The following is a 70,800-nucleotide window of genomic DNA, read 5'->3' as shown; positions in this document are numbered from 1 at the left end:
TCCCTCTCTGGCGCGCACTCCTTTGGCATCGCCCACTGCTCCTCCTTCTCCGACCGCTTCACGCCGGACGTCGATACCAACCCGCCAATCGACCCCAATTTTGCCGCCAAGCTAAAGGCCAAGTGCGCCAAGGACGTGCCTGCGGGCACCGTCAACCAGACCCTCGATGTGCGTACGCCGGACGTGTTCGACAACAAGTACTACTTTGATCTCATCGCCAAGCAGGGCCTGTTCAAGTCGGACCAGGGCCTCATCGTTCACCCCAACACCACGCGCATGGCGACGCGGTTCTCACTCAACCAGGGGGCGTTCTTCGAGCAGTTCGCCAAGTCCATGGTGAAGATGAGCAACATGGACTTGCTCACAGGCAGCCAGGGCGAGATCCGGTTCAACTGCGCCGTTCCCAACAGCCGTGTCGAGGGTATCGAGACCATGAGTAACGAGGGCCATGCCGCCGCCATGTAAGAGATTGGTTAGTCGCCGTGCTTGCTGAAGCGTGTGATCACGTGTGTGCTACCATCATGTCATGGGGCTGGTGGTTCTGTGTAATTGTAATGTTGTAATAAAATGAGTAAGTGATCAGACACCATGCCCCAAGTATATATGCTTCCTACAATAGGAGGTTGTGTGCCGGTTTGAGCATTAATATACAGACGTTGCAGATCGATCTTAGCAGAAATCGGATGGACAATGCTCGCCGGTAGCCTGGGGAGTGAGGCAGGGAGAGGATGAGAAGGCATGCTACCTAAAAGATCCGTCGCGGCCACAATACTTAAATCATTTACAGATAAAAATCAACAAAGATTTGCCGTGCGTTGCAGCTAAAATATCATATATACACATCCTCTGGCTAGCTACAAAAACTTCAAACCATTGCGAGCCTTGGCTTAGTGTAGGAACGCACGCATCCATGACTAAGACTGACGCGGCCCATTGAAGGCTTAGCTAGCGTCAAGGTTTTCTTTTTTCATTTCGGTCTTTTTAACGAAGGTGCCCAGAAAAACCGGTTACCGAGGAATACGGGAAATCTCATGTTTAGTCGCCCAAAAAAATTGAGCAAAAATTTGTTGGGAATGGGATAAATTTATTTAGGCCTTCATCAATGGGCCGCGTCAGTAGGAACCTGTGTTTGCCAAACTTTCGAGTTCGAGCCCTTGAAGCTGCTGCCAAATTTTTGCATTGTTTTTCCTAGTAGGGCCACTTGGCATTGAGAGTTAAAAAAATGTGCAAAAAATCACAGGCACAAGATCCATTGTTTATATTTTTCTTCCTTGTAAGGCCACTTGACAGGGGAGTAAGAAACTTTACAAAAAATCACAGGCACGAGACCAATTTTTATGTTCTTCTTCCTCATAGGGTCACTTGGCAGTGACAGTCAAATCTTTGCAAAAAAAAGTCATAGACACAGGACCAACATATGCTACCCAAACTTGCCATTTCAAGTATATGCACTGGTATATACGGATATGAGAAAAACAGGCAAGCCGATGGTGACAGTCGGATAAGAGATAGACCATAGAGTGCAAAGGCAGCTCCACTAACATGCTGATCATGGAGGGTCTGAGGAGCCACACAGTTATACCAACATGAAGTGGTACCAGAAAGTAGTGCACGTCTTTGCCGTGCCATTCTTCTATTTAGGTTTTGAGCTTACGGTGCGTGAATCTATTATCTCTATGCGACAACTCAACTTTCACCGGGTTGTGTTGTTATGTATGGCAGCATGGATGGAGAAATGCATCACTGCACGCAGCGGCAGATCGACGGTGCGCAGCCCGTCGCGATGCGTGGCAAGCTTGCGCCCTACTTGGTGTATATAGGAAACGTGGAGAGTTATATGGCTCGTATTGATGTATTTAGGTGGACCGAGCTGACATTTGAGGCTGACACGCCGCTGCGCTGAGAACTGTACATCGCAGTCAGGAGGACAGAAAGTTACCGTTGCATGATCAGCATCGCAGTTGATGTATTTTTGGATGTACCAAGCTGTCAGGCGAGACCGACACGACGCTGCGCATATCACTGTACAGCGACGGCGAGAGGACGGAATGCTACCGTTGCGAGCTACACTGTATAACATAAACTTTTTTTCTGGTTGGATGTATTTAAAGCCCATGCAAGCGTTCGACGGCACCCATCACATGCAACGCAGCCTCAATCAAACACGCTCAAACATCTCAGTTGCCCTCCACCCCCCGCCGCTGTGCCAAGATGTCCCAGAGTTCATCGTCGGCGCGTCGCATCCGGGCACCCCCACCCCCGCTGCCCTTGATCATGTGCCCAAGGTGCACCGGGACAAGGACTAGGTGGTTTGTGTCCGGGATGGAACGCAACCCGGGCATCCGTTTCTACAAGTGCCCGAACCAGTTGGTAAGCAACACGTACCACACATCCGCCAGAACCGTTCTTTTCCTGCTTTGGTTCATCGTTCAGTTTTGAATCATGGCAGGACGGAGGCCCTTGCGATTTTTGGCTGTGGGAGGACCAGTACGCGTTCTACATAACTGGCGTTGGCATCAACCTCCTCATCGAGGCTGCCGGAGGTGGGAGCAACGTCATGTTCGGGATGGGACGCGCCATGGAAGACATACGCATCGCAGCTAGGAACACCATGATGATCTGTTTGCTAATGCTGTTCGTGGTGCTTGCCAAGGGAGCCGGCTGGCAGTAAAGACCAGGGTGGCGCAGCAATGAAGCGGAAACAGCCCGATGATGGATTACAAACCCCCTACCCTGATTTATGTTTGGTAATGCTGTTTGTAGTACGTATGAATCCAGAGTGCGGTGGCGTACCCCCGCAGGGTAACCGTGTATTAATTAATTTCCTATTAGCTAATGTAAACCTTGGCGACGTGTACCACACGCAACAGACCTGGACGATTGTTTCTGCACCTACATCAAGCCAGGCAGAGACATAAATTGATATGCTCGCACGGTCAAAAGCGTACCCAACAGCGGTGTGCGTGTGTCAGTTGTGACAGCGGTCGAAATCACTCCACCCCCGCCCCCCCCCCCCCCCCCCCCCCCCCACCCAATGCCCTGCCCCGTACACAATGCCTCCAGGCGACGGAGAAGGCCCGGGTCGCCGCGCAGCGAGGTGAGTTCCGATCCACATCTCAGGTCTCCGGCACATCAATTAAAATCTTGCTGAAATACTCACCCCCTCCCTGCACCACCCCCCCCCCCCCCCCCCCAAACAGAGCAAACGAGGAGTTCGTCAGTGCCTCCAGGCGACGGAGAAGGCCGGTGTCGCCGCACAGCGTGGTGAGTTCTGATCCACATCTCAGGTCGCCGGCACATCAATCAAAATCTTGCTGAAATACTCACCCTTCCCTGCACCCCACCCACCCGCGCCCCCTGTAGGTGTTCTCTCTCTCCTTCCACCGGCCATGGAAGGAGAGAGAGAGCAGCCGATCGAAGAAGGAGAAGCAGCAGCTCCGTCGGGATCAACAAGCAGGTCAACTAAACACACATCTAGGATAGCTATTCAGAAATTAATAGAGGTGGTAGCTGCATTGTCAGATTACAAAAGATTCCTAGTTGAGGAGATTGGATTTGAGGGTGTACTACGTATCCCCATGATCCAGAAAATCAATCTGAAGTTTAGCAAGTTCCTAATGACCAAGGTGGTTGTGGAAAAGCATTGCATCATACTGAGAGATGGCGGAACGCCAATTACATTCTATCCGGAGGATTTCCACAAAGTGTTCGGTATCCCATGCGGGCAGCGAGACATCAACGGCAAAGATGCAGACATCACACCTAAAGCAATCGAGTTCATTAGGAACTCTATAGGTTGGAATGAGAAATCTGATCGCAGCCTAAGCTCGCTTGAAGCGTTCATCGGCAAGAAAATAAACGAACTATCCAGCCGACTAGAGAAGGATTCTTTCAAGATGGCGTTTGTTGTCTTTGTGATGGGAAATCTGTTCGCGCCGTGCACCAAACACGACCACTCGACCATCGACTACTGGGGCGCCATCAAGGATGCAGAAAACATCTCCCTCTTCAATTGGTGCAAATATTCAGTCAATTTTTTACTGGAAGCAGTTCGCAAACTAAAGTTGGAAACGGATGCACACATAACACCCAACCACCTCTCTGGTTGTCACCTTTTTCTGCAGGTAAATCCCTCAATTTTCACATTTTGGATATGGCAAGTAAAATGTTGAACTAGACAATTTTGGGAAACGATGGGAACACGTGTTTTTTGGTCTTGTTTGAAGCTCCGAACTAACTTTTTTACATGGTTTTTTTATGTCGACAGGCGTTCGTACTAGACAATGTTGAACTGGGGATAATGAAAGCAGACCACAATTCCACGGATAAATTTATTCGACGGGGAGACCCTGAAACGGATGATCCTCATGTGCTCAGCAAGAAAGCTAGGGAAAACCATCTTCATAGTCCCCGAGGTAACCGCAAACTTTCCGTTTAACTACAACGATTAGATCACGACACGCACTAAACATTCAGATTGCTAATGCAGGCAAGACACTGGAATGCCACGTGCTACACATGGCACAACTACATAAACGAGAAGCATGCCAAGAAGAAATCAATGGAGCAAAATGCTGACGGCTCAGCAAATCAGTATGCACTAGTCAGACACAACCCAGACAGCACTCGACGGGGAGACTATATCAACACGGACACAGCTGTAAGCAACCTTGCACAGACAAAAAGAAGCAACATCGAGTTCAGCCCCGGGGATTACGCTCGTTGGATCCAGATGCAAAACCCAGAGCTGGTGAGATACAAGTCCACACCCAACACACATCAAAGCAATTTTTTTTTCATGTGGAGACTGCTATCCTGTTTGCGATCTAGTCTTCCATAATAACTGAGAGTCTATCTACATTGCAGGCTGCTTCTCCACTAGGATGGGCACTAAAAGAGCACAACGCCAAGTGTGTGCATATCGCAAACGAAATGAAAAGGAACATTGCAAGTGAGAACATTCGATTCACGAAAAAACTGCTCGAAGTTTATTTTGCAAGACCAATTTCGGGAACACCGGCACCTAATCCAGCTGATCGCGCTTCCGGAACCATAAAAGGTGTCGGCGGCTCAGGTACTCTCCACCAAGCCCCCTCCCACCCCCGCCCGTGGTCAATAAAAAAAATACCGGTCCATTTCCGCATACATGTCTGAAGTTTCAAGTGTTGTTATGCAGGGCCACACAATGTAGAAGCACCTAGCAAACTCCCCCTGCACATAGTTGGAAGAAGGCTGGAGTTGTCATCTCCATCCCCAACCCCCGTAAAACGCGCTAAACCAGTGGTCTTGCCTACCGCCGACCACTTCTCCACAACACCTACTAGGGGTCAAAGACGACCAAGGATAGACGACGCGCCAGGTAATAGGTCGCCAATTTTTTCTGTACCCATTTTTTCTGTTATGCAGTGCTTATATGTAAACCCAATGCAAGTACATTGATGCAATTAAATCACCAATGCTCATAGACGCACCATCATTCGAACTGGACATAGACGACCGCAACGAAGCCAGTACGCCTATCAAGAAGGCGGGAAAGGCCACCCCGATTTCGCCTAATTTGGCGACAAAGACACACTCCGACCACCTAGTGGGTCAGCTAATGATGCTCAACGATGAGATAGGAGACACAAAGGGACACATTGTATTCCGTCAAGTGAGCGACACGGCTATAACAAAGATCAAAGTTGCTTACACCGGGTTCACAAAAGACCCATGGTCCAGTAACTGGATGGTGCGCATACACGTGGCTGGCGTACTAAGAGCCACCAGGGAATGGATGCGATCCAGAACACCCTATGATCTAGCAAGGTAACCCACAAGCTCCAGCAGGTACTACCCAAATATAAGCAAGGGTGGCAGGCGCGACCAGCCTGGCACCTCAAGTTCATAAAGCCAATAATCATTTCCCCCACATTTTTTTTATCAGGGATTGGGTTTCACACCCCGACCCACGGATTATTTCGGTCAGCGGCAGTGCCATCAAGTCGCAATTATGCGATGGTTCTGAACTTGACCACGAGCTTGGATCCCTGATCGTCCGTCGAATTGGGCAAATGGAATCACATGCGCACCGTGCCAGCCCTGTTGAACAATACCGTTTGCTTCTCGAGCCCGATTTTGCGGTACGAAAAGTCAAATTCATCACGTTGCCTACATCTGGTCAGTCATAGACATATACTAACCTCGATCCTTTTTATGGGCCGTCGTGCCAGTGTCATGCCATTGCAGGGGAAAACACCACAAGAATCATGTCAATACAGAGACAATTCATTGGAGTGAAGTGCAACATCGCAAACTGTCGGATGGTAAGGTCCCAGTATTTTTTCTCATTTCCAGTAGTTGTGTTCCTACATTGGTCAAATATACATCAGTACCAAAGCAAAGTTGCTGCTTGACAGAAGCCACTTTTCCATTCTCACCAACTGTAACACGTTACAATCCCAGCCGTCATGCAACATGGGTGGTGCTGCTTCAACTGGGACATGATGGCCCACGCGATAACCATAATGGACCCAATGGCATACCAAACGGAGGACACATCACGCAAAACTTGCCTTATGTACGCGGCCGATAAGATACATGATGCCCTTTTCAATTGCATCGAAGAATTCTTCACTGAATGGCACTGCAGCAGACTATCATGGACGAAGAAGACACCTCTACTGTCTACCACAACATTCACAAGGAACACATACCGGACCAGAAAATGCTTCATGATCTTGGTTCATTCAGTTGGTTCGCAATATAGTTTCATGGTATTCATGCCCGCTGGACACACTGTTATTTTTCACGATGCGTTTTTGTCCCCAGGCCCGAGAGTGCCGTGTGTGTCGTCCACCTACTAAGGCACTTCAAAGGGAATTCACTGGCCAAACCACTTACCAGGGTCAGTGAAAACGTACCAAATAGATACCTTCAACCAACGAGACAAAACTAATTTTATGGCTGGCCATATACACAGGGAGCTATTGCCAACGGAAGGGACGCACTCCTTATCGAGTTGATGCACATGGAAGGCAACACCGCTCCCCTGCAGCTGGAAGGATTAGACACCGTGGCCAACGCTCTGAACGAGACGATGAAAGACTTAGTGTTTTAGTGGCAGAGTTCTGGAAAGTGGTTTGACTCATGGTTTTAGTGGCAGACTCAGGGTTTTAGTGGCAGGGTTAGTCCCAATGTATCTAGGAGCGTTCTGGAAAACAAAGGAGCGCCGCTGTCGCGAATTATTTGTCTACCTTAATTACAATGTGTAATGAATCGGCCCTCTTTCTTCTTGAAATCATTATTTGTCAAAAACAACCACCATTTTGTTAGTTGATGAGCTTTTCACCTATCACAATGCAATCAGACATCTTATTACACAACTGATTAACCTAATGAATTTCTTGAATTAGCACTGAAACCAGCTTATCTTATGATATGTTCCACATCCGTCCGCCCAAGTTTGCCTTTTTTGGTAAACCCAAACATTCATTCATTTTTGTTGCAGCCCCACAATCACGCACAAGCACAGTCTCCTGGGCGGTAGTAGTCACTGTTCATCATCCGGCAAATTTGTATTTCGACCACCCAGGCAAGATTAAACTTAATTGGCCCACTTTCACCAATCAGAGGGCCAAGCAAACAAAATTAGTAGGCATAAACGCACAACCACAGCATGCCCCCCGAACCATGTGAGGTTGGTTTCTAATCTCCTGTTCACCATCCGGCAAATGTACCATTGACAACACCCAGCCAAGATTCAACCCACGTGGCCCAATTTTACCTATCAGAAGGCCCCCAAAAAATAAGTACGCATCAGCGCACAACCAGAGCTTGCCCCGTAGCATGCGAGTTTGTTTCGTAATCCCCAATTGCTGGCAGTGATGGGCAGGAAATGCATACATAGTTCCAGACTTAGATGCAAGCACAACACCTTATGGACCTTTACAGTAATAATGCCCACCGGGGGCATTTTGGCATTGTCTCAAATCGACCAACCTGCACAAACAAACTACCCATCACAGATGGAAAAAACAACAAATACACTACAGAACATCAAAGAAGCAACACACAAGTTAATATTTGTAGGATTTATCAGTTGCGAGCTGAAAACATTACAATATCATAGGTTCGCAAATACTTAAAACGGCAGTCCGGCTGGGTAGGTACTTGGGAATACTGATAATTTTACAATAAATTATGTCTTCCAGACTACAAGAATATAGGACATCGGATGTCGCATAGACGGGAACAAACGACGACCCACTCACGATAAAGCCCCTGCTATTGCTATATATGCAGGGCACAGAGTTTTAATCTGTGTGCTAAACCAGCCCTTCTGGATGGCAATCATGCTTCGACATGGCGGGGTAGGCTGCCAAGGTTACCCACCATCGTGAGGACAGCTCGAAGGAGCTTCTTCTTCAGAGCAACTGCTGAACCCTGCGACACAACAAACAAGTCAATGAAACTTCATACCCAAATTTTTTCATGCCCTAGCATAGGATAAACTGCAGGCACGCACCGCAGTCAAGTTCATTGGGTGCTGCCCAGGGACAAAGTTGATGATGTGGTGCACCACCTGCATCGCCATGTCCGTACTGCCCCGGAAGCAAAAAAACACTAGTGCTTAGCATATTTGAAGGCGGAAAAGAGCAAAAAGAATCGGGGCAAGCAAAACTGACCTCTCATAGGTACACGTAGCATGGAAACAGTAAGTCCATCCATTGTTCGGCACCTTCCCATCGCCCCAGAACGCATCACCACACTTGATGAATCCATCCAGTAGCTCCCCTACATGCCGCAAGTGTTTTGCTTTCATATGGCTCTCACCAGGCTTGCAAATGTTCGGATCAATTACATGAAGAACCCTGCAGAGGACGTCAAAAGCATACAGACTCCACCCTTGATCAAGGAACACCACAACTAGGCCCTGCATTGTGAATTAGTTAGTCTCACAAAGACAACAAGACAGCTACGAATGGTAGTTTTTGTTTCAGCACACAAATCGTAGTGGAAGAATGAAAACTGGAGCACTAACCAGTTCGCACGCAAGCCCCGACAGCAGTCGATTAAACATCGCACGGACGTCTGCTCTCCTCCAGTACCCTCTCATGTATGCAACTTTAAACTGCAAACAAAATTCATTTTACCCGCAATCATGAACCACGGCTACCAAATGAAGCAAACAAAACATGTTAATCGGAGTTGGCACACACTCACCGCCCAATCAGGACCAATGATCAGCCTCCCCGATGCCGGTGGGCAGATCCCCAAACGCAGAATTGATTCAAGGCCTTTACTTGCAAGATCTTTTTCGATGCGGAACTCTTCCACCACCTCATTGCCAGTCATCTCCAGGAGACATGGGTCCTCATGCTTGAACCACACCCTGAAACGGGACCCCCGGTCTCATCGTTAATGCTTTGCGGATATTTGCGGCGCCCACACAAGCTTTTCTGGCTAAACCGACCACCCAAAAATACCGATAAAGTGGCCACCATTTTTTCACATACCTGGACAAATCATTAACCGATGAATCCATGGCCCTCGCATAGAAACAATCATCTCTTCTCTTCCCCTCCATCTCAGAAAAAGCAACTCCTATCGGGTTTGCAATCGAGTAGTCAGTCGTCACCCTTGGGCGTTTATTTGGTGGAGCCACAGGGAACCAACCAAGCAAACTGCTCTGCCCGAGTGCTGGACACACATAGAAATAGATTAAGAATAGGGTTTTATAAGCCACCTTAAGAAACACATGGTGTCAAAAAAATAACACAATTTGACAAACTGGAGCAATAAAAGACATAGTGGCTGAGGGAGCAAACATACCGCGGGGGCGCAAATCCGAAACAGGGCCTCTGACAGGGGAAGGACCCATGGTTAAATTCGTGTCGACAGGCATAGGGTTCATCGGACCAACAAACGGCATCCCATTTATGAACTCACGAACATCAATCCCCAAATTCAAATCAAGGCGCCTGGCCACACCTATACAAGAATCAGCCACCCCCATCCGCAAAACAGTTAGTAATGACACGGAATTGTATACAGCTCGTGCAAACAAACTCGGAAAAGTCTGCCCAGTTGGAAGCTTACCAATCCCGGAGCTGGTCGAACCAACTTCCCTCAGCGATGTCCTGCGGTTCAAGTCAAGGCTATCTGGGATTGGGAACGGTCCAAAGAGAGCCCGTGCACCATGGATCAGATCACCCCCCCCCCCCCCCCCCCCCAGTATTGCCAAGTGCGTCATCACCAATGTGCACATCACCTACACACACACACCAGCAATGCACAATTTGAATCACCCACTGGCAAACACTATCTTATATCATGATCTACCGAGTAAATATCATAGAACTAAGAGACTCACCGGGGGCAGCACCCAAGTTTGTCAGTAGATCCGTTCCAAGCCGCTTCCTAATAGTCGGGTTCACAAGCCTAGAAGTGGATGGACCTATCATAAGGAACATTTTAGGTCTGTTTGCCTTAAGCCATCACAAGAAAACCCCACTGAACAACTGGAAGGTCAAGACACCACACATATACCTGTTGCCCCTGGTACATTGCTTTTCCCTTTGACATCAGGCAGAGCACCCGGGTTAGGATCTGAAAAGAAAATATTAGGCAAGTTCTTTTGAAAGGAAAGACATCAGCATGACCATCAATGGAGCAAATCTCACCATGACTACCAAGGAAGCAAATCTCACCACCAAGTACCCGCAGCTTGAAGTCGCCCACCGTTGAAATCGCACGCCCCATAATCTCATTACATGAATTGACATTGTTGGTGTTACGGGTGTCAATCATCGCAAGCAATCCGGCCATGCAAGACTCAACATGGTTCCTCAAGTTCATGTTCTCCTCACTAACAGAGGATATGTGTGCAGTCATCACCGCACCCAAATGATCAACCACCTGCGAAAGAAGATCAGTCCCCTTAGTCTTTCTGCACAGCAAGCAAAGGCAAGGAAGGACAACAACAACATATATATGATTTGTGCAATAGATTTATACCTCAGCCTGCCACCCGGCCACAGCCGACAGCGGAATTACAGTTTCAGTTGGGGCAGCAATGGTAGCAGCGCCATTGTCAGATCAGTAGCCAAACCCTGGCTTGTCGTGCCCTCAACGACGGCACCCTGATCTACAGGCCTCAACTGGGAAGGGAATGCGGATCACATTGGCAGAATGAAACATCAGACCACGACTGTACAAACAGTGGCAAGCATATATTTATTTTCATTGATTTCTACTTACCCTTGCCTTGCCGTATACCCTGTGCCCCGCAATAACTCGACGATCAGCGTCTGCACCAGCGGCAGTTGGAAGTCTTCGGCGTTGTACAACATTATGCGGGGATGCCCTGGTTGCAAACCCCGCCCAGCTACCATCGCGTCAAAAGTGATTACCTAGGACAGTTTAGGAGAGAGAACAACAAATGGTCATGACATCATTTTTTGGCAAAACAAATGGTCATGCACAATGTATATGCCATACAGTACGTGAGATGCGCGTACCTGAGGAATCATCAGGAACCCTTGCAACTGAACTGTCGTTGCACCGGCATTCAGATCTTCGTGCATCTTACTCACACCAGCCATGATAACAGATTTAATGTACCCACACCAATCAAATTCAGACATCTTTGACGGATCGCGCACAGCAACGAACACTTCCGGGCAGATCGGGTCGTCCCTCCGATTCACTCTAGGGTTGACCAAGCAAGCAGTACAGAGGAGAGCAAATGCAGCACACTGCCGGTTGGACTCAAATTCCACACCGAGATCCCCGGAGGGAGCAAGCACGGACTTTAGCATTTGCAAGCTAATCCTATCCACCGTTTCGTCAAGCCCCAACCCTACGCACACGTCTCTGAATATATCCCGATCGACGCAGCTCGGCTCATGCGGGAAGGGGATCTCCCTGTCACCCATACCAAGTCCAACTACGTCCCTAACCGCGCTAGACGTCAACGGCCGCGAACTGCCATCGCCCATTCGGACTGATTTCTTGACCGGATCTATCCTAGTCGCGTTGCAGAAACTATACCGACGGTCTACGTTCGGAAGGTCTGGGAGCGACAGCATGGCGCCAAAGTCCCTTTCAACGAACAACTTTTTTTGTGATTCCGTGAGACCAGCCACGACTTCATTGACTATCCTAGTTGTTAAGTAGCTCCTAACCCGGATCTTGCCACAGTTTGCGTCGGAGTCGTTGCTTGCATCCTCATCAGCCCCCGGCGGCTGCACCAGCGATGCAGTGTGCGCGCTTGGCACAGCCGTGGAGCTGCTGCCGGTAGTAGCGCCGTTCGAGCGCGCCCCAAGGCGCGACATGCCAACCGGGACGAACTGCAGGATGGGACAAGCGGGCACCGGCCGTCAGAACGGAGGGGAAAGCTAGCAAGCCAGCTCAATACACAGAGGGTGATGAGATGAAGACGGTACCTTGCGCTCTTGGCTAGCTACTTGCTTGACGGAGTACTGCTCGGCGGTCGGACGATCTGAACACTTGGAGCAGGCTAGGCGAGGGGGGAGGCGAGCTTCACAGAACCGAAGGAATGCTCTTGTGGACGGGGTTGAAGCTCAGAGGCAGAGTTTAATCGGTCATCATGGCACGCACGCATCGGAGCAGATGAGATGCTGAAATTTGTCATCATGGCACGCACGCATCGGTCTGTACAGGCTCACCCGTGCGAGAGAGTTTTCGATCGGTGTGCACACACACACGTACGTGCGGAGTGATTAGCTTGCTTCAATCCATAAGCAGATTCAAAATGATTTCAAACCGGAGGAAAATCTGTAGAGGGAAACGGCATTCTCTGAGCAGGCGAAACCCTACCAACCCCCCCCCCCCCTCCACGCCGGCACCCGCGAGGCGGGTGTGGATGGCTCCCATAATCCCCTTGCTACTAGCCTCTCGTCCTCCTCCCTCATCATATGCCACCGACGGGGGGCGCTGCCTGGCGAAGCCCGGTCGGTGCTGGCCATGGCGGGTGATTGATCCTCCTCCACGGCGTTGGGGGGGACGGAACCGTCTGCCAGGCGGCGCGGGCCCGGCGCGGCGTGTATCCCGGTTGGGCCTGGTACGTCCGTATTAGTTGCGCCCGGTCAGCCATCGTCGTAGACGGTGGAGGCGGTGATTGGGTGGGTTGGTCGTCGGGTATTCTCCCGCTAGCCGAATGTGCTGCTTCCGTAGCCCCCGACACCTAACCTTCACAGTGCAGACCATGCTTCGAGGTGCCGTGGTGAGACAGCGCACGGAGCTTTGCAACTTGGTTAGCGTACGGCGGTGGTCAGTTTGGTGGTGAGCTCTGGTCTGCCTGGTGTAGTAGGTGAATCATCGGGGCGTGGGGAGGGGGGGAGGGGGGAGGGGGCTTGTGGTGGGTGTGCTGAAATCCCCGATGGTTTGGCCGAACACGCGCGGTTCCTCGTGATGGTGCCGCGCACCTTCTCGGGGGGCATCCCGGCTACACTTCATCCTCACCGCGTCCATGGAGGGGGGACGCCTCCCAGCAGCGTCGTTGTCGTCGCGCACCGACACTTGGGGAGGATTTTACTGCTACAGGTGCTTCGGAGACTCGGAGTTTTTTGCAGGCAATTGCTGTTGAGGCAGTGGCTACGAGGCTTCTTCGTTTATTATCGATCCGCCGCCTGTCGTCATTTGTTTTATATTGCATTTTCTCTTTTCTTTTTCTTATTCGGGCGTGTTTTGTGCTGTTTCCGTCCGAGCACTTATCTTTTAATTGTCTCGGTTGGTTGCTTTGTATACAAATCGGGGAAACAATTTTTCTGTAAGCAGTTGCTAATTTTTTCATACGATTTATTCTAGAAAAGGAGTTCGGTACATTTTACGGATAAAACACGCTCACAACCCGACATCTCACAGCTCACACACATAAGCAAACTTGCTTGCTAAGACGGTATTTCACTAAACAGGAGCATTCAACCCAACGTTGCACGCTTCATCACCGTCCCGGCCGTTTTCAGCGTCGGTGTTGTCGTCGTACACGCCAGAGGAGGCATCTCCCACATGCGAGCACGGCGCACGCACTCCGCCGCCAACGTTGACGAGGGGGTCGTGGTCTCCGACCTGGTCGTACACCACTATGGTTGCCGCGCCATGCGCCCGTGCACATAATGGAATCATTAATTAATACTCCCTCCGTAAACTAATATAAAAGCGTTTAGAATACTAAAATAGTGATCTAAACGCTCTTATATTAGTTTACAGAGGGAGTAGTTAGTAGGGAGACAGAAGAACGCAACTAATAATGAAAGTTTACATGCAAATGAAAAAACGCTCGCGTAAATGTGCCATAGAAGAACACGATGAAAAAGTTTTACATCCAGTGACAACGTGAATCACCTTGATGGTCGCCGCGCTAAACATAGCAGGGATTACCCTGCGTTGGCGCTTCAGCAGTCCGCGGGCTTTCAGAACTGACGCCCTCCTCTGGAAACGGACGTGCGGGCGAAGCAGGCAGCCCAAACCAACTAAAGAGGACAATGCTCCAGGGGGCGCCATGGAGGCCTGGGATATCTACGCTTGCTAAAGGAACGGAAAAGGAGAACAAAGGAGAGGAAGAGGTCCACCAGCGCCCAACAGCGCAACCAGGCAAACCTCCCCAGCCCCACAACAATTCAAACTTTCAAAAACGCCAAGCCAATCCAAACCCATCGCACGGAGTACGGCTCTGCACAGGCTTTGAAACATCAATTCTGAAAACGGCCCCATCAAACACGTACAGCTGCCATCACCGCTTGTCCAAAAGTAGGCATTTCCACCATAAAATCCCGATGACAAAAAAGCTTCCAAATCTATAAACGGACAAAATCACTGTTTTGACCCTTTGTGCTAACAAATTTCCGAATTGACCTCGGTTGCAAAAAAATTCCTAATCTGACCTTTTTTGGTGACGCCAACATCCCTGGCGTCTGGGTTGCATTGGAGACGCCAGGGACCCTGGCGTCTGGTCCCTGGCCCGTACGACCCACAACCATGTTGACCAGCTGACGTGGCAAAGGGGCGGCGTCTGGTCCTGGTAAGGGTCCAGACGCCAGGGTCCTTGGCGTCTGGCCCTGGTAAGGGACAGTAATACATGTTTGTGTAGTTACTGCATGCAGGGAACAGTTGGCGGTTGAAGAATCATCCCGTGCTGTGCAGTCCTGGCGTCTATTGATTGATATAGCAGGTCAGGTCCATCTTGGGGCGCATTCTTGCACTCCGATAATTGAGAGGGTGCGAGCTCAGCTCAGCTCAACGTGTTAATGCACAAGTCTTCTCTGTCAGAGCAATGGGTCCTAGATAGAGTGATACTGTAGTGATAACCTAGCAGTAAAATCATTGGTGAGCTCTTAGACCAAGGTGCCTAAAATAATCGGGGCAATTGTCACATCCTCCTCTCAACGGACGCATGCATATTCTAGTACTTGGGAGCGCAGAGATTGGTTTGACAGCCATAGGTAAAGGGCCTTGCAATAGTACTCCTAGTACCACTGGTAAGATAAAGATCATTGCTGAAATTCCAACATATTACTATTTACCTTCGTCTTGGTTTATTAGTATTTTTGTATTATGTGTCAAATTTTAATCTTAAATTTAACTAACAAAATATTAATGCATGCACAAAAATTTAATTGAAAACAATGTTCAACTATAATGCAACGATATAATTTTTTATGACATACATTAATATTTTGTTAGTTAAATATCTAGTAAAATATTGACACAAAATACAGAGAAGACTTATAACCCAGGATGGAGGGGGGTCAGTTCTTTTGGGAGAATCGCCCCCCTCCCCAGCTTCTCACAGAAGCGTCACTCCATATATATTTTTTACAATTTTATCTAGCACTGGACAAACGAAAGTGATACTTGTTGGTCTATCGTTGAACCATGGATATATTTTTAGACGGGGAATATATTAAAATCAAGCATATATCAATTACATGCAGTCTCTGCATCAACAAGATGTCCAAAACATCTAGGATGCACCGCAAAAAGAAAAAAGATAGAAAAAGGAAAATAAGACAGCATCCGAACTATAAAGAAGGTTTTCCAAAAACAACGTCTTCAGGAAAAAAAATGCACACACGTTGTCATTGCCGGATCAAACGTCATAGGTTTTCATCCCTGGAAAAAGACCACGTTCCCAAAAGCAAAGCCTTCAACAAGGTCATCGTTATGCATAACCATGGATACACTAATATAATTACCTCATGAGTAAGGGCTCTCTACTTGCAGTAGGAGCACTACTAGTATTATTACTAATTAAGTGAAGCAAGATGAAGTGAGCATTGCTATTCCGACTTCAATTTGAGGCAAGAATGTTCGTCCCTTGAGGAAGAAGGGATGCTGATTCCACGCCCAACTCTCGCAGCCATTGACCCATTATTTCTACACGCCAAGTCATTAACCCGTCCTCCTATAGATACAGATAGGAGTATTCCCGATTCTCGAATCTAGGCCACTCCAACTCCAAAGATCATAGTGCACAGCGTAGCTTTGTCCATCAAGCATCGCCGGGGCCATTCAGAAAAAGAACAAAAGAAAAAGAAAAGCGCGGATCCAGTGCCAATCGATAGCCATGTATACGCTTTTAAGCGAAGCAGATGATCTTATCCTCGTAGATGATCCATGTATACGCTTTACAAGGGCCAGAGCCAAGGACCCTGGCGTCTGGACCCTTACCAAGGCCAGACGCCAAGTACCCTGGCGTCTGGACCCTTTGCCACGTCAGCCGGTCAACGTGGTCGCGGGTCGTGCGGGCCAGGGACCAGACGCCAGGGTCCCTGGCGTCTCCAATGCAACCCAGACGCCAGAGATGTTGGCGTCACCAAAAAAGGTCAGATTAGGAATTTTTTTGCAACCGAGGTCAATTTGGGAATTTGTTAGCACAAAAGGTCAAAACAGTGATTTTGTCCTCTATAAACAGAGGCGACCACACAACGAGCCAGGAACGTCAACTGGCTTTTTAAACTCACCCACCGCACAGCAAGCACAAATCTTGCCTACGTAGCTGGACTGGAAATCAATTTGAAAATGAACAAGTGTGCAGCCGGCCCAAAGGAAACTAAACCAGAACGGCTGAAAATAGTATCTCAAAAAGCAGCAAGCAAAGTACAGTAGCCCACAGTCAGGCTCCAGGTTTATTAGAATTACAACTCACAAGTCCAAATAAATATACTAACTTACATCTGGACTGATTCAACAACTTCTACGCATCAGAAAAATGAAACTGAACATCACTCGACTGGTCCGTCGCGAGGCCTCTTCACAAACGGCAACACCGGGTTGAAACAGCTTGTTTTCTTGTGCCCGACCACACCACAATTGCCACATGTAGGGATTTTGCGAGGTTTCTTCGGAAGGTCACCCCTACGGGGGCACGTTGTGCTCTTGTGCCCCTTCTCCCTACAAATTGTGCAAAATCTTGATCTCGCGTCTTTTACCTCATATCCAGGCTTGTCCCTCGCCGTTGTCGGCCTACCCTTATGTTTCTTCCTATCGGGCACCAATAATGTGGATAATGGGCCCGTCGATGATGCAGCTCCCACAGACACAGAGCCAAGGCCACATTCAGTGGAGATGATCATCTCAGAACACACATCTTCTTGTTGCGAGCCGTTTGCCATAGTGGCATGGTTGGATTGGCTGAATCCCCAACTTGAGTTTGGTCGACCAAACTTTTGCCATCTTTGATCGCTGCCAAAACAGTCAGTTCAGCCTTGCCTGCATTTAAAATGTCCATTGCTCTATTGAATGCATCTACATTGCTATCACCAAGCTACACGAACTCTAGCGCTGTCAGGTGTAGTGCCGTATGCCGGTAGGATGACAGCCGCGGTGGCCCTTGATCTTTCTGGTAATGGATGAGGTGCAGCGGCAAGTTGTCGCGGGCATCTACTGTCCACCTCTTCATTACATGGAAACTCGGTATCTTCCGCACTCCCAAATGAATAAGAACCTGGATGCAAGGGCAAGGGAGGATGGTTGAAGAACGTCCAGACATGAAGATGTAAAGATGGCTAAATGAAGGTCACACATAATGTTCGCATAGAAGGCAATCGCATATAGTGGTAGGGTTAGGATTGACCTTGATAGCATGGCAACAAAGCATCCCCATGTGCTCAAACAAGCCGCATTCGCACGAGTAACGAGCGCCGCCATCATGGACATCGACTGCATGCATCTCGCGGCACCACTTTTCTCGCTTCTCAGCTTCCACATGCCGCATGTTGTACTTTCTGCCCCTTTGGACTTCCTCGACATCATATCTTCCCACGCGGTACAAAGCCTGACCAAACATCTCGAACATAGTCCGGGTGTACACCTGGCTCGCATGCTCCTCCAGAGGGAAATTGTATCGGAGAACCACACCGCCCTGCCAGGAGTCAGACTAAAGCATGTTAGCAAGATGGCAAAATCGGAGCACGGGTTTTATATTGTTTCAACTGTCATTCGCCTGCACGTACCAGCCTGGTCCTCTTCTCTTGGAACCCTTCTTCAGCTTCCTGGTCAAACTGCAGCTTACTGTATTGTTTCACAAAAAGGTTCATTGGGCAAGCGGGGGGGATGTAGCCCTTCAACAAATGGTTTGCACTTTCGCTCCGTTGCGTACTAGTTTGCTTCGCACAGAACTTGCCACTAAAATAGGGTTTTGCCCACTTGTGCCTAACCTCGAATATTTGGATCAGAAAAGTGTTGTTGTGCAGCTTGTATCTGTCAAGCAGGTCAGCCCAAGCTGCTTCGAACTCGTCAATGGTCAGCATTTCATTAACCACCTTGTGCAAAGCGGCCCTAAAGTCACTCCGTTTTGTGTAATGCGGACCGAGGTGCTCCATCGCCTTCCGAAGCACATGCCACTTACACCAGCGGTGTGTTGTATCTGGCATCCTTTGTTGTATAGCAACCTCCATAGCACGGGCCTGATCTGCAGACAGAGAAACCTGGATCAGACATGGATTTGTTAGCAAAACACAAAAACTAACCGACACACACACTAGCGTGTAACCGGTTTTTTTAATATCAAATGCAAATAGGAGGGGCAGTCGGGTGAATGCTCCTGGAGTAAACCAACCTGTTAGTATTGTTTTTGGAGGTTTGTCACCCATTAGCCTAATGAACTCGGTGAATACCCAATTAAAACTCTCGATTGTTTCCTCCCTCATCATGACCCCCCCCCCCCCCATGATGATACTCTGGAAGTGGTTGTTCACCCCCACGAACAATCCGAAAGGCATGTCATATAGGTTTGTCTTGTAAGTTGTGTCAAATGTTATGACATCCCCGAAATTGTGGTATTGCATCTTGCTTCTCCCATTAGTCCACAACAGTGTTTTTATCTTGCTTTCTTTATCAACCTCAACCACATACGAAAACTCTAGGTCATTAGATCCCAGCTCGGAGAATGCATCCATAGTCTTGCGCACATCATCGTCCGCCTGCTCCCTACTCAACTTCCCACAGAAAGTTCGAAGGCACCTCTTCGTGAACGGTACATTCTCCATCCGGCCAAACAGACTGCCAATGATGCTGTACACCTTCCCCAGATTAACATTGTTCTGCCGCAACTGCTTTACAAGGTCCCTCGTGTATGTGTCAATGCGCTGGTGTGATGGCCAGTGTAGCTTCTCTGCACAAGTCCGAAGCAGCTCATGGTTGTGGGAAGCACGAATCTCCAATACATACCATCCACCATCATCTGTCCGGTGCAGACGCAGCATGGTGGCACAGTTGCTTCTCATCGACGAGCTGTTCTCCCTCTCTGGCTTGCCCTGCGAATGATTACAACAGCAAATCCGCAGAAAAAATATGTTAGTTTTCTTCCGCACAGAACAAATCACAAAACACACGAAGAAGCACAACAAAATACCCAAACAAGTAAAGTAGCTTACAGCACAGCCGCACACGATCTCCTGCATACATTTGGTCCCATTAACATTCTGCCTGCTCTTGCCGTAGAGAATCCCAAAGCCAACTTCCCACGAATATAAATTGTAGAATTCATACGCCTCTGGCAGAGAATCGAATATTGTGCCAAGCACCGGGTTCACTACCACCTCAGTCCTCCTGTCAGTGAATCCTCGTATGGCAGATTCAAGTGCTGGCACACGATCAACCACTACCGCCCGCTCGGCTGGTCCTTGCGGGCCTCTTGGCCTGCCAACATAATCAGAAAGGAAACAAAGATGAACAGAAAGCATGACTGTAATGGGGAAAACCCGCTAAGTTTGCACAGGACCTAACTCGTGCAAGAGAACTAGCTTAATACTCCAAATTCGCAGGCTCGTGGTGATGGGGAGTCACCTGTGTGAATTTTGCATAGGGCTGTTAGCCGCCCTCTGTTCCCGTCGGGGTTTAACGCTTCTTTTAAAGAATCAACTACAGCACGACCGGCCATTTTCACGGTGCCGAGATGTGGAAAAACAAAACCAAGCAAGCCTAATGCGCCACATCGACAACGTAGCACTACTAGACTGAATTCAGATTTCATAGAAAAGAATCGCAAGTCAGGGAATCATCATAGAGAAGCTTCGGATACGCCCGCACGCTATCACGACCACTGCAGCACCGATCGTCTAGCGCCCGTGGCCTCCTAACTAACCAACTACAACCCAAATTCAGAAGAAACAAAATGTAAAACAAAGGCACACCTGGGAAAAGAGGTATTTTTCCTATTTGCGCGCATGTTCATTCCACAAACACCCATGGAAACAGTTAGGATTGCAAAAGGAACTTCACTATCGAAAGACCAGTAGCTTAATTCGGAACCTTGTTGTGTACTAGATTTCTACCACTGTCTATGACTAGAAAAAACGGTTTATCCATCGTCTGATCAATTTGCTGAGGACGGTTTTCAAAAAAATCTCTTTAATATGGCCGGATCGAAGCTGATGAAAAATCCACCAACGTCTATCCAGACTCTACTCTGTCGTCATAGCAAGTTTTACAGATGTTGCAACAAATAAACCCGGCCAGCTTACTAATCCCTAACTGCACATACGACTGGAACATCAATAACAACGTATCTTTTTGACACCAGTGAAAGAAATCAGTGAGATACCTGCGCTTCCAGCCAACGCGGATGGTGGTGTTTACGGAAGCTTTGTCACTGTGTTGTACAGACTGAATCGAGCAGCGCGAGACGACGGGCGGAGGAGCGCCGTCGGCGCTTCCGGCCGCCACATCACCGCCGCCAGAGCTGAAGGTTGTGCAGGACCCCCCGGAGAACTCGATATCAGACAAAGCCCTCTCCGCCGCCTGCTGTGCCACCCCCTCCTCCGACGGGCGCATATCAGGAGAGACCGGCCGCACCACCGAATCCGGCGAGCCAACTCCCGACCCTGCCGCCGCGGCGCCGCCATAGGCCGAAACGGATGCCCCCAAGCGCGCCGCCGGATCATTGGCCGCCGACGTCGTTCTGCAGTACCGTCGAGCGGCGCGAGCTGTGTAAGTTACAGATTGGAAGGAAGAACAATATGTATGAGCAGAGTTTCACTCACCCGGATTCGAGTGCCGGCGCCGCCGCAGCTGAAATCACCATGAGCACAGCCTGACAAACCACGGGCACGCACCACTCCCTCCGGCTCGGCGTTGTTTTTGCCCCAAATCCGAAAAGGGGGTCGAGTGCTAGACGTAGGACGGACGAGAGAGCGGCCGTCCTGCGCCCAAGCCGGATACACGCCACCCCACCCGTGTCGTACAGAAATTCTGTCGGCAGATAGCTAGGGCCCGCTAGCCAAAATGTAATAATTAAGCCCTGCACGCTCTGACCGGACCGGCCCCTATCGACGTCAAAAAGGTACCGCGGCGAGCCCACCAGGCGAGACTTTGGAGTTGTATTTGCTTGTATCCAGCTATGTATTCCCGTTTTAATGAGTTGGATGCTTTCTCTTGCACACATCACCTCGCGCGCCGCAGCCGTCGATGCGCTGCGTGCATCTGGCGCTGCGTTCAGGACGCCCGCACTCAGCATGGATGAGCCTATAGAAGGGATTCCTTACATGCGCGGCTGCATCTCATTGACTTTTTTTTTTGCAGACGATCTCATCGATTTTTAGCCGAAATTAAGTATGTGGTTCGATGGGTTTTTTCTTCGGGTCGGTTCAATGGGTTGTTGAGTGACCCAAACATTAAGGACAGTATAACCGCACCTAAAGCGAGCCCTCTCAGCGCTTCATGTTTCTGGCCGTCAGATTCTGTGCCCAGATCATTCTCGATCGTCCGATGTGTCTGCCCTCGAGCGTGGGCTGCTCCTGGGCCGGATGTCCAGAGGGGCCGCTATTCTCGAAGCCGAATCGAAGCCTTCTCGTTAGTCCACCAAAATTAACGTACGATCCCAGACGAATGGCCACGATAGGCATTAGGTATTTCCTCCAGTTCTAGTTTCACCCCCCCTCCCACCCGTGTATTACGCATCTCCCGCGGCGGCGCCACACATGGCGATCTCCATCTTTTCCACCCGTCGGAGCTGCTGTTGTTTGAAGAGACACAACGGCGGCGCTGCTGCACGAGGGCCCCCGCGCGAGCCCACTTCGCTCTCCACCTTCCTCCCCGCGCCGTTGTCTCAGCATGCGCCTACACGAGATTGCCGTGCAGACCACCACAAGTCCTTGTCCTACCATCAACTGCCCCGCCGTGCGCATCCGGAAGAAGCCCTCGAATCCTCCGCAAGTACGCACCACCGCGTCGGCCCCAAGCCCGTTCAGTGCCGCCCGCGCACGGCCTGGATCCCGGCGCCTCCTGGGCCGACGGGTACGACAAAGATGGCACTAAAGGAACGGAAAGGAACGGAAAAGGAGAACAAAGGAGAGGAAGAGGTCCACCAGCGCCCAACAGCGCAACCAGGCAAACCTCCCCAGCCCCACAACAATTCAAACTTTCAAAAACGCCAAGCCAATCCAAACCCATCGCACGGAGTACGGCTCTGCACAGGCTTTGAAACATCAATTCTGAAAACGGCCCCATCAAACACGTACAGCTGCCATCACCGCTTGTCCAAAAGTAAGCATTTCCACCATAAAATCCCGATGACAAAAAAGCTTCCAAATCTATAAACGGACAAAATCACTGTTTTGACCCTTTGTGCTAACAAATTTCCGAATTGACCTCGGTTGCAAAAAAATTCCTAATCTGATCTTTTTTGGTGACGCCAACATCCCTGGCGTCTGGGTTGCACCGGAGATGCCAGGGACCCTGGCGTCTGGTCCCTAGCCCGTACGACCCACAACCATGTTGACCAGCTGACGTGGCAAAGGGGCCAGACGCCAGGGTCCCTGGCGTCTGGTCCTGGTAAGGGTCCAGACGCCAGGGACCTTGGCGTCTGGCCCTGGTAAGGGACAGTAATACATGTTTGTGTAGTTACTGCATGCAGGGAACAGTTGGCGGTTGAAGAATCATCCCGTGCTGTGCAGTCCTGGCGTCTATTGATTGATATAGCAGGTCAGGTCCATCTTGGGGCGCATTCTTGCACTCCGATAATTGAGAGGGTGCGAGCTCAGATCAGCTCAGCGTGTTAATGCACAAGTCTTCTATGTCAGAGCAATGGGTCCTAGATAGAGTGATACTGTAGTGATAACCTAGCAGTAAAATCATTGGTGAGCTCTTAGACCAAGGTGCCTAAAATAATCGGGGCAATTGTTACATCCTCCTCTCAACGGACGCATGCATATTCTAGTACTTGGGAGCGCAGAGATTGGTTTGACAGCCATAGGTAAAGGGCCTTGCAATAGTACTCCTAGTACCACTGGCAAGATAAAGATCATTGCTGAAATTCCAACATATTACTATTTACCTTCGTCTTGGTTTATTAGTATTTTTGTATTATGTGTCAAATTTTAATCTTAAATTTAACTAACAAAAAATTAATGCATGTACAAAAATTTAATTGAAAACAATGTTCAACTATAATGCAACGATATAATTTTTTATGACATACATTAATATTTTGTTAGTTAAATATCTAGTAAAATATTGACACAAAATATAGAGAAGACTTATAACCCAGGATGGAGGCGGGTCAGTTCTTTTGGGAGAATCGCCCCCCTCCCCAGCTTCTCACAGAAGCGTCACTCCATATATATTTTTTACAATTTTACCGTTGAACCATAGGGGGGGGGGGGGGTGTTCGGGATAATTCGATCACAGATCGCTAGGAAAACATGCCATACCTAACAGTGCGGCCCAATAACCAACGGTCAAAGAAAATGTATTACTCCCGATAAATATATTTTATGACTAAAAAAGTAGAAAGTGGACGTGCGAAGGTGAAAACCTGAACCGACTACCTTACCGATTTGGTTACTGATCTGTTTATTCAAACTGTCGGCAACTGCCCTCGGCGTTGGCATAGCTAGCCACGCATAAAGTTTGAAGTAGAGACGAAGAGTAAATATACAAGAGGAAGAGGACAAACGAGAGGATGTACTTACCTAAAAAAAATCCATCGTGACCGCAGCAGTTAGATTATTTATAAATAAACATAGAAAACAAAAGAATTGTCGTGCGCTACAACAATAGCAATGCACATCCTATTACCACCACAAAAGATATAGGTGGCCGGAGGAAACATCCGATCTCTGTCCACAGTGCATGGTTCGAGAAAAAGAAAGGATGTGTGAAAGCCCTGGCCCCCGCCTCCTCCCTCGCCCCGCCGCAGCCGCCCACCACGCAAGGGTGCTGCGGTGGCCAAGCTCGCCGCGGGAGGGACCCTGTTCGTGAAGAGGACCACCTCCCGGATGAAGACCGCGCCCGCGCCCCCGATCGCCGACCCTCCGCTCGTCGTGTACGAGGTGCTCGACGAATGCCCGAGGTGCTCGACGGAATATTCCGTTATAAGGGTTGGGTTTGATGGTTCTAGTATTTGCCCCTGTTTTTTAACCCTTAAAAGTGTCAAAAAGTGACACTTCTCAACCCTTAAAACTGCTTTAAGGATTTGAGGGTTTGAGGGTTCTACTAGTAATGCTCTTAGCGTGGGAACGCACACCCGGACTGATCCGATCCAGTGTAGGTCGTACCTAGCAGGGCGTACGTCGTTCTAAATGCTTACAGACCCCTTATGTATATCCAACTTGCATTGGATGTCACATCTTGATCCTAAATTATGTCATATCCAGCCATGCGCAAATGGAGTTAACATAATAACATGTCGTTGTGTAGTGAAGGGTTGTTGGGTGCAAGGCACACGGAAAGTTCCGGGAAATTTCTAAGCATTACTTAACAAGCAGCATCGAGCATTCTCACCGACCGTTCTCCCCTCACCTTGACTAGTCATTAGTCAATGCGACTAATTGGAAACTGCACATGTTTTCCACTTTGTACAGTCTCTGATCATATCGAACGAGTAATAATTAAGCGGATTTACTCTTTCGCACGCGCGTGTTGCAACGCCCGAACAGACAGCGCCCCTCTCCTTCCACTTCCTTTTTCTAATCGGCATGGTCATCATTAGCAGGCCACCATGTGACAAGCGTGAGGCGACATGCAAGGAAGGGTGCAGTCTCATGCAAGTATCTGGACCCACCACCTTCTCTTCGCTGGTGAATTTACACGGGCCCACCCCCTCTCCTAGAGGGTGCTTGGATACAAGGGACTATTTTTAGTCTGACTAAAAATAGTCTCTTTTAGAGGCTAAAGTTCCAAGCACCCCTGACTAAAGAGAGGCTAGGACTAGTCTTGAGGCTAAAATCTTTTAGTCATGGGAAACCTACTAAAATATGTATTAGCTCTCTCTCTCCTCATTTAATTTCTCTTCTTAGTTCTGGATTGGAGGGTTTGAAGGATAATAAATGCTCAATAACTAGATTTTAGTCTCTTTAGTACTTGGATCCAAGCATGGGTGAGACTAGCAAGTTTTAGTCCCACTACTTTTAGTCATGGGACTAAAACGTATCCAAGCATGCTCCTAATCTCTCGCCCCTCTGATTCCAATGGGGGGCTAATCCCTCTCTCTCTCTAAAAAGAAACCCCATTAAGCGTAAAAAAAGGAAACCCCAAGCGTAAAAAAAAGGAAACTTCATTAATTAATCAGGGAAACGCACCTGGTCAGAAACCGAGCGTTCCGACGCTCGCGCGCGCATTAGTCACGCATAATTAAGCTACGTACCTACCCAGCTTGGGGGTGGTTAGCCGTGTATAAGTAACAAGGGCTTAGTGTCCATAGCTTGAGCAAGCCACACGACCACCGTGCAGAAAGCTCAGCTACATCTACAGGGCGGCAGCCATGGCGTCCAGAGCAGCAGCGGCCGTCCTCGTCCTTGCAGCCTTGATCTGCGCCGCACACTCGTCGGCGGCGGCTGAGGGGCTTTCGCGGGGCTTCCACGCGGCGTCGTGCCCGGAGCTGGAGGACATCGCGCGAACGCTCGTGGCGGAGACCTTCCGGCGCGACGTCGGCGTCGCCCCGGCCCTCATCCGCATCCTCTTCCACGACTGCTTCCCGCAGGGCTGCGACGCCTCGGTGCTCCTCACCGGGAACAACACTGAGCTGAATGCGGTGCCCAACCAGACGCTCCGCCCCGTTGCTCTTGACCTCATCGAGCGCATCCGCGCCGCGGTCCACCGCGCCTGCGGCCCGACCGTCTCCTGCGCCGACATCACCGTCCTCGCTACCCGTGACGCCCTCGTGCAGGTACACCTACACTACACTTCGAACCAAAATGTTTTGTTTAGCTCAGTCGGACAATTATTCTTAGCGTCCACTCCCAGAGAGCTATTCTCTACTCTCGTATGGAAACAGCACAACCGATTAATTGACTAGCTTATGCGGGTACGTGGTGGATGCAGGCTGGCGGGCCCCACTTCGACGTCGCCTTCGGCCGCCGCGACGCGCTCGCCCCGGCGTCGCAGGATCTTGTGGACACCCTGCCCGCGCCCTCCTTCGACGTGCCGACGCTCATCTCCTCCTTTGGCAACCGGAGCCTCGACGTGGCGGACCTCGTCGCCCTCTCCGGCGCGCACACCTTCGGCATCGCCCACTGCCCCTCCTTCTCCGACCGCTTCACTCCGAACATCGACTTCAACCCGCTCATCGACCCGTTATTCGCCAGGAGGCTGCGGGCCAAGTGCGCCAAGGATGTGCCCCAGGGCACCGCCAACCAGACCCTCGACGTGCGCACGCCGGACGTGTTCGACAACAAGTACTACCTCGACCTCATCGTGAGGCAGGGCCTGTTCAAGTCAGACCAGAGCCTCATCGACCACCCCGACACGACGCTCTTGGCTGCACGGTTCGCGCTCATCCAGTCCTCCTTCTTTAGTCAGTTCGCCAAGTCCATGGTGAAAATGAGCAACATGGACTTGCTCACTGGCACCCAGGGCGAGATCCGGCAGAACTGCGCCGTCCCCAACAGGCGTGCCGAGGGCATCGAGACCGCCAACGACGAGGGGCACACCGCCACCATGTGAGAGATTGGTTAGTTGTCGATGCTAGCTCACGTGTGTGTGCGGTTCCATGTGTGTGTAGCCGTGGAGAGATGGTGTCCTTGTGCTAGTGGTTTTGTGCAGTTGTCGTACGTGTTGTAATAAAATGAGTGAGTGGTCAGCAGACCAAGAGTAGGAGTATATGCTTCCTACCGTAAGAGGTTCCATTTGGTTACCGGTGTACGATCACCATCAGTACATCACACTGCCTCCATTCTTCGTCTTGGAGCACATTTAGTTTTGTTAAGTTAAATGTTTGGCTTATAATTACTCTATCAGTATGCAATTCATGCGACATGAAATTGATGTCTTAGATTCATATTCAAGACTAATTGCATATAAATATAGTTGTTTATAATTTAGATCTTGTATTAACATAGCAATAACTTCCTTTTTGTGAAGAACATAGTAATTTTTTTCCTGCAAAAAAACCATAGTAATTGTTGGTCAATCATATACGTGGTGATCAAATGCAGCACAACCAGATAAGCTCCGAGAACTGCTGCCTTGTCCGTGCCAGTGATGATGGATGATGGTCAGCACAACATAAGCCTAGAGATGCTACCAAAACTTGCTATTTCAAGCATAAGCAACCGTGTAATACATATATGGTGAGAAAGCATAGTGCTGTGGATGAAAGGTAAAATTCCATCATCTTCCACTCAACTACTTAGCTACCAACCTAGAGAAAGAATCCATCGATTGATACACAACTATAGCGTTGTTTGTTGAGCAGTTTCGTGCTATAGCATTGCGTTAAGAGACTTTGGTCCTACACAGAAAGTAAAATTTTAGTGATGGCGCTATAGCATGTAGAGAGGTCCATCGCTAAGAGCCATAGCCGCTATTTAAAAACTATTTTAGTATGTATCACCAACTAATTAACCACCTATTGCTTCGCTAGCTAGCCACCTTTAGTTTGTCACTGATCAGGTACAGGTACTCAACCGTTAGGGTGTCATCCAAAATGATTCCAGATTCGTCAAGCATGTACGTATATCCAACTTGGATACCACAACTTGATTAGTAAACTATGTCCGACCATATTAACATGTACCCCATGGAACGGAATCAATCAAGCAATGTACTCAATTTATATATGTCTTCGTACCTAACCAGCTGCTACGCACTTTTCTTTGTTATATTTTTTACAACTGGTCTTGTGGATCAGATCGAGCTAGCTAGCCAGCTTGGAGTTATCCAACCTCTTACAAAATAGTTAGGGCTTAATTAGTGGGTAGCTTGAGCAGGCCACACGACCTTTCGTAGTAGGTAGGCACAAAATTAATCTCAGCGACAGTGGTCCTGGCTAATGACAAATAAGCAATTTTTTCAGCAAACATTGATTGTTTACTGTTTTCCAGCAGCTGTGTAAAAATGATTTACTCACCTTGGCTTATGCCTAGTTCCCTTTCCTGTTTGCAGAACCGCATGCAGTAGAAGTATCATATCAGTTTGTAACATGAGCATGGCTGGCATCTCATGGAGTGGCATAAGATACTAAATGGATGTAGATGTCATCTCAAGATGAGAATGTAAATCGTGGAGAATTAGCATTGCATCACTGTATCTGGTTTGTTTAACATCACTAATGAGATCCTTATTACCACTCCATTAAACCGCCAGTATGATTATTAGGGGAGAGGAGAGAAAGAAAGAAGCTCTGATTGCAGTCCTTGACTGTTGAGAAAATGAGAATCAAAACTTGCAGAGATGGGGGGCAGCAGAAGAAAAAACAGAGTGAGGGAAAAATCGGCTCAACTTTGAGGAGCTCTATACAAAAAAATAAAATCGGATCAACTTTGAAAAAAAAAGTATTTCGGTGACCTGTTTCTCTTTCAAGAGCTCCTCGAATGTCATTTCACCACAAAAAATTGCACCCTCCTAGTACAGTCAAACATCTCGGTGCCAAAAAATTACAAGGGTTTCTTATTTATTTTACTATTTTCCCGAATTTACTTTTGATGAGTGAGTATCGTGTTTCCTGCTGATTGGTTTTATCTTTTGAGGAAGGAGGTGGGTGCTTTTTTTAGAAACGGAAGGAGGATGGCCAACTCTGAGTAAGAGACACTGGGCTTGGTCGGGCCGGGGAATGTGGTTGCCCAGCCAGAGCCGGGGAATGTGGTCGGGCCGGGGAATGTCATTGACAGGAGGAAAAATCAAAAGAAAACAGAACGTTCATGGTTTGACATTCCAGACTACAAAGGGAAGAAAGCAAGTACCAATATATCATCTCTGTCACAATCAACAAGTTAGTTACAAGAAAAAAAATCCACGGCGACGATGCCTTCTTGGCAGTGTTGCAGACTGAAAGAACAAACTTTTGTTTAAAAAAAGTGCAACGGAACCTCACCTTGGCTTATCCCTTGTTTCCTAATTATTACCCTAAGTATATTTTTGTAAATGGTTATCTGAACCTGAGATTGTAAATCAAGAGTGAATAACAGGGGCGGAGCTAGCCGAAGATCACTGGGGGGTCGAAACAAAAAAACTTCAGTGTTTGGGGGGGGGGGGGAGCAACATAGCTCCGCCATTGGTGAATAACATTGCATCACTACATCCGGTTCACTAACACTGACCAACAGGCTAAAGCAAGCAACCTTCTAAGCAAAAGGAGCCGGTATTTTGCCCAGACTCGCAGAATTTGGCGCGAGGGGGATGCAAGGCGGGTTGGACATGGGGTGTCGACACAGCTGAATTTCTGAGAGCGGACACACTACTTGTCTCTAACCATTCAGCATGTACATGCCTCTTCAGAATGATCCTTATATGATTATATCGTCTTCAGAGAGCTTACTTGGGGAAGGAAGAAGCTCTAGGTCAAATTTTACCACATTGATCGGTCACTTATCGGAGCATTGATATTCATAAAATGGTTATGATGTGACGAAACTCATCTCTACTAAGGTGTTTCTCGGCAAACTTCTTGTGCTGCAGCAGCCCCTCCTTGGCAAGCTTAGGTCAAATAAGCTCCTGGCAGTTACTGTCCTTGTTGATTGAATATAATTGACCTTCATATAGATCTCCTTTGTCCATCCATATCACTGGATCTACAACCATACGCTCGAGCACAGTAGCATTCTCAAGGATGTAAAGCGCTAGCTCGGCTATCCCCACCAAATCCCAAAAGCCAGTAATGTGAACACTCCTGAGGTGACGATGTCGAGGCCCTGGAACAACCGTCACTATCCTCGCAGAAGGGACGCGAAATCTATCACACTTTATCTGCATATGTATATCCAACCATTCGTTGTTTTGTTCGATTGAGGAGGTCAAAAAGAAAAATTTCCATGATCAAGGGTTGAAGAACTTACAGTTGAATCACTAACGTGGAGTTCCAATTCTTGTAATAGAGGCGCTAATTCCAACAGGTATACAAACCTCGTCACCCAGCTAGTATCCTCTGGACTGGACATGATGCTAATGTTCAAGTTCAGATGTCGCAGATTGAGAAAAGTGGTGTTGCTTTTACTGAATCGATGCACCTGTAACAGAAATAATGCACATCCCAAGAAATAAATTAACATGGGATGGATCAACAGCTCAACATGCACCTGAATGCAGATACCTTGATGGAAACATAAAATGAAATAAGGCGTAGAGCAAACCTTCTGAAAAACAACAAAATGCAGAGAGAGTTTATGCACATGAGGAAAAATAGTTGGAAGCTCCATCAAGATGTAGTCCGTAGCATCACAACACCAAGTGAACGATTTGCTCCTGAGCACAAAGGTTGCTTCTGACAACTTGAAAGATTCATCAAGCGCAATTGGCGTCAGACAATCAACAAACTCAAATGTGGTAAGGTTCGGAGCTTGCAACTGTATCGTTCCCACTGCACACCTGCGCACGCTTAGGTACTGCAACTGCCTCAGCTCATGATATATGCTAAGACTTGGCAAGGGGCAGCGCTCCAAGCTTAAACTCTCGAGAAGAGCACAGCTTAGCAATAGACATTGGAGATCGCCTGCGTCGATGGACACGTAATGTAGGCTGAGTTTCTTAAGGTTTGCGATGCCACGGAAGCTAGGGGGCGGCTTTAGACAGACATTAGCCCTATAAAGAGACTTGACACGGGAACCATCTGGGCCACTAAGTTTGCACAGAGGAACAACATACTTGCCATCTTCAGAGGTGTTTCCTCCAACAAGATCAATACCAATGTGCTTGCCCATCAACGCGGTCAAAAAGTCGATCCATCTATCAATGTGTTGTGTATAACGCATGTTAAGACCAAATTTGACGACAAACCTATCCAGCGTAGTAGTTGTTGCGGTGGAAGGAGGCGACAGCAGGCGCAACACGTTATCCACTCCTGTGACGAATTCCATGGCTACGGAGTCCATGTTTTTATACCAGGTTGTTTTGGTGCGGACGAAGGTATATCCGTTGAACACCAGGTCCGGGCGGCATATCCCTAGTCGTCTCCACTCATGAGAAAGCATGTTCATCCTCACGACTTGTTTGAGTGATAGCCGTGACAATATGCAGCGTAGAACATCCTGTAATAAGTAGTCAGTCAAGTAGTGGTTATATGGCTCAATTCAAGTAGTATTAAAGTTGTGATATGGCGGAGGAGATAGCCCGTGTCGGTGAAGTACGTGGATCCTTACAATGGGTAGATGCAACAAGCCAGTAGGAGTGCTGTTGTTTCTTATAGAGCCTTCTTGGTTGTTTGGTTTGTCCATCGGAGTAGCTAGGCTGAATAAATAGGTGTGCGATGCATGTATGATCTGCGTGTCATCAAAGATGTAGAAAACTGGTCATGGAGGAGCAATGAATAATCCGCTCCTAATATGGACGAACCTAGATGCCGGTGGATGCCTCAAGAAAAATGAAAGTAGAAATTGCAAGATGCCGGTGGATGGATCCCGCCCGAGGACAGAGCCTTGCCGGAGGTAGCAGCCGCGCTAAAAGGGGATACACGACGGGAGGACCCTAACCCGCACAAACGGGATGGTGTCTGGGGTAGATTAGGAAGGACGAGACGCGCTGTAACCCTAGCTCGCCGCCGCGGCAGTCGTCGTATCTCGTATGTCGCCTGAGGATGGCTTCGTAGCGTCTGTTTGATACTACTCCCTCCATTCCACAACGTAGTGCGCTTATGTTTCCCGAGATTCAAATTTGACCGTAAATTTAACCAATAAGACCAACTGCGTCGGGAGCAAAACTTATACCATTGAATTCGTATTTTTATATGAATTCAATGATATAATTTTTGCTCCCGATGCAGTTGGTCTCATTGGTTAAATTTAAGGTCAAACTTGGATCTCGGGAAATGCGGGTACATTACATTGTGGAATGGAGGGAGTACTATTTTTTCTCTGGCTGATTGCCACAGGACATCTGCGGATCAGTGTCGTGTTTAATTCCACCAAGGAATTGATATAGACCGCACGATTCACATCCAACGACGCCATAGTTCTTCTTTGGCTTCTTTAACTTTTATATTCTTGTCTTGATTTTCTCTCGTCCCGGACGGCACGGTCAGAGGAGCACGCGAGACAGTATTTTTCGGTTTAGTTCTTTTTTATAAAGAACATTTCATTAATTGATATATCAAGGTGATACAACGTCATTGAAAAAAATGCTCGGCCTCTGCATAGCATGATGCACACAGCCACCAAGTACCCTAAAATAAAGATCGTTTTACAGCAAAAGTAAATCAGTCCAGCATAGGGTGGGGCAAATCCTATCCAAAGATTACACCACCATCCGTGTAGGGAGAAAATCTTCCTGGTTGTATGCTCCAGCCGTGTAGACGCCGTCAAAAAAAGGGCTCTGTCCTCCGGCCTCTGCAGGATAGACCACGTACGAAACCATCGCGTATACGCATGAATAACCTGCACAGGAGATGAAACACATTTATTGTTAAAAATCACATCATTCCTGGTAAGTCACAATACCAAACATAAAGCAGCCGCCCCCACGAGTAGATGTGCAGAAAATTGTTTAGCGATACTCTACAACCAATTACCGAACATGTTACATGCACAACGTGAGGGATATAGATTTGAAGCTACTTGAACTATGGCCTAGATTGCACGAGCAAACTTACACTAGAAAAAGTGTTTGATGGACTTGTCATGTTGGCAAAAGACACATGTCTTGCTATCTTGCCAGTTGCGTCGTGCCAGGTTATCTCTAGTTAAGATGACCCCTCTGTTTAGAAACCAGAGGAATATCTTCACTCTTATGGGAATTTTGAGCTTCCATAATTTCTTGTTATCGACTGGAACATCAGTGTGAACCATTAATCTATTAGACATTCACTTGTGATGGGGTGGTTCAGTGACAGGTGAGAGTGTGGTGGTCAAGATCATCACCTTGGGATTGACCATATTTCGGACGCATTGCGATTAGGTGGACACTGTGACCATGCTCGGTGAAGGCGGGAAGAAGGATAAACCATAACATGGATGAGGCGCTATGTTCAAATAGATAACATGGACATGCAAAGGGGATCTTGAGTCGTGCTTATTATGCTAGGAGTATGTGATTTTTTCTCTCCTGTCCCAAACGCACGGGCATATTTGCTAATGATTGACAATAATGTTTACAGGGATACAATCATGATCAGGAGGCTAAAGGAACCAAACATGTCGTCCTTTAAAAAAACTTAAGCGAATTTACTGAGGCTATGTGTCTCTGCTCTCCCTTCAAATACGAAAGAGCAAGCAGGAAACTCACATGCCATCAACCTGATTTCACGAGTGATATTTCTGTCTCTGCCTCCCTAGCCAGCAGCGATGTCTCCACCCACTAAATTACAGTCCGAGGCTATGATAATTTGGTTCAGCTACAGATCGGAAGCTAAAAGGCATAGCTTCCCATCGTGGCAAGGCTTCGAGGCTACAAATCGGATGCTAAAGACAGAACTTCCCACCATGCCAAGGTTTCAAGGGTTGCGGGATCAGTAACTCGTGGACAAATTATAGTTGAAGATCTGAGGTATGTGTCATCTCCATCCGCGTAAATCAAGCACTTTGCATGGAAAGCTCCAAACGGATCACTCCCTTGCTTGGGAATCTTGGCGGATAGGAACATATCTCTAAGCCCACAATGCCCGATCTGTAAGATTGGAGTTGAGGACGTCCAACATGACCTCTTCAATTGCCGCCGGGCTAAAGAAATCTGGTTAAACTTGGATTACATGAAATCATAGCAAACGCAGTACGAGGGGATAGTTCGGGGTCGGTCATGTTTGGAGATTTTGGCCAGGAATTGTTCAGTCCATGAGGGTTTGCAAATGGCTGAGCTAGTGATGGTAGCATCATGGTATATTTGGTGGCAACGCCGGCAATATGTGAAAGGAGAAACTATCCAAAACCCAGACAGATCTGCAGTCTCAGTTAAAGTCCTTGCGACGAACTACATTAGAGCTTACTCATCAAAGCAGCTGACAAGGAAGGAAGATCAAATGTGGAAGAAGTCATGTCCTAATGTCAGCAAGATCAATGTAGATGCAACTTTCCAATTTGAAACACTATCGGGTGCGATAGGTGCCGTTGCCCGTGATGGAAGAGGAAATTTCATAGCTGCAGCAACTTGGTTTCTCCCACAAACCAGCTGTGTTGATTCGGCAGAGATCACAGACGTAAGGAATGGGTTATAGCTAGCAGGAAAAATTGGTTGCAACAAAGTTGATATCGAAACAGATTGCAATTTTGCAGCAGAGGCAGTGCAACAAGCTGAACTTATGTGGGCTCGGATGTGGCAACTATGCTCGAATGTAAGGAGCTAGCAATGAATTTTTCGAAGGTCTCGTACACCCACTGTCTGCATGAAGCAAATGCAGTTGCTAATGATTCTGCAAAGTAAACCTTTAGTGGAAGAACTTCTAAATTTTTGAAGACTCCACATTCCCTGATTTTATTTCTTATTCCCATGTAAACGACCTTTTGATTATTTGAGAAATAAAATCTTGATGCCTTCAAAAATAATCTCCATCCGAGTAAACAGTGCTAAAGGAGTCAATATTTGAAGTTCAAGACTCCTCTGTCCACTTTGTTTTTTTTTTCAAAACCAGCGAACACTCACAACATGAGCACGAACCGGTTGCTCCTGAACAGGAGATACCTTCTGTAATGCACAGAGATCGCCCATGAAACTGGATAAAAATACGGGTATATCGGGGGATCTGAAAATCATGCTCGTGAATTGCCTTGCATCAGGAATGCCATTTGCCCAAAGTGTAACCAGAATGGTCACGAAATCAACATGCGACAGAAAATGCAGTGAGTGCAAAAAAAAATTCCATCTCTTTGCAACATGCTCTCTCATGTCTTCATTGCTTCGACCAAATCTGGGTCTGCTAGAGCCCAAATGCGGCGTGACATAGCGCAACCAAGGAGCGAGTGTCCATCCGAACAAATGGAACGACGGCTATGGAGCGTATCATTGGAGATGCTCTCTTAGGGCACCTCCAAAGCCGACCCTTAAACCGTCCACATATGGCGCGGTCCGGATGTGTCATCCAACGCGGGCCTGTATCGATCCGCTAATCGATCCAGGCATACTTTTTCCAGCAAACCTGATACAAACAAGGCGGCTTTACGGGAATCCGGACAACAGACACGTAGAACTCCGACATCCCTGGCCCACCGAAAATCCCACTGAAACTCCTCCAGGACTCCGCGCCACCATCCTCCCATTTTCTCTCCTTCCCTTTTCCTCTCTTGCCTTCGCCGCTGTTCTATCACCCCGGCCGCCCCGGCACACCCCTGCCGGTACTCGACGAGTCCGTCACCTGCAGCGGTACAGCCAGGTTCCAAGCCGCTTATCCTCCGCCGTCCTTCCGCACCTCTACTCCGACGGCCGCGCAGGTACCATCAGATCCTATGGTACTCACCATGCCTGGGAACTGTTATGTGAAATGCCCGTGCTAAAATTTCTTGGCCCTTCTTCTTTGAGGCAATGGATTCGGATATGGAGTACATGCACGAGCATTATGTTGAGTCCTTTGATGGCTCGTCCGACGAGGAGAATTACATGGATGAGATAGTGATGATGCAGGCAGTCCTTGCTGACGTGAAGCGTGTGGAAGATCATGTTCTCAATTTCAAGGGATCGATCAAGGGTCGTCGATTGCTCAACCGCAACAGGACGCGCTAATGTCCAACAACTTGGCCCACGATGCACTCTTCCTGACAATTTTCGCCGGCGGTTTCGGATGCACAAAAATGTCTTCGATCGTCTCTACCATGGGGTCCGGCTCTTCGATGACTTCCTCATCTTGAAGAAGGACGCCATCGGAAGGATTGGCATGGCCACACTGCGGATGCTTGCATATGGCACAGCCGCTGATTCATGGGACAAGTACCTACGGATGTTGAGAGCACATGCGGAGATGTCATGGTTAGGTTTGCAACTGTCGTGGTCTCGGTGCTTGTATCTCAATACCTGAGAGAACCAAATGTTGCAGACACCGAGAGGCTCTTGGCAATCTTGGAAGCAAGAGGATGGTCAGGTTTGCTCGGATCTCTTGAGTGCATGCATTGGAAATGGAAGAACTGTCCAAAAGCTTTGTAGTGGCAATATCAGGGCCATGTAAGAAGTCAACCATCATTCTTGAAGTAGTTGCATCACATGATCTTTGGATTTGGCAGCCCTGATCTCACAATAACATCAATGTGTTGCAGCATTCACCATTGTTGAAGCAAAAGAACAGTCAGCTGCAATGGTGGCGAGACTGGAGAGTTTGGCGAGAGTCCCTCCTCTGCTACTACTATGTTTGCTGGGGCCCGTATGCTTGTAATGTAAGATTGATGTGTGGGTTACTCTGGTTTCACTGTTTCAATAAAACCGGGGCCTTAATTATGGCCCATTTTCTCTAGAAAAAACATTACATTACGGACGCAAGATCTCAAGCTCTAGCCGGCAATGTTATTGGGTAGCCAGGCATGTAGGACAGGTGAAACGCATGGATAGTACGTTGAGTATTATAGTACTGGAGGAAAGATATGGAGTGGCTAGCTCGATCGCATGCAGCACACGTGGATCCGTGATCTCTGCGATTTGTTCTTGAATTATCTATTGTTATAAGTACAGCATATCTCTGCGACTTGTCGCGGATCAGATCGAGCTAGCTGCTTGCACCGAGAGATCTGACCGACACCTACTCATCATAAATAGCTAGCATGGAGCTAGCTTTGCTTGACGAAGCCACACGACCGTTGTAGGTGGAAGAATCGGAGATGAAGTCCTCCAGGGCAGCAGCGACCATCGTCGTCCTAGCCTTGGCCTTCGCCGTCCATTCCTCACCGGCCGCCGCCAAGGGTCTCTCGCCGGATTTCTACGCAATGTCGTGCCCACAACTGGGGCAGATTGTGAGGTCCCACGTAGCCAAGGCCTTCCGCCGCGACCCCGGCGTCGCACCGGCCCTCGTCCGCATCTTCTTCCACGACTGCTTCCCACAGGTATGTATGTACCTACTATTCTATGAGTGTTTGTATGTACTCTCCGTAAACGCTCTTATATTTCTTTACGGAGGGAGAGCATTATTTTTTCTCATGAGGAAGAAAACGACTAGACTCCAGAAGAACTAGAACTAATGAAAGGGAAAGAACAAAATTCTACATACTATATGTACAAAGATGAAATGTACTACTCCTTCCATCATAAAATAAGTGTCTCAAGTTTGTATAGTACAAATTTTGAGACTGAGGTAGTACATACGTACTTGGTATTTTACTGTTGCAGGGCTGCGACGCGTCGGTACTCCTTACGGGGAACAACAGTGAGCAGGCGTTGGGGCCCAACCTGACGCTCCGGCCGATGGCGCTCAAGCTCATCGACGATATCCACGCCGGCGTCGAAGCCACCTGCCCCCGGACTGTCTCCTGTGCCGATGTCACCGTCCTCGCCACCAGGGACGCCCTCCTGCAGGTATATATACTTGGCTGCCACAAACACACGGACATGAAAGATGAAACCAACTAGTCATCGCTAGATCGAATGGTTCTTGGCGTGGACTTACATAGATAGCCATTATCAACCCTCTCCAACTCTTCTTGTGTAGATCGAGTTGTTCATAGCGTGGACTTGGAAAGATAGATATTCTCAATCATACTCCCTCCATCATAAAATAAGTGTCTTAAATTTAGTACAACATTTTAATACAAAGTTGAGAGTCTTGAGATACTTATTTTGGGACGGAGGGAATATGAAAAATGACAAAACCAGTTACCCCTCCGTAAACTAATATAAAAATGTTTAGATCATTAGTAGAAGTGCTCTAAACACTCTATTAATTTACAGAGAAAGTACATAACTACTACTAACTTGTTTTTTTTTTGGAAAGCCAAGTCTTTATTGCTCAAACTATGGTTACATAACTAACTACCATGTACGAATACGCGTTGGTTCTTGGATCCAGGCTGGAGGGCCCTACATCGACTTTCCCTTGGGCCGTCGCGACGGGCTTACCCCGGCGTCGGCGGACCTCGTCTTGGCTCTACCAGCGCCATCCTTTGATGTGCCCACCCTCATCAGCTCCTTCGGCAACCGGAGCCTTGGTGTGGCCGACCTGGTGGCGCTCTCCGGCGCGCACACCTTTGGTGTCGCCCATTGCCCCTCCTTCTCCGACCGCTTCATGCCGATCATCGACGCCAACCCGGCCATCGGCCCCAAGTTCGCCAAGATGTTGCAGGCCAAGTGCGCCAAGGACATCCCGGAGGGCACCGTAACCCAAGCACTCGATGGGCTCACGCCAAAGGTGTTTGACAACTTGTACTACACGGACCTCATCACCAGGCGTGGGCTGCTCAAGTCCGACCAGGGCCTCATCGACCACCCAGACACGAAAGGCATGGCCACACAGTTCGCACTCAACCAGCTCGTCTTCTTCAATGAGTTTGCTCACTCCATGGTGAAGATGAGCTATATGGACGTGCTCACCGGCAGCCAGGGCGAGATACGGCGGAACTGCGCCGTACCCAACACGCGTGCCGAGGGCATCGAGACCGCTGGCGACGAGGGCCACGCTGCCAACATGTAAGAGGTCGATTAATAAGTTGCCAATGGTAGCTCAAGTGTGTGTGCGCGGCGCGCGCTTCCTTGTGTGTTTAGCAATGGGTGTGTGGTGTCAGTGGATTTGGGCGCTTGTGTGTTGTAATAAAACGAGCGAGTGTCCTTCGCTTTGCTTTTAAAAACACAATGTGCACCTTCGCGCCCGCGAAGTTTAGGAGTTTTTTTATGGGAATTTATTAATACTAGTACAAATGCCCGTGCGTTGCACTGGGTGATAAAAGTAGTAGAACCTGCTTGATGGGTCATTTTTCGCCATTTTTCATATTTAATTTCAATAAATGTTAAGCATGGAATTTTCTTTTTAAAAAAACTTAATATTTCATTAAAATATAAACTCTATAATTTTTTTAAATTATCTATTTCTGTTGTACATTTCAAAATGGTTTTTGTAGTAATTGGGCGAATTTTAAAGTGCTTTTAAAAATTACGAATATTTTTTTGAAATATTTTAACTATTTTTCTGTTAACTTTTTGGGCATTTTTGTTTGGTAATTTTTACAGATAGTTGGTAGTTTGGTTGGGAAGTTTATTTTTTACTATTTGGGCTTGGCCCAAACAAAGTAGTTAGCGTACATGGAAGGACACACGAAGTCATCTTCGTACCACTGCGATCCCTAAAAAAATATTCTTACTATTGCGCCGTGAGGGCTCTTCCTTATCTTTCCCATTCTCTAGTACTCCCTTGTGCGCAGCCGCCGCGCGCTCCATCCGCTTCTAACTATCGTCGAAGATCTTCGCCTCGCCTGCCCTTTGTTCCCTCGGGCATCCTAGCGACGCAGCAATGAAGCACCGCCGACGATCGAAACAACAGAAGCTCGACTCGATACCTCCCATATAGCACTGATTATTTTTAGCAATGAACATGATTTGCTTTCAGTGAAGGGACATAGTACTACAAAATCTGTGATTTTGGAAAATAACAATAATAAGAGGACCATAGCAGCAACTGAAATGTTTGCTTTCAGTGAAATAATATAATATTACATCAGTAGCAATATATGTGATGATATTTGTACAAATAAAATAATAAGAGCACTGCAACTACTAGTAAAAGTAATATTATCCAACATGATAATTTCAACCAACACACAGGACCACCATCAACCACAGCATATTGTTGAAGAGCACATGTCTAAATTTTATGAAAGCTAAAACTGAAAGTCATTTACAGCCAACAATGTGTAATTGACCCTACTGGTCTACATCTAATGAATTATGAAGCACCCTTTCTTTTGCTACATACCTAAAACTACCATCAGGGATGCAATTAAGCTAATTGATAACTGAATAAAGAGCAGAACATATGAAACTTCAATAATTATTCCAGCATCATGTCCCAGAATAACCAAGTTCAAGCCACCATGTTCAGGTATATGTAGTCAGCAACATGAAATTTCTTGGCTCAATCCTTGGCTAGTAACAACAATTTTTCAAAAAAAATATAGTGAAACAGGGGCTTGTATCACTGATTAGCTGAAACGTAATGCAAAATTACATAATAAAACAGACAAAGTAGCTGATATAAAGACTCCCGTGCATATCAGCCAAACTGAAATTGTGAGCAATCGAAAGTAGCACCAATTTTTCAGAAAAAATATCTCGTAGCCTTTAGGGCAGATCGCGCAGGGCGAGAGGACACAGAGCGGCACCTTATAACGAACAAATGCCATGTGTACATGAGCTAAATATATTTATACTGATCTAGGGATACGATGAAACTATGCTTCCTTTTTCTGACGGGGTGAAACTATGCTTGCTAGCACAGAAAGAAGTACATGATCGACAATGGCAAAACCTGATACAGTATAGAATTGTATACTAAGGGAAACTGAAAATGATTTACAAAATGTACAAGCTTTACTCTCCAGACTCTGCAAGCTATAAAAACATAACACACTCAGGCGCGGTTCTTCAAAATACAAAGTAGTAGCTGCGTTTGTTCAGAACAAAGAATGAAGCATTCATAACTTAGCTGCCATTTGCTTCAATTGAATAATACATGCTAGCTTGCTTATGGATGTGCCCAGAATATTCAGAGTGAACAACTCTGAACCTGGCTAAAAGAACAAAATCATTGGCTTGATTTATCTTATTATGTGTTCTGCATTATGGACACTGTGACATGAGTAGCAACTTGAGTAAAGCTTAACTGACAGTTTCATGTAACTATCAGAGAGCTACAAAATTTAATTTGTATTTCACAGAATTGCATGTACTCGAGGGCAGTTTCAATGAACTACACATCGGTCAAATTCCTATAAATTCCGGTCAATGAAATTGTTATAGTAGAAGGGTGTCCAAGAATAGAGAGAGACAGAGGGGCTAGGTGTTGAGATTGGAGTTCGTATTAGGAGAAGAGAAGTGAATCAATCAACAAATTTCAAGCCAATATTGCACTCAATTGTTCCTCCATACAACTTCCAGCATGCCCACAACACCATAATACAAAATATATGATGCCCTCTACCCTGAACATGAGCCTAGTAAAACTCTGGACTGTGTACCGGCAGGCACAATTGCAGACAGAGAGCAAGGGGACAGAAAAATAACTCAAACATGGGTCAAGGGGATACATAGCTACGTAGCTGATCAATTCTGGGTTGTAGGGATTTAAAATATGTTGTGTAGCAATTCTTGGGTACATAGCTGATCAATTCTGGGTTATAGGGAATTTGGCTGAGAGGAGAGAGATGGTAGGAATGTGTGCGTCTGATCTCCGAAAACTCTTATAAAAAGATTGTTTTGTGTCTAGCTGGTGGCATGCATGATTACATAGCACTTAGAGAACCTGATGGCTACAGATTTAATCGAGCTGTCGGGATAACAGAGGTAGCAACAGTTGAGTCATACATCTACCAAAGCTTTCATGTAGCAACTACCATATAGATCGCGTCGATTAGTTCTGGGCCATCACAGAAGTAAACACTCCAGCAATAAGGACATGAATCACCAAGCATGCATATTACAAATATTGAGCTGGTGTACTGGATGAAGAGCAACTACACTATTTAGTCTCAGCAGGCAAAAATATTGAACATACTAACAGAAGTGTGGCATCTATGAATCTAGTGGAAGCATTACAGACTTGAATCAACTTTCTGAACTCTGAAGAAAGCAGGTAGAACATAACTGAAACTTTGCTAAAAACGTTGTCGATGCTTATGTACTGAATAAAAGAACAGCTCAGCATTTGGGTGGGAGACAGAGAAACGGGGACAGAAACAGGGGCTACCCTTGATTTCATCGGCCTGTTAGTGATTTGGCTTTCAAGTGGCTACATAGCAGGATGTCGAAGATTGAGAACCTTATGTCGGTGGAGGCCGGAGAGGACTGGCCGTGGTGGACACGTGACATTGGCGCGTGCTCGCGGCCGGCCACGTTCGCCCAGCGGTTGATTTATGCAGACTGACATCCAACAACAGTGAATGGAGGCCGCGCGTGCAGGACCTGCTGGAGGGGCTTCAGGAGCACGGGGATGAGCACCTCCAGGCAGCCAGCATTCTCGGCGATGCTGGTGCCGATGGCTCAGCGCGGGCACCATGCGTTGTTGGCTACCTCAAAGCCGTGGCCCATGGAATCGGATCCGCTGCAGCTGGTTCCAGCCTCCAGGGAACAACCATGGCGTCCTCTAGTGCAGCCGCTCTTGAGCCCGACCATGTTGTCCTATTATGCTCGATCCCCGAACGCCTCCAGCCGCGAGCGAGGAGAGCGCGCTCGATCCCCGACACCTCCGCGCACCAAGACCCACCTAGCGCCGATGGCCGGCGAGCAGCAGCACCAGGACCACGCCGCACCTCACCTCTACCTACGGCCTCCCATCTCCTTCCTCCCGCCCTCCCTTTTCTCTCCGCTGTCGCCCTCCTGCAGACGCTGGACATGCCGCCGGTCGCGTGCGACTGGGACTATCCGGTGAGGAGCTCCAGCAGGAGCGCGCCCAGGGAGTAGACGGCACCTCCGGGGCGCGGTAGCCGTCGGCTACCACGCGGACGAATGTCGGCCTGTAGGTGGAGTAGAGCGCGACGCCGCCCCTCACCTTCTCGTCCTCTGCCGCGCTGGAAAGGAGTCAGAGGTTGGGCCAAAGACGGCCGGGGATGGAGGCAGGTTGCGACACGTCCTCCGGACGCCGCGAAGCCTCCTGCAGCGCGCTCGCCCACGAGCCCATCCGGAGCTGTCGCCGCCGCGAAGAGCGCCGCCCCACCGCGCCGGAAAGGAAGCATGTGGATAAGATAGAACAAAGGGACGCGGACCGAATTCTTACAAACGTAGGGTTCTTTTTGTAAAAATGAATCGTTATCTCAGATCCACTTAAACAGGGACTGCAGGTTGAATTCTCATAAGCAGAGGGGCTTTTCTGCAAAATCGCTGACGACGTACGACCAGAAGCAATAAGCGCTTTATTAGTAGGGTAAGATTACGGAGATACTAATTACACTCGGTCTCTGCACCTACAAGATGTCACAAAGACATCTAGTATATACAAAGCCAAAGGAAAGAAATATCAAGGCGGTAAGTCCAGTTGAGCAGATAATTGCACCAACAGAAAACGAACCACTTGAGCTAGACCCAGCTCGCTATTAGGCATATTAGGCATCTCTAGCCGATCCCCTAAAAATAGCTCCTCACTCCTCTAATTGGCATCTAGCCGAAGTCTTAAAATCGTAGGTGCGCAAAACTTTTACTCCTCAGCCCCACGGATGCCTAAAAACACTTGGCCTCCGCTCGGCTGAGTAAAAGTTGTGGCCACTTTTCGACACCCCCCCCATCCTCACTGATTCATCGCAGTGCACCGCCGGCGACTATCCACCGCCACCACCGTTACATCGCCGCCTCGTTTGACCCTTGCCGCCCTTCTGCGCGAGCCCGAGCCAGCCGCCGGCTGTCCCCATCGCCTGAGTCAAGCTAAAACGCCGCCGCCTACGCATCGATCGATTTGACTGAAACCGCCTCGGGTCTTCTTCCTCGTTGGCTACTGCTACTTGTGAACTGCATTGGGGTTTTCCCGGAAGAGGAAGGAAGAAGCAATATAGTAGCGGGTAGTATTTTCCTCAATAGAGAACCGAGGTTATCGAACCAATAGGAGATCCATGCAAATGACCTTAAGAAGTACCGATACACACAAGAGCAAATACTTGCACCCGACGCGGGCAAGAGTGTTATCAATCTCCTTGTACTCGTTAATTACAATCATCAAATCTGATAGTAGGAGATATATAAATTGCAAAGTAAAATAAAATAAATAAATTCAGCAAGATGTTAGCAATATGATTAAAATAGACTCGGGGGTCATGGGTACACAAATTACTATGGGGAAATTGATAGAAAAACCCATAGTTGTGACGTTATTCATGGCATGATCAGTAAATAGGCATTATATTTGTGACAAGTAGACCTAAACCCTAAACTAACACCTACTACTATCACTCCACTTCGACGACGCTTCTATGCTTGCCTCTCTACATATTAAGTTCATGACAAACAGAGTAATCCATGAAGTATGATGACATAGTGTAGATAGAATAAAACCAAGCAATATGATTAAACACCATCGTTTTATCCTTCGTACCAACGATACAAATATGTGTCTCGATACCCCTCCTGTCATAGAGTGAGGACACTGCAAGATTAAGCATATCACAAAGCATGTCTCCTACTGAAGATAAATCAATCTAGTTGGCCAAACCAAACGGATTGATGATAGACAAATACAAAGCTATGACAATCACACGTTATAAAGTTCAAAAAAGACTCGATTATGGATTCTCTGGTTAATAGAAGGGCACGGCCACACCGCGGATGCTTGCATATGGCACAACCACTGATTCATGGGACAAGTACCTACGGATGTTGAGAGCACATGCGGAGATGCCATGGTTAGGTTTGCAACTGCCATGGTCTCTGTGCTTATATCTCAATACCTGAGAGAACCAAATGTTACAGACACCGACAGGCTCTTGGCAATCTTGGAAGCAAGAGGATGGTCAGGTTTGCTCGGAGACACCAAATGTTGCACTTTCACCTAGGCCTTCCTTGGAGAGCATCATTAGAGATGCTCTATGCGAGGAAGCTTTTGCTTCCTGGGCCTTCCCTTCCTAGCAACCGACGCTACATTACACTACTTACATGTTTTTCTGGGCCAATACTGAGCTCTGAGCTTAAAAAAGCTGACAGTAATTTGACTGGAATGGTACTAGCTTTCAGAGTTTCAGGGTGCGTTTGGTTACCTGCATGGTCTTTTCTTGCCAGTTTGCATACTTGTCCCAACGGTATCTGGCCGAGCATATGCAGGCAAAAAAACCAACATATGCATGTTGATTGGTTGCCTGCATTGCATCAAGGACCAGATGGCTGCAACTTGTTTGGTTACCTGTGTTTGTGCTTTTAGGTGTGAGCAGATGCAAAGCACAGTTGTTTGGTTGTGTGCAAGTACTTGATCTACTCTTCCCTTTCAAATGTGGTGGACTTACCACCCATTTGACAGCACACAACACAGGCACAACACATTATGATCAACAACAACATAAAAACAGCAAGAACAAGCAAAGAACATGCAGATCATAAGTTACTAGGCATATGTTTAAAACAGTAAGGCATCCCATGCCCCTGCTCAACAAGGTGCTCCTCCATGGGCAAAATATACACAAGTTCACAGCAAAAGAGACGATCGGGCTTCAGTTCAAATCTACACTACTTCCGTTCAGAGTACTACGCATGGTTCAGAGTTTCAGACTTGAGAGACGAACTATAGAGCCTAAGTGATATCGCCGGTGCAGCTGTGCTTCGTGCACCAGACCTTGCGGATGTTGGAGTTGTTGGCATTGTATATCTAACCTTGAGCCCCAGGTCGGAGAGCTTGAAGACTACAAGGTCATCAGGGACAATGTTGTGCCGGCGGCAGAAGTACTCCAAGCCGCGCCCCAGCACCATGTGCCCCTTGAACATCTGCATCTGGACCCAAAACATGCGCCACTTGTTGGCAGAGAGGCTGACGACGCGAGGAGATCCGCTGACCAGCCATTGCTTCATCACCAGACTGAACTTATGCGGGATGATGAGCATGGCAATGTCCTCCGGGTTAGTGATATGCACGGAGAACCTGATAGGTTCCCGTGCACCCTCTCCGTGGCCAATCCTCGGCCTCCTGCCAGCGCCCAGCGGCATCCTCATGAACTCCACCCTACCAGGGAGCACCACCCTCTTCAGCCACCGATTGGTGGGGATGAGGTCCTCCAACCCCTCTGCGCCAGCGACGACCTGCGCACCATCGCCGGATGTGTCCCACTCCGTCTTCATTATCTTGTCAGCAAGATGGACATCAGTTAGCAACACATGTGACACATGATAAAAGCTAACAAGTAGGATATTATATATGCTCACTGAACACAATTTATAATTATCACTACTAAGTACTAACAGTTTACAATGCTACACTTATCAGTGCTTACAGTTATCGGTGCTAACACTGATCAGATTAAGCCACCACTCACATGTCGTACTTGCACCTACTATTTTTGGCATTCACGTATGTCCAACTTGCATGCCACATGAACTCACGTATCCTAGCAACAAGAGCAACATAACAACAACAACAAGAAGAGTAGCATATACACTACTAACAATAGTAAGAACTAACAACATCATCAACAACACTAGCATATACACTATTAACAGCACCAAGAACAAACATTGTGGCAGTACAAACAAACAATTTGACAGCACAAAGTAACAATGTGGCACTAAAACGATGCAAACTAACACTGCGTTGTGATCAACCTTGCGAGGTGGGATGAACAAAGTAAGCATGCGCTCCGATTCATCCCCAAAACAGTGGATTCTGATTGAATCCGGTCGAATCTAGTAGAATCCAGTCGAATTAGATCGAATCGGGTCAAATGTATGAGCCACAAAATATAATCGAACACACTTAGAACTAACCTAAGAACCATAACTACGAAGCGGAGGGAGATACGCGAGGTTACAGTGGAGGTTGTCGGTGTAGCGTATGCCAGCCGTGGTGAAAACCCCGACGAGAAGAGGGGTGCTGCCGCTGCCGATGAAGAGGACCCAGCCATTCCGAGGGCTGAGGCCGTGCACCTCATCCTGTGCCGGCTCGAAGATGACGCATGCGTCCTAGAGCTCCCCTCCCCTTGTACTAGACACAGAGGAGAAAACCCTCTTATGGGGGTAAAAATACACCCATAATAGGGGACTACAAAGGACAACACCGACGGGTATTGGACCCCCACGATGTTCGAGCCGATGGAGAGGACCACTGGCTCCGGTGGCGGAGACAGAGCGACCGGCGTCGGCGCTGCATTGGCCCGGGTGGGCGGCATGGTGCAGAAACACTAGTGCAGAACCGGGCTATAGCACTGGTTCTTAAGGCCCTTTAGTGCCGGTTCTGTAACCGGCACTAAAGGGTGGGTAAGGGAGTCCTGGATTAGGGGGTCCTCGGACTGCCGGACTATATACTTTGGCCGGACTGCTGGACTATGAAGATAAGAGATTGAAGACTTCGTCCCGTGTCCGGATGGGACTCTCCTTTGCGTGGAAGGCAAGCTTGGCGATTCGGATGTGTAGATCTCCTTCTCTCTAATTGACTCTGTGTAACCCTAGCCCCCTCCGGTGTCTATATAAGCCGGAGGGTTTAGTCTGTTGGACAACAACAATCATAATCATAGGCTAGCTTCTAGGTTTTAGCCTCTACGATCTCATGGCAGATCAACTCTTGTAATACTCATATCATCAAGATCAATCAAGCAGGAAGTAGGGTATAACCTCCATCACGAGGGCCCGAACCTGGGTAAACATCGTGTGCCCCGCCTCCTGTTACCATTAGCCTTAGACGCACAGTTCGGGACCCCCTACCCGAGATCCGCCGGTTTTGACACCGACATTGGTGCTTTCATTGAGAGTTCCACTGTGTCGTCACGATAAGGCTTAATGGCTCCTTTAATCATCAGCAACAATGCGGTCCAGGGCGAGGCTTTCCTCCTCGGACAGATCTTCGTATTCGGCGGCTTCGTACTGCGGGCGAACTCGCTTGGCCATCTGGAGCAGATCGACAGCTACACCCCTGGCCATCAGGTCAGGTTTGGAAACTTGAACTACACAACTGACATCCGCGGAGACTTGATCTTCAACGTATACAAGCCTGCACCAGGAGCGCCGAACAGTCACGACGAGCATGATTTAGATCTGCCATCGGACAGTGTTCGCGATATCGCACCTGCGGCTGCCCCGGCCTTCGATCCGGAGCAGATCACGCCATCCGAGGACGGGTGGATGGACCCCGCCACGGAGGCCGCACATTCATCGGCGCTGGAGCCGAACACAGACTTCACCTCCAAAGAGATATGTGTCATCGAACCCTTGGACTCATCTCCGGTCCTAGGTTCCGAACCGCGCGCATCCGTGCCTATCGAATCTGATTGGGCACCGATCATGGAGTTTACCTCCGCGGATATCTTTCAACACTCACCCTTGGGTGACATGCTAAATTCATTGAGCTCTCTCTCTTTATTAGGAGACTCTTGGCCGAATTATGTCCGGCTCGAGTGGGAAGCGGACGACGAAGAAATTCGTTACCCACCCACCACCCACTTAATAGCCACTGTCGATGACTTAACTCACGTGCTCAACTTCGAATCCGAAGACATCGACTGTATGGATGACGATGCAGGAGAAGAACATGAACCGCCGCCCACAGGGCGCTGGACAACCACCTCATCATATGATATATATATATATATACATATATATATATATATATATATATATATATATATAGGTGGACACCCCCAAAGAAAACTATGGCGATGAGGCAACGAAGGATAATCCCTCAGGGAAGCAATCAAAGCACCGGCGTCATCGGCGTCGCTCTAAGCCCCGCCATGGCAGAAATAGCAGTACCGGCACAGAAGATGATAGCAATCCGGATGATGCCGAAGACGAAAACAATCCCGCCCATCCTGACTTCGAGCAGGCCGAGCAGAAGGATGGGTAAGCTAGCCATAAGGAGCAGGCAACAGATGGAGAACCAGAGGACGACAATTACATGCCTCTCTCTGATGACGAGGTGAGCCTCGGTGACGAAGAATTTGTTGTGCCTGAGGATCCCGTCGAGCAGGAGCGCTTCAAGCGCCGGCTTATAGCCACTGCAAAAAGCCTGAAGAAAAAATAGCAGCAGCTTCAAGCTGATCAAGATCTGCTAACAGACAGATGGACTGAGGTCCTGGCAGCCGAGGAATATGGACTCAAGCGCCCAACCAAAAGTTACCCGAAGCGCAGGTTGCTACCTCTACTCGAGGAGGAGGCGCTAGAGCCTACACTACCAGCGCAGGACAAGGCTGACCGGCCACCTCGTGGACGAGACAAAGCGGCGTATCAGCCCGAACACCAGCCCGCACCGCGCCGCCAATTAAACAAAAACACTAAGGCCCGGGGCAACACACAGGACCTGCGAGATGTATTGGAAAACAAAGCAGGACAGTCAAGATCGATCTAGGGATCGCGGGGGCGCGCCACAACGTGTGATGATGACCTTCATGCCGGATACACTAAAAACAAATCCGGCCGGGCCGAATACAACAGACCGGACTCATTTGAACTGCGTCGTGATATAGCCCGGCATAGAGGCACCGCACACCCCCTATGCTTCACTGATGAAGTAATGGATCATGAATTCCCAGAAGTGTTTAAACCCGTAAACATCAAAGTACGATGGCAGAACAGACCCCACGGTATGGATTGAAGATTTCCTTCTCCACATACAAATGGCCCGTGGCGACGATCTATATTCCATCAAGTACCTCTCCCTTAAGCTCAAAGGACCGGCTCGGCATTGGCTGAATAGCCTGCCGGCGAACTCCATTGGCAGTTGGGAGAACCTGGAGGACGCATTCCTTGACAACTTCCAGGGCACTTACGTGCGACCACCGGACGCTGATGACTTAAGTCACATAACCCAACAGCCCGGAGAGTCAGCCAGGAAATTCTAGACTCGGTTCCTAACTAAAAATAACCAGATCATCAACTGTCCGGATGCCGAAGCCCTAGCGGCCTTTAAGCATAACATCCGCGACGAGTGACTCGCCCGACACCTCGGCTAAGCGAAGCCAAAATCCATGGCAGCCCTCACGACACTCATGACCCATTTTTGCGCGGGCGAGGACAGCTGGCTGGCTCGTAGTAACACCACACCAAGAAATCCTGGCACTTCAGATGCCCGAGATAGCAACGTCAAGCCATGATGCAACAGACATAAGCGTCGGAACAATGGCAACAATGCTGAAGACACGACAGTCAATGCCGGATTCAGTGGCTCTAATTCCGGTCAGCGGAAAAAGCCATTTAAAAGAAACAATCCGGGTTCGTCCAGTCTGGACCGCATACTCGATCGCTCGTGTCAAATTTACGGCACCCCTGATAAGCCAGCCAACCACACCAACAGAGAATGCTGGGTGTTCAAACATGCTGACAAGTTGAATGCCGAAAATAAGGAAAAGGGGCTGCATAGCAATGATGACGAGGAGCCCCGGCCGCCGAACAAAGGAGGACAGAAGAAATTTCCTCCCCAAGTGAAATGGTAAACATGATATATGCCACCCACATTCCCAAGTGGGAACGGAAGCGTGCACTAAGGGACGTCTATGCGATGGAGCCAGTCGCCCCAAATTTCAACCCATGGTCGTCATGTCCGATCACTTTCGATCGCAGGGACCATCCTACCAGTATCCGTCATGGCGATTCCGCCGCATTGGTCCTCGACCCCATCATTGATGGATTCCATCTCACGCGAGTCGTCATGGACGGTGGTAGTAGCCTGAACCTGCTTTATCAGGATACAGTGCGCAAAATGGGCATCAATCCCTCAAGGATCAAACCCACCAAAACCACCTTTAAAGGTGTAATCCCATGTGTAGAGGCCTATTGTACGGGCTCAATAACACTTGAAGTGGTCTTTGGATCTCCGCACAACTTCCGAAGCGAGGAGTTAATCTTCGATATCGTCCCCTTTTGTAGCGGCTATCATGCACTACTAGGACGAACCGCATTTCTCGATTCAATGAGGTACCACACTACGCATACCTCAAGCTCAAGATGCCAGGACCTCACGGGGTTATAATAGTCAATGGAAACATAGACCGCTCGCTCCGTACGGAGGAGCACACTGCGGCCCTTGCAGCAGAAGTACAAAGCAACCTTCTTAGGCAGACCGCCAACTCGACGATAAAACCCCCGGACACCGTTAAGCGTGCCCAGAGTACTCTGCAACTGGATCGTCCGGCTGGTCCAGAGCTCGACTAGCAATTCATCCTCCGTCCTAGTCCCAGTCAAGCGACGAAATTTGTGCCGCGCTGATACGTCTCCAACATATCTATAATTTTTGATTGCTCCATGCTACTTTATCTTTTGTTTTAGGAAATATTGGGCTTTATTATCCACTTTTATATTATTTTTGGGACTAACCTATTAACTGGAGGCCCAGCCCAGATTTGTTGTTTTATGCATGTTTCAGTGTTTCGAGGAAAAGGAATATCAGACGGAGTCAAAACGGAACGAAATCAACTGGAGAAGTTAATTTTGGAAGGAAACTCACCTGATGGACTTGGAGTGCATGTCAGGGGAGTCCCGGGCTGCCCATGAGGGTGGGGGGCGCGCCCCCTGCATCGTGAGCACCCCGGAGGTCCACCGACATACCCCTTGCACCCATATATACATACGTACCCTAAAACTTCTAGAACAGAAGATAGATCGGGAGTTCCGCCGCCACAAGCCTCTGTAGCCACCAAAAGCCTCTCAGGAGCCCTTCCCGGCGCCCTGCCGGAGGGGGCATCCATCACCGGTGGCCATCTTCATCATCCCGGCGCTATCCATGACGAGGAGGGAGTAGTTCACCCTCGGGGCTGAGGGTATGTACCAGTAGCTATGTGTTTGATCTCCCTCTCTCGTGTTATCTCTTGTGTTCCTCTATGGCACGATCTTGATGTATCCCGAGCTTTGCTATTGTAGCTGGATCTTATGATGTTTCTCCCCCTCTACTCTCTTGTGATGAATTGAGTTTCCCCTTTGAAGTTATCTTATCGGATTGAGTCTTTTATGAGAACACTTGATGTATGTCTTGCTGTGATTATCTGTGGTGACAATGGAATATCATGTGCCACTTGATGTATGTTTTGGTGATCAACTTGCGGGCTTCGTGACATTGGTAACCTATGCATAGGGGTTGGCACACGTTCTTGACTCTCCGGTAGTAGCTTTGGGGCACTCTTTGAAGTACTTTTATGTTGGTTGGATGAATCTGAGATTTTGTGATGCATATCGTATAATCATGCCCACGGATACTTGAGGTGACAATGGAGTATCTAGGTGACATTAGGGTTTTGGTTGATTTGTGTCTTAAGGTGTTATTCTAGTACGAACTCTTTTATAGATCGATCCGAAAGAATAACTTTGAGGTGGTTTCGTACCCTACCATAATCTCTACGTGTGTTCTCCGCTATTAGTGGCTTTGGAGGGACTCTTTGTTGCATGTTGAGGGCTTGTAATATTATCTATCTATGTTATTATTGTTGAGAGAACTTGCACTAGTGAAAGTATGAACCCTAGGCCTTGTTTCCTATCATTGCAATACCGTTTACGCTCACTTTTACCACTTGTTACCTTGCTGTTTTTATTATTTCAGATTACAAAAACCTATATCTACTATCTATTTTGCACTTGTATTACCATCTCTTCGCCGAACTAGTGCACCTACACAATTTGCCATTGTATTGGGTGTGTTGGGGACACAAGAGACTCTTTGTTATTTGGTTGCAGGGTTGCTTGAGAGAGACCATCTTCATCCTACGCCTCCTACGGATTGATAAACCTTAGGTCATCCACTTGAGGGAAATTTGCTACTGTCCTACAAACCTGTGCACTTGCAGGCCCAACAATGTCTACAAGAAGAAGGTTGTGTAGTAGACATCACACGCGTACATAATTACGCACTCAAAATACCATGGGCATAGGCGGAGGCACAGCTATGATGGGGTCCATAGTGTGGATCAACTGCCACGGGACCCGTATACCTTCATCATCTTCTTTCTTTTTAGGACCCTACTTTCGGGAAGCCCTTTCAGATAGCCTGATCATCGGACTCATCACGGGAAGGAAAAACCAAGGAGGCAAGAGGCTTTGACGTACAAAGGGAATACCCAGGTGGTCTCCAATAACGATCGTTATACCTGTTTTACATACCCACACGCAGCCTGCCCTTGGTTAGGACATGTCAAATAGTCCTATTTTTGCTTATCGCATTACTTGTATACATACGCTTTGACGTATTATTCCAATAACAATGGAAAAACATACAACTTCAGCTTATTATTACATTTCCTTTATCTTTTTTCTTGACTGCTTAATACACATTAAACCCGTACACTTTGGTACGCTCAGTTCGCCAGGGGCTTCAATGTACCTCATAACATGGCATGAAAAGTCCGAACACTTTCGACAGTGCGGCACCCCGGACTTATAGCACTATATGCATCAGCTCCGAATCATGTCTTGGGTCAATAGTTGGGTTTGCCCGGCTTCCCTGTTTTGGTGCCTTACGTTCCGCTATATCAGCTAAGGTAGCGCAGGGAGAACTACTGCGATTGTGTCCCTGTTCTTCCGGATGAGCACCTCAGTAGAGAAAGCCAAAAACTGACTGTCAAGATGCGGCGAGAGCTGGTCGCTGTCAGAGAGGTCTCAAAATCCTTAAAGATTTTTTCCGCTTCGGGCGAGGAATCAGCCTCGTCCGATTTAGGCGTGTATAGCACCCCAAGTTTGGCCTTCCGAATACTAGGGGCTTTGCCAAAATTTAAAACTGTAGACTTCTATGGCTAAGTGAGAGTGATAAAGCCGTATAGTCCGATTGCCTTGTTCGCTGCACTAAACACCTCCTTAAAGGACCAAAAATTTGGATAAAGAGTGTTTAGATTTATCCCGAACACCCCAGTACTAGTTACATGGGGGCAGAAGCCGACGACTGGCCATCTTTCAGATTTTTATAAACGGCCGCACAGAAGGTAATATTTTAAATCAACAAGCATTTTATAGCGCACACGAACTCGTTTTCGTATTCCAGGAGGACATGAGTACATTTATTCAAATATCACATCCTTGGCACATTCCTTCGCCACAAGGCGGGCGCCTTTCATAACACCGTCATAGTACTTCTTGGGGTGGCAATGCGCCTCGCCCTCTGGCGGACCCTCCGTTACCAGCTTCTCGGCATCCATCTTTGCCCAGTGCACTTTCGCGCGGGCGAAGGCCCGGCGGGCACCTTCAATGTAGACGGACCGCTTAACAACTTCAAGCCGCGGACAGGCATTTACCATCCGCTTTATAAGGCCGAAGTAGCTGCTGGGCAGGGGCTTGCCAGGCCATAGCCGGACTAGGAAGTCCTTCATGGCCAGTTTGGCTGCCTTGTGCAGTTCGACCAATTGCTTCAGCTGGTCACTCAAGGGCATTGGATGTTCGGTCCCAGCATATTGAGACCAGAACAAATTCTCTGCCGAGCTCCCTTATTCGGCACGGTAGAACTCCGTGGCATCCGATATGCTGCGTGGCAGATGTGCGAACGCTCCTGGAGAGCTTCGAATTCGGGTAAGTAAAAGGAAAGTCTCCTTCAAATGCTTACTTTGCATAATGAACGCCTTACCCACCGCTATCTTCTTGGCTGCCTAAATCTCCTGGAGAGCCTTTTGGGCTTTGGCTTTGGTATCTCGCGCGCTCTGGAGGGCCTTCGCAAGCTCGGACTCTTGCGTCTTGGAGTCACGCTCCAAGGACTCGAATTTTTTGCCGAAGTCCTGGAGCTCTTGTTGTACCTCATTAACCCGAGCCTCCTGTTTCTCATGCTCGATGCGCTCCTTGGCCGCCTTGTCTTCGACCTCGAACAGCGATTTCTTCAGGGCCGCCACTTCGGTCGTGGCCCCTATTAAAATTCATGATTCTTCTGTTAGCATCAATGATTTTTCCTTTATATGACACACGGACGGGGTATCACTTACCTTTGTTCTCCTCGAGCTGCCTCTTCATGAGGCCGAGCTCTTCCTCGGCCCGCCCTAGGTCCCGCTTTTGTCCGGCAACCTCTGCAGTACGGGCGGCAGCAGCCAGCAGCGACGCCTGCTTATTCACATAGACATTTTCTGTTAGACTCCTGCGGATAATAATTGACCCTTCGTTTGGCTTTCCTTTCCGAACACCAAATAAAGTATCAGGGGCTACTGTCTATAATGTGATATTTTCTTACACTTTTGTTACTTACCTCAAAGCCTGTTAGGAGGCTGGCGCAGGCTTCAGTCAATCCGCTTTTGGCGGACCGAACCTTCTCAATCACCGTACTCATAAGAGTACGGTGCTCTTTGTCAATGGAAGCACCCCGAAGCACTTCCAGCAAATTGTTCAATGCCTCTGGGTGGACAGAGGTCATCGGCTCAGGCGGCTCGCCCTCTTTAGCAAGGGGGTACCTACTTGAAACCATTGGGGGTTCCGGCGCAGTATCCGGCTGGGGGCCAGACTTGCTGTGGCCCCCGTCAGCAGAATCCATGGGGGTCTTTCCCCCCATGTGCCCGGTGTCTGGGATTTCACCTTGGGCGTCTCCAGAACCGTCACCCCTTGTTCCGGTATCCTCTTGGACAACACCTCGGTGTCGTCCGCGGGCCAGGGGGAGGTGGCCGTCGGGAGTGAATAGCTATTCATCTCCGATTGACTGAAAGACCCATCCGAAGATGATACCTCGATGTGGGACGTGGCCGGACTGCATATGCGTGCTTGGCATTGTAACAAGCAATGAAGCTCAAACACATTGAAAGTACTATGGAGTTCGGATACTTACGACTTCGCCAGGGGCTTTTCCCTGGGCAACCACTCCTCATCACTGTAGGCGGCCGTGGTGGAGTGGTTCGGAAGGGATCTCTTTCCCTTCTTAGGCGTCCTGGCCTCCCCATGTGGGGCGTCTTTTCTCTTCTTCTCCCCCCCGAGTGGGGGGAGTGGGGATTTCTTCTTCCTCCTCCCCGTCTTCGTGGGAGGAGTGCGCCTTGGCGTTCTCGGACGACGAGTCCGATACGACCTTGCACCGTAGACCTTTCCTAGTCCCCATAGCCATTTTCTTGGCCTTCTTCTTCGTCACCTCATAGGGCGCCGGAAACAACATCCTCGTAAGAAGCTCCGATTCCGGATCTTCTGGTAACGGAGCCAGGCAGTCAATCCTCTCTGCTACTGCTACCCAATCCTGCAGAAACAGCGTAAAAGCTTGGGATCCTCCTCCTCCTCCAGATGTGCTGATGAAAAGCACATCTTACAAAACACATAAATCTTACCGAATTGGCGGGGCGCTTGACGCTGAGGTTGTGATATTCGGTAATCGGCGGTGGTACCTCATTGGTCTTGAACAACAATTTCCAGACGTCTTCGTGCGTCATGCCAAAGAGCTCTCTAGTGTCTGGTGTTCGGCCGGGTCGAACTCCCACAGATTGCAAACCTGTCGTTGGAACGGAAGGATCCGGTGTAAGAGCATGACTTGTACTATGTTGACGAGCTTGATCTTCTTGCTTATCATATTCCGGACACAGTTCTGAAGTCCGGACAGCTCTGTCGCGGACCCCCAGGCTAAGCCCTTCTCTTTCTAGGAGGTGAGCCGCATGGGGCGCCGGATCGAAATTCAGGGGCCGCCACATAGTTGGCGTTGCGTGGCTCGGTGATGTAGAACCACCCCGATTGCCACCCCTTTACGGTCTCCACGAAGGAGCCCTCAGGCCAAGCGACATTGGGCATCTTGCCCACCATGGCGCCCCCACACTCCGCTTGCTGGCCGACCACCACCTTTGGCTTCACGTTGAAGATCTTCAGCCATAGGCCAAAGTGGGGTGGGATGTGGAGGAAAGCCTCACACGTGACGATAAACGCTGAGATGTTGAGGACGAAGTTGGGGGCCAGATCATGAAAATCGAGCCCATAGTAAAACATAAGCCCGCGGACGAATGGGTGGAGAGGAAATCCCAGTCCATGGACGAAATGAGAGAGGAACACTACTCTTTCCCGAGGTTTCGGAGTGGGGATAATCTGCCCCTCGGCCGGAAGCCTGTGCGCGATGTTTGCGGCCAGGTATCCGGCCTCCCGTAGCTTCGTTATGTCCTCCTCTGAGACGGAGGAGGCCATCCACTTGCCTCCTGCTCCGTACATGCTTGAATGACTTTGCGGAGAAAGTGAGGGCTGGGGCGCTAGAGCTCGAGCGTGCGAGAATGGATGAGCAGAGGGAGAAGAAGGCGTGGGTGAAAAAGAGGAATCCTTGTCTCTTTATAAAGGCGGTAGAAACTGTGCGCCTCCCTACTTGCCCTATAAACTCGCTTATTCCCCAAGCGCCGCATCGATGGCGCGGTTGGGTTACCCACACCCGTATTGATGAGAATCCCGTGATAAGGGGACACGATCTCTGCTTTGACAAGACGTGCCAATAAAACCGCCTTGCAATACATGCAGTAGTAGGCTGGGAAAAAACGGTTCGAATAATGACCGGGCCGTGACGTGATGTCATGCCATGAAAAATTGTCAGCGGATTAGATTCGTAAGAAATTATGCTCTCTACGGTTGTATGTGGAATTTGTTTTGCACAGCCGGACATGATTCATGTGCTCAAGATCTACCTTGGAGTATTCGAAGATGGAACACGCTTTGCAATGCCGAAGACAATCTACATGCCAGACTCATCGTCATTGAAGCTTGGTTCAGGGGCTACTGAGGGAGTCCTGGATTAGGGGGTCCTCGGACAGCCAGACTATATAGTTTGGCCGGACTGCTAGACTATGAAGATACAATATTGAAAACTTCATCCCGTGTCTGGATGGGACTCTCCTTTGCGTGGAAGGCAAGCTTGGCGATTAGGATGTGTAGATCTCTCCTTCTCTATAACCGACTCTGTGTAACCCTAGCCCCCTCCGGTGTCTATATAAGCCAGAGGGTTTAGTCCGTAGGACAACAACAATCATAATCATAGGCTAGCTTCTAGGGTTTAGCCTCTACGATCTCGTGGTAGATTAACACTTGTAATACTCATATCATCAAGATCAATCAAGCAGGAAGTAGGGTATTACCTCCATCGAGAGGGCCCGAACCTAGGTAAACATCATGTCCCCCGCCTCCTGTTACCATTAGCCTTAGACGCACAGTTTGGGACCCCCTACCCGAGATCCGCCAGTTTTGACACCGACAGTGGGGACTAAAGGTCCCCCTCTTAGTCCCGCTTCAACATGAACCGCCACTAAAGGGCCACCACGTCGCACGAGCCACGTCGGGGGCTGGGAGACCTTTAGTACCGGCTGGTAGCACCAACCAATACTAAAAGGTTTAGGGGGTTTGGGGTTTATGATTTCTTTTTCCTTTAATTTTGTGTTTTTCATTTAATTCTTTTTCATTTGCTGGTATTTTACGATACTACATATTGAACAGATTATGCATATATGTAAATAGAATTTCTCAGCTCGATTGGTCAAAGCAATCTTTTCATCAACCCAGGCCTTTTTCTCCATTTCAAAGTCTTTTTTCAGTTTCTCTTGTTCAAATACACTGAATTCAAACTTGGAGTTGGCCCTTTGGGTTTCTGTCTCTTGTGATTCCAGGCAGTTCTTCAAGTCAGATATTTCTGATTGAAGTTGATTGGTGGTGGCCTATACAAATACCAGGTCAAAATCATGATTGTTATCATACAATATTAAGTGTCAAGCCTTTTGCAAGAAAAACACTTGACACTTGGGGGCTAATGTCTACCGAAGAATTTTACCTAAAGTGGCGGTTCATAAGAGTAAGTCCCAAGCACCTTGCAAGCAAGAGTACTTGGCACTTGGGGGCTAATGTATATTGCTGTTAGACATTTTACAACTATTTTATTCTATGTGAAGGACCGACTCAAACATGCTATTTAAACTGGCCCTTGGGGGCTACGGAGTAAGCCAGGTTTCTTACATATTTTGACTAAATATATCACTAAATATGTTTGTTTCTAAGTCTACATCATATTCATCATAAGAAATAGACTTGGAGGCTAGCATAGTAAGGATAATCCACTTAAGAGAAGAGATTGTACCTCAAACTTCTGCTGCATCTGCTTCACCATATCAATTTCAACATCACGGCTGTTGTGTACTTGGCTCAGATAGCCAGAAAATACTTCTCCAATGCTCATGTGAGTATAATCAACAACATCAAACCTGGCCTTGCGACGTTCCAGGTGCTCTTCTTTGGCAGAACATTTGGCCAGCACAGTTGGTCTCCCCGGCTCAATATAGCATGTCTTGGTAATCTCGATATCAGTGTCTTGAGGATCGTCTGTCCTGGCTGGGCTAGAGACTTCTGGGTTTTCCGAGCCATCGGCGGCTCGCTCGGCAGGTGGGTCAGCAATTGGTGTTGGCGTGTCATGAGCCGGCTCAGGTGGCGGCTCATGAGTAGGCGCCTCAGGCGCGGCCGTTCCAAGTTCTGGCTCTTTGAAGATCGGCTCTTCGGCCGGCTTGTTCTTCTTCACCTTCTTGTTGGGTGAGGGAGTTCCAGACTAGGGGGTGGCCGGATAGACGAACTGTCATGATCGGCCGGACTCCAAGACTATGAAGATACAAGATTGAAGACTTCGTCCCGTGTCCGGATGGGACTTTCCTTGGCGTGGAAGGCAAGCTTGGCGATACGGATATGTAGATCTCCTACCATTGTAACCGACTCTGTGTAACCCTAGCCCTCTCCGGTGTCTATATAAACCGGATGGCTTTAGTCCATAGGACGAACAACAATCATACCATAGGCTAGCTTCTAGGGTTTAGCCTCCTTGATCTCGTGGTAGATCTACTCTTGTAACACACATCATCAATATTAATCAAGCAGGACGTAGGGTTTTACCTCCATCAAGAGAGCCCGAACCTGGGTAAAACATCGTGTCCCTCGTCTCCTGTTACCATCCGCCTAGACGCACAGTTCGGGACCCCCTACCCGAGATTCGCCGGTTTTGACACCGACATTGGTGCTTTCATTGAGAGTTCCTCTGTGTCGTCACCGATAGGCTCGATGGCTTCTTCGACCATCATCAACGACGCAGTCCAGGGTGAGACCTTTCTCCCCGGACAGATCATCGTATTCGGCAGCTTCGCACTGCGGGCCAATTCACTTGGTCATCTGGAGCAGATCAAAAGCTACGCCCGTGGCCGTCAGGTCAAATTTGGAAGTTTGAACTGCACGGCGGACATCCGCGGGGACTTGATCCTCGATGGATTTGAGCCACAGCCGAGCGTGCCGCACCGTCACGGCGAGCATGATTTAGCTCTGCAGCCAGACAGTATCCTGGAGGCCGCACTCGAACCCGCTCCGATCTTCAATTCGGAGCCGGCTGCGTAGATCGAGGACGGATGGCTAGACACCGCCTCGGGGGCTGCCACCTCTACGGCGATAGAGCCGAACACTGACCTTGTCCCTCATAAAACTCGTGACTCCAAGGTGCCGGACTCCTCACCGGACTCCGAACCTCCCGCGCCCCCTCCGATCGAATCCGATTGGGCGCCGATCATGGAGTTCACCGCAGCGGACATCTTTCAACACTCACCTTTTGGCGACATCTTGAGTTCACTAAAGTACCTCTCGTTATCAGGAGAGCCCTGGCCAGACTGCGGTCAGGACGGTTGGGATGCGGACGATGAAGAAATTCAAAGCCCACCCACCACCCACTTGGTAGCCGCTGTCGACGATCTAACCGACATGCTAGACTAAGACTCCGAAGACATTGACGGTATGGACGAAGATGCCGGAGATGACCAAGAGCCAGCGCCTACTGGGCACTGGAAAGCCACCTCATCATATGACATATACATGGTGGATATCCCAAGGATGGGAATGACGAAGAAACAGCGGAGGATGACCCCTCCAAGAAGCAGCCCAAGCGCCAGCGTCAACGACACCGCTCTAAATCACGCCATAGCAAGAATGATGACTCCGGCACCGGAGATAATAGTACACCGGACAGTGCCGAAGACAACCCACTCCAGCAAGATGCAGCGCAGGAGGACGGAGACGCCAGCCCTCATGAGAGAGCGGCAGAAGAAGAGGTAGAGGATTATATGCCTCCCTCCGGAGACGAGGCAAGCCTCGACGATGATGAATTCGTCGTGCCTGAGGATCCCGTCGAACAAGAGCGTTTTAAACGCATGCTTATGGCCACGGCGAACAGCCTCAAGTAAAAGCAGCAATAGCTTAGAGCTGATCAAGATCTGCTAGCCGACAGATGGATTGAAGTCCTCGCGGACGAAGAGCATGAGCTCGAACGCCCCTCCAAAAGCTACCCTAAACGCAAGATGCTCCCCCGATTAGAGGAGGAAGCATATGAACCCGCATAACCAGGAGACAATACGGCTGACCGACCACCCCGTGGTCGCGACAGAGAGGCCTCTAGGCCCCTCACTAGACCCGTACCCCGGCATCGCTCGAAAAGCACAAGGCCACAGGGGAACGCTCCGGACTTGCGAAATATATGGAGGATAGGGCAAGACAATCAAGATCGATCTATGGATCACGAGGGCGCCCCATGATACGTGACGACAACTGTCACGCCGGACACAGTAAGTCCAGCCGGGCCGAACAAAACAGACAAAGCTCTTTTGAGCTCCGTCGTGATATCGCCCAGTACAGAGGCGCCGCACACCCACTATGCTTCATAGATGAAGTAATGGATCATCAAATCCCCGAAGGGTTTAAACCTGTGAATATTGAATCTTCTGATGGCACGACAGACCCTGTGGTTTGGATCGAAGACTATCTCCTTAACATCCACATGGACCGTGGTGACGATCTTCACGCCATCAAATATCTCCCCCTCAAGCTTAAAGGACCAGCCCGACATTGGCTTAACAGCTTGCCAGCAGAGTCAATTGGGAGTTGGGAAGACCTGGAAGCCGCAGTTCTTGATAACTTCCAAGGCACGTATGTGCGACCACCAGACGCTGATGACCTAAGCCACATAATTCAGCAGCCAGACAAATCGGCCAGACAATTCCGGACACGGTTCTTAACCAAGAAAAACCAAATCGTCGACTGTCCGGATGCGGAGACCCTTGCAGCCTTCAAGCATAATATCCGCGACGAGTGGCTTGCCCGGCACCTGGGACAGGAAAAGCCGAAATCCATGGCAGCCCTCACTTCACTCATGACCCGCTTCTGCGCGGGTGAGGACAGCTGGCTAGCACACAGCAACAACCTCAGCCAAAATTCTGGCAGTCCGGATTTCAAGGACCGAAATGGCAGGTCGCGTCGTAACAAAAACAAACATCGCATTAACGGCGACAATAGTGAGGATACGACAGTCAATGCCAGATTCAGAGGCTCTAAACCCGGTCAGCGGAAAAAGCCATTCAAAAGAACTGCTCCGGGTCCGTCCAATTTGGACCGAATACTCGACCGCTTGTGCCAAGTACACGGCACCCCCGAAAAACTAGCTAACCACACCAATAGGGAGTGTTGGGTATTCAAGCAGGCAGGCAAGTTAATTGCCGAAAACAATGACAAGGGGCTGCATAGCAATGACGAGGAAGAGACCCGACCGCCGAACAATAGAGGACAGAAGGGTTTCCCCCCACAGGTGCGGACGGTGAACATGATATACGCAACACACATACCCAAAAGGGAGCAGAAGCGTGCACTCAGGGACGTATACGCGATGGAGCTAGTCGCCCCGAAGTTCAATCCATGGTCCTCCTGCCCGATCACTTTTGGCCAAAGGGATCACCCCACCAGCATCCGCCACGGCGGATTCGCCGCATTGGTCTTAGACCCAATCGTCGATGGATTTCACCTCACCAGAGTCCTGATGGACGGCGGCAGCAGCCTGAACCTGCTCTATCAGGATACAGTGCGCAAAATGGGCATAGACCCCTCAAGGATTAAACCTACCAAGACGACCTTTAAAGGCGTCATACCAGGTGTAGAAGCCAATTGTACAGGCTCAGTTACACTGGAAGTGGTCTTCGGATCCCCGGATAACTTCCGAAGCGAGGAGTTAATCTTCGACATAGTCCCGTTCCGCAGCGGCTATCAGGCCTTGCTCGGACGTACCGCATTTGCAAAGTTTAACGCGGTGCCGCACTACGCATACCTCAAGCTCAAGATGCCAGGCCCTCGAGGAGTCATCACGGTCAACGGAAACACTGAACATTCTCTCCGAACGGAGGAACATACAGCGGCTCTCGCGGCAGAAGTACAATGCAGCCTCTTAAGGCAATTCTCGAGTCCGGCCGTTAAGCGGCCGGACATAGCTAAGCGCACTCGGAGTAACCTACAACAAGACCACCTGGCACGTTCCGAGCACGTGTAGCAGTGCGGCCCCAACCCCAGCCCCTGCAAAACGTCAAAACAGGTCCTTCGCGTACACCATTATGCTCTGAAGATACCATGGGCATGGGGAGAGGGGCACGACCACGATAAGCCCAAACTGCGGCTCAACCACACCAGGGGCTCTCAAGTGTGTCGTTCTTTTTTTTACCTTTCATTTTTTACCCACAGGACTCCATTCGTCAGAGGCCCTGTCCGGCAGTAGACCTGCCGAACTCACGATGCAACGTCCAGGGAAGGATAAAGGCTACAACGAATATACAGGTGGTCTCCATTACGAACATTTTTATACACCAATCCGCAGCCTACCCCTGGAGGGGGACATGTTTAACAGTCCCATCCCTTGCTTATTGCACTATTTGTATCGTTCTGCATTCATAGCAGCACTTATTGAATAAAACAATGCAGCACCCTTTTGCTCATAATTGCATTTCTTTTTCATACATATGTTCATTTACAACATGTCGCATCCGTACACTTTGGTACGGTTAAAACACACCAGGGGCTTATGTTTCCCGCATCATGGTGTGATAAGTCCGAATAGTTTCACAAGTACGGCACCCCGAACCTATAGCATTATATGCATCGGCTCCGAATCATGTCTTGGGTCAATAGTTGGGTTTGCCCGGCTCCCATGTTTTGGTACCTTACGTTCCGTTGTATCGGCTAAGGTAGCACTGGGAGAACCACTGCGATTGCGCCCCAGTTGAGCTGGGTTAACGCCTCAGTGGAGAAAGCTAAAACTGGCCGTCATGATTAGGCGAGAGCCGGTCGCTGTTCGAGAGGTTTTTGCGAGTCCTTAAAGACTTATGCCGCTTAGAGCGAGGAGCCGGATCTTGTCCGGCCCAGGCGTGGATAGCGCCCCAAATTCGGCCTTCCGAAGAGTAGGGGCTTCGCCAAAATTTAAAATTATAGAATTCTATGGCTAAGTGAGAGTGTTCAAGCATTATAAGTCCGGTTGCCTTGTTCGCTGTGTTGAGCGCCTCCCTAGATGGACCCAAAAATGGGAACAAGAGTGCTCAAGTTTATCCCGAACACCCCAGCACTCGTGGCATGGGGGCTGAAGCCGATGACTTGCCATCTCTCAGATTTGATAAACAGCCGCACAGAAGGTAATATTTTAAATTAACAAGCGTTGCTTAGCGCATATGAACTAAGTTTTTAGCGCACAAGATAACAAAATGCGAGTCTACTCAAAAATTACATCTTTGGAGCACTCCCCCGCAATAGTGCGGGCGCCCTTCAACACACTCTTATAATACATCTCGGGCATGCGATGCTCCTTGCCCTCTGGTGGTGGGTCCGTCACAAGCTTCTGGGCATCCATCTTGCCCCAGTGCACCTTTGCGCGGGCAAGGGCCCGACGGGCACCCTCAATACAGGCGGAGTGCTTGATGACTTCAACCCATGGGCACGCATCCACCAGCCGCGGCACCAGGCCGAAGTAGCTCCCAGGCATGGCCTCCTTAGGCCACAGCCGAACTATGAGGCCCTTCATGGCCTGTTCGGCCGCCTTGCGGAGCTCGACCAGCTGCTTCAGCTGGTCGCTAAGGGGCACTGGATGTCCGGCCTCAGCATACTGAGACCAGAAGACCTTCTCCGTCGAGCTCCCCTCCTCGGCCCGGTAGAATGCGGCAGCATCGGACACGCTGCGAGGAAGATCTGCGAACACTCCTGGAGAACTCCGAATTCGGGTAAGCAACAGGTAATTAACACTCACATGCTTACTTTGCATGAAAAATGCCTTACCCGCTGCTATTTTCTTCACCACCTCAATCTCCTGGAGGGCCTTGTAGGCTTCGGCCTTAGCGGCTTTGGCACTCTCAAGAGCCGTTGCAAGCTCAGACTCTTGAGTCTTCGAGTCACGCTCCAGGCTCTCATGTTTTTTCACGAGATCCTGGAGCTCTTGCTGTACCTCCGCCACCCGCGCCTCCTGCTTCTCTCGCTCGGTCCGCTCCGCGGCCGCATTGCGTTCGGCCGCGACCACCACCTCTTTCAGGGTCGCCATCTCATTAGTGGCCCCTGCAATACCCACGTTATCCTTGTCATTCTTTTGCAACCAAAATCCTTTTCTGTAACGTACAATTTTACTCAGGTGTTACTCACCTTCCTTGTCCTCGAGCTACTTCTTGGCACGGCCGAGCTCGTTCTCGGACCGCCGGAGGTTTTCCTTCAAAGTATTGACCTCCGCAGTCAGTGCAGCAGAGGTCAATAGCACAGCCTGCAAATCCCATATTGACATATTTATTATGACTCCTGCGTATATCTTTTTAGATCCTCAGTCCGGCTTTTCTTTCCAAACACCGAACCGAGCATCAGGGGCTACTGTCTATGCGGTACCATTTTATACATATTGAAATTCTTACCTCAAAGCCTGTTAGAAGGCTGCTGCAGGCTTCGGTCAGCCCGCTCTTGGCGAGCTGCACCTTCTGAATCACCGCACTCATAACGGTGCGGTGTTCCTCTTTGATGGAGGCGCCATTGAGCGCCTCCAGCAAGCTATACGGCGCCTCCGGTTGGACGGAGGCTGCCGGCGTCATGGTCTTGCCCTTCTTACGGAGGGGTCGCCCGCCGGACTCCGGAGCCACTGTGGGTTCCGGGGCCGAGTCTGGTGCAAAGTCTGGGAGGTTGTCCTGCGACACCTCTGGGGCCCTCTCCTCCTGGTGGGTCCCTTCCTGGGATCCCACTTCGGCATCGTCCGCGTCACGGGGGTTGGAGGCAGTCGGAAGAGAATCCATATCCGACACACCTAAGGACCCGCTCGATGAAGTGGGAAGATTATCCTTAGGCGGACTGCAGCTGTTGTATGCGGCATTAGAAAGACATTATGTGGTGAAAAATATAAACCTTGAAGTTATTCGGGAGTCCGGATACTTACGATCTCGCCAGGGGCTTGGCCCTTGGAGGCCAGTCCTCGTCGTCGTCACTGGCGTTGGCGGAGCAGTCCGAGGGAAGAGTTTTTCCCTTCTTGGACCCTTCGGCCTCCCTTGTTGGGGAGGCCTTCCTTTTCATCCCTCCCCCCGCTGGGGGAGAGGCTTTCTTCTTCTCCTCCTCGCTTTGGTGGGAGGAGTCAGCCTCGGATTCATCATCCGATAGCACCTGAAAACGGGAACTCTTCCGAGTCCCCGTGGCCTTCTTCTTGGCCTTCTTCTCCAGCACCACGTGGGGTGCCAGAGCCAGCAGCCCCGTTAGGCGGGCGTCCGCTGGGTCCTCTGGCAATGGGGCCGGACAGATAGTCCGTTCGGCCTTCGCCAGCCAGTCCTGTCAAAGGTAAAGGGAGTTTAGATCTCGCATAGAGTCAAACTATGGAAAACAAATGGAAAAATCACTTACCTCGTCAGCTGGACGTTGCGAGCGGAATCCGCGATCTTCGGTGGCGGATGCAGGAGCCTCGGCGCCTTTGAACAGCACCTTCCAGACATCTTCATATGTAGTGTCAAAGAGCCCACTAAGGGTCTGGTGCTGCGCCGGATCGAACTCCCACATGTTGAAGCCCCGTCGTTGGCACGGGAGAATCCGGCGGATGAGCATGACCTGGACTACGTTGACAAGCTTGAGCTTCTTGTCCACCAGCTTTTGGATGCAGGCTTGGAGTCCGGTCAGCTCCTCCAAATCGCCCCAGATCCGGCCACTCTCTTTCCAGGAGGTGAGCTGTGTAGGGATGCCGGATCTGAATTCGGGGGCTGCTGCCCAATCAGGGTCACGCGGCTCGGTGATGTAGAACCACCCCGATTGCCACCCCTTGATGGTTTCCACAAAATTGCCCTCCAGCCACGTAACGTGGGACATCCTACCCACCATGGCGCCTCCGCAGTCCGCTTGGCTGCCCTTCACAACCTTCGGCTTGACACTGAAGGTCTTGAGCCACAAGCCGAAGTGGGGCTGGATGCAGAGGAAGGCCTCGCACACGACGATAAACGCCGAGATGTTGAGGATGAAATTTGGGGCCAGATCATGGAAATCTAGGCCGTAGTAGAACATGAGCCCCCAGACGAAGGGATGAAGTGGGAAGCCCAGTCCGCGGAGGAAATGGGGAAGAAATACTACCCTCTCATCGGGCCTGGGGGTGGGGATGAGCTCTCCCTCGTCGGGGAGCCGGTGCGCGATGTCGCTGGACAAGTATCCGGTGTCGCGCAGCTTCTGGATCTGCCCCTCCGTGACGGAGGAGGCCATCCACTTGCCTCCTGCTCTGAACATATTTGGAGAAGGTTGAGGTGAGAAGTGCGGACTTGGGCGCTGGAGCTCGAGTTCGCGGAGATGGATAAGCCAAAGAGGAAGAAGGGGCAGGTAAAAGGGTTGGATCTTTATCCCCTTATATGGGCGGACAAAAACATGTGTCCCCACCGGCCTGGTAAAACTCGCTTATCTCCCAAGCATCACAATCAATGGCGCGGTTCGGTTACCCACGTCCGTATTGATGGAAATCCCGGAATAAGGGGAACGTGATCTCTGCTTCGACAAGACGTGCCAAGGAAACCGCCTCGCTAAATGCGCTGAGGTGATACAATAAAAACAATTCGAGTAAAGGCTTGGTAATGGTGTGACGTCACGCCACAAAATACGTCAGCAGATTGAACTTGTGTAATATTATTCTCTCTACGGTGGTACGTGGAATTTATTTTTGCAGAGCCGGACACTATCCTGATGTTCACAATCTTCTATAAAATTCGGAGGAAGAACCCGCCTTGCAATGCCGAAGACAACATGCGCTCCGGACTCGTCGTCATTGAAGCCTGGTTCAGGGGCTACTAAGGGAGTTCCGGACTAGGGGGTGTCCGGATAGCCGAACTATCATGATCGGCCGGACTCCAAGACTATGAAGATACAAGATTGAAGACTTTGTCCCGTGTGCGGATGTGACTTTCCTTGGCGTGGAAGGCAAGCTTGGCGATACGGATATGTAGATCTCCTACCATTGTAACCGACTCTGTGTAACCCTAGCCCTCTCCGGTGTCTATATAAACCGGATGGCTTTAGTCCATAGGACGAACAACAATCATACCATAGGCTAGCTTCTAGGGTTTAGCCTCCTTGATCTCATGGTAGATCTACTCTTGTAACACACATCATCAGTATTAATCAAGCAGGACGTAGGGTTTTACCTCCATCAAGAGGGCCCGAACCTGGGTAAAACATCGTGTCCCTCGTCTCCTGTTACCATCCGCCTAGACGCACAGTTCGGGACCCCCTACCCGAGATCCGCCGGTTTTGACACCGACACTGGGCTTTGCTTTTCCGCTGCATAAGATCAAAAGGTTAAGTGCAAATACAACGAATTGAAATGAACATAGGCTAAGCAGGTTATCATTACCCTGGAGCAGTCTTGAAGTTTCCTGAGGAAGGTGAAGTTTCCTGATAATTCGAGTCAGAAGGAAGGTGAAGTTTCCTGATAATTCGAGTCAGAAGAATTGAGTGGTTGACGAGTGAGACCCGCCAAAGGATAAAAGTGATTTAAATTGGAGGTGACCTTGTTCCGGCGCTTCTTTGGTGTATTCGGTAAGCCGGAGGAGAGTTCTGCATCCTTGCTGGTCCGGGTCTGCCTCCGGCTCTCATGAATCTGTCGCTTCAAAAGAAATTGAGGATCTTGATAAGCTAAGGGATGTGAAAATCTTACTTTCCTGGTTACTCTTCGGATTTTATGCCTTGGCAAAGGCTCGGAGTCGTAGGAAATTATAGTTACCTCTTCATCCTTTCCATGACTTGTTCCTGTGTCCTCCTGCTAATAATCAGTGTCAATAAGGTGGTTAAAAAAGGAGCCAAGAGAGTCAAGGGCTACCTCTGACTCAGAAGTATCTTCTCGCCGAAGCAAGTCAGAGGCGGTGGCCTTCTTGCCCTTCTTCTTTGCAGCTTCCTTCCTGGCGGCTCTCTTGGCCTTCCTGGCTTTCTTCGCAGCTTCGTTGTCATATTTAGCCTTCCATAATTTATCACCAGCCTGTGAAAATCAACAAAAGTATGAGTATAGATGAAACATCAATGGATGAAGGTAATTTATTCAGATGGGTGGATTACCGCTGGAGCCGAGTTGGCTTCGCAGAAAGGGCTTAAGCCGACCTTACCGCAGTCTGCTAGGCTTTCATTCAGGAGAGACTTTGTCATGTCATTGATGACGTGGTCAGGCAAATCATCAGAACTATGTCGCAGAGGGTCATCTTTCTTTCCTGAATAAGTGCACATTAGACCGGGGCGGCGGCTTAATGGAATGATACGCCAGGCGAGCCAAACCCGGACTAAGTCAATGCCATTTAGCCAATTCCCCAGAAGAGCCTTGATTTTAACCAGGGTGGGGGCGAGCGTCTTGCATTCGGCGGCTGATATCTTATCAGGAAGTGGATGATTGGAATCAAGCCGCAGAGCGCGAAAACCGGGCAGAGGATTCTCATCAGCCGGAGAAGTGTCTTGGCAATAGAACCATGTTTGGTTCTAGTCATTGGGATGACTTGGTGGACTGGCATAGGGAAAAATGACGTCTCTCCGACGCTGGATTGAGACATCGCCAAGTTCCAAACTTTGTCCGTTGGCACATTCATTTTGGCGGTTCAAGTATAATAACTCTCTAAAGAGTAGAAGCTGGGTTCTTCTCCAAGATACACCTCACTGAATACTTGAAAATTGCAAATATTAGACACGGAGTTGGGTCCGATGTCTTGAGGACGGAGATCAAAGAAGTGCAGGACGTCCCTAAAGAATTTTGAGCCAGGTGGTGAGAAAACACGGTTCATATGATCAGTGAAGGTGATAACCTCCCCCGCTTTGGGCTGAGGTTTTTCCTCTGTTGGATCAGGAGCACAATATGAGATAACTTCCTTCTTTGGAAGATAGCCAGTCTTCACAAAGTCAGCAAGCGTACTGTCTGTGACGATGGATTTGACCAAGTTGAATGAAGTGGGTGGTTTGGGCGGCATTGTGATGAAAGCCTAAGAAAGAGTAAAAATTTCCAGTTCAAATTTAAGCCAGAGAGAAACATTATAGTATATATTCAAGATTGCG

General features: G+C 48.9%; 5 protein-coding genes and 1 long non-coding RNA gene across 7 annotated transcripts in view; 5 read left to right on the top strand and 1 right to left on the bottom strand.

Annotated features, from left to right (window-relative positions):
• The window catches only part of LOC123042908 (peroxidase 12), a 1,451-nt gene extending 869 nt beyond the window's left edge, over nucleotides 1–582 (top strand). Inside the window, exon 3 of the mRNA XM_044465265.1 lies at nucleotides 1–582. This exon is cut by the window's left edge and continues 156 nt beyond it. Coding sequence (XP_044321200.1) covers nucleotides 1–465 — 465 coding nt within the window. The 3' untranslated portion in view covers nucleotides 466–582.
• A 1,568-nt stretch (nucleotides 583–2,150) lies between these two features.
• Nucleotides 2,151–2,926, top strand: LOC123042907 (uncharacterized). Its single transcript, XM_044465264.1, has 2 exons — nucleotides 2,151–2,370; nucleotides 2,450–2,926. Exons 1-2 carry the CDS (start codon nucleotides 2,212–2,214, stop codon nucleotides 2,669–2,671), a joined length of 381 nt encoding a protein of 126 aa, XP_044321199.1. The 5' UTR covers nucleotides 2,151–2,211; the 3' UTR covers nucleotides 2,672–2,926.
• A 3,008-nt stretch (nucleotides 2,927–5,934) lies between these two features.
• Nucleotides 5,935–7,223, top strand: LOC123042906 (uncharacterized). The gene is made up of 3 exons (XR_006418939.1): nucleotides 5,935–6,122; nucleotides 6,213–6,305; nucleotides 6,445–7,223. It is a non-coding gene; the product is annotated as an uncharacterized lncRNA (long non-coding RNA).
• Nucleotides 7,224–17,034: 9,811 nt separating this feature from the next.
• Nucleotides 17,035–21,678, bottom strand: LOC123047547 (protein FAR1-RELATED SEQUENCE 5). 2 transcript variants are annotated; one of them, XM_044471132.1, is made up of 8 exons: nucleotides 21,489–21,678; nucleotides 21,050–21,406; nucleotides 19,881–20,145; nucleotides 19,064–19,760; nucleotides 18,459–18,916; nucleotides 18,080–18,367; nucleotides 17,781–17,950; nucleotides 17,035–17,688 (listed from the first exon to the last, which is right to left on the bottom strand). In XM_044471132.1, exons 1-8 carry the CDS (start codon nucleotides 21,527–21,529, stop codon nucleotides 17,229–17,231), a joined length of 2,736 nt encoding a protein of 911 aa, XP_044327067.1. In that variant the 5' UTR covers nucleotides 21,530–21,678; the 3' UTR covers nucleotides 17,035–17,228. The 2 variants fall into 2 exon arrangements, with proteins under 2 accessions (XP_044327067.1, XP_044327068.1); XM_044471133.1 differs by having other exon boundaries at nucleotides 17,450–17,950.
• A 4,477-nt stretch (nucleotides 21,679–26,155) lies between these two features.
• Nucleotides 26,156–27,616, top strand: LOC123042903 (peroxidase 12). Its single transcript, XM_044465263.1, has 2 exons — nucleotides 26,156–26,611; nucleotides 26,767–27,616. Exons 1-2 carry the CDS (start codon nucleotides 26,207–26,209, stop codon nucleotides 27,385–27,387), a joined length of 1,026 nt encoding a protein of 341 aa, XP_044321198.1. The 5' UTR covers nucleotides 26,156–26,206; the 3' UTR covers nucleotides 27,388–27,616.
• A 9,924-nt stretch (nucleotides 27,617–37,540) lies between these two features.
• Nucleotides 37,541–39,725, top strand: LOC123042902 (peroxidase 12). Its single transcript, XM_044465262.1, has 3 exons — nucleotides 37,541–37,820; nucleotides 38,104–38,289; nucleotides 38,780–39,725. The coding sequence occupies exons 1-3, from the start codon at nucleotides 37,599–37,601 to the stop codon at nucleotides 39,398–39,400; spliced, it is 1,029 nt and encodes a 342-aa protein (XP_044321197.1). The 5' UTR covers nucleotides 37,541–37,598; the 3' UTR covers nucleotides 39,401–39,725.
• The last annotated feature ends 31,075 nt before the right edge of the window (nucleotides 39,726–70,800 follow it).

This window comes from Triticum aestivum, chromosome 2B (genome assembly GCF_018294505.1).
Source record: "Triticum aestivum cultivar Chinese Spring chromosome 2B, IWGSC CS RefSeq v2.1, whole genome shotgun sequence".
Taxonomy (NCBI): Eukaryota; Viridiplantae; Streptophyta; class Magnoliopsida; order Poales; family Poaceae; genus Triticum; species Triticum aestivum.
Note: the sequence above shows the minus strand (reverse complement) of the source record. Positions and strands in the feature narration are given on the sequence as shown.

Excerpts from the sequence above, each read along its gene's own strand:
- LOC123042907 (XM_044465264.1), top strand. The coding sequence starts at position 2,212 with ATGTCCCAGAGTTCATCGTCGGCGCGTCGCATCCGGGCACCCCCACCC. Across the intron at positions 2,371-2,449 it reads ACAAGTGCCCGAACCAGTTG|GACGGAGGCCCTTGCGATTT; the intron begins GTAAGCAACACG and ends GAATCATGGCAG.
- LOC123047547 (XM_044471132.1), bottom strand. The coding sequence starts at position 21,529 with ATGGTGATTTCAGCTGCGGCGGCGCCGGCACTCGAATCCGG. Across the intron at positions 20,146-21,049 it reads CGCGTTGGCTGGAAGCGCAG|GCCAAGAGGCCCGCAAGGAC; the intron begins GTATCTCACTGA and ends TTATGTTGGCAG. Across the intron at positions 19,761-19,880 it reads AGATCGTGTGCGGCTGTGCT|GGCAAGCCAGAGAGGGAGAA; the intron begins GTAAGCTACTTT and ends AATCATTCGCAG.
- LOC123042903 (XM_044465263.1), top strand. The coding sequence starts at position 26,207 with ATGGCGTCCAGAGCAGCAGCGGCCGTCCTCGTCCTTGCAGCCTTGATC. Across the intron at positions 26,612-26,766 it reads CCCGTGACGCCCTCGTGCAG|GCTGGCGGGCCCCACTTCGA; the intron begins GTACACCTACAC and ends TGGTGGATGCAG.
- LOC123042902 (XM_044465262.1), top strand. The coding sequence starts at position 37,599 with ATGAAGTCCTCCAGGGCAGCAGCGACCATCGTCGTCCTAGCCTTGGCC. Across the intron at positions 37,821-38,103 it reads TCCACGACTGCTTCCCACAG|GGCTGCGACGCGTCGGTACT; the intron begins GTATGTATGTAC and ends TTACTGTTGCAG. Across the intron at positions 38,290-38,779 it reads CCAGGGACGCCCTCCTGCAG|GCTGGAGGGCCCTACATCGA; the intron begins GTATATATACTT and ends TCTTGGATCCAG.